This window comes from Canis lupus, chromosome 10, assembly GCF_003254725.2.
Source record: "Canis lupus dingo isolate Sandy chromosome 10, ASM325472v2, whole genome shotgun sequence".
Classification (NCBI taxonomy): Eukaryota; Metazoa; Chordata; class Mammalia; order Carnivora; family Canidae; genus Canis; species Canis lupus.
The window spans coordinates 15645052-15717140 of record NC_064252.1 but is presented as its reverse complement, the minus strand read 5'-3'; the positions used below and the strand labels follow the sequence as shown (position 1 = coordinate 15717140).

The 72089-nt window shown below is 43.9% G+C and overlaps 1 protein-coding gene and 3 long non-coding RNA genes across 5 annotated transcripts; 3 read left to right on the top strand and 1 right to left on the bottom strand.

Annotated features, from left to right (window-relative positions):
- Positions 1–36175: 36175 nt before the first annotated feature.
- On the top strand, positions 36176–39265 carry LOC112677834 (uncharacterized). Its single transcript, XR_003147218.3, has 2 exons — positions 36176–36782; positions 38687–39265. It is a non-coding gene; the product is annotated as an uncharacterized LOC112677834 (long non-coding RNA).
- Positions 39266–45340: 6075 nt separating this feature from the next.
- LOC118350035 (uncharacterized) lies at positions 45341–51360 on the top strand. Its single transcript, XR_007413388.1, has 3 exons — positions 45341–45586; positions 46422–46486; positions 51032–51360. It is a non-coding gene; the product is annotated as an uncharacterized LOC118350035 (long non-coding RNA).
- Positions 51361–52497: 1137 nt separating this feature from the next.
- On the bottom strand, positions 52498–56613 carry ATXN7L3B (ataxin 7 like 3B). Its single transcript, XM_025476582.3, has one exon. It carries the CDS (start codon positions 56365–56367, stop codon positions 56074–56076), a length of 294 nt encoding a protein of 97 aa, XP_025332367.1. The 5' UTR covers positions 56368–56613; the 3' UTR covers positions 52498–56073.
- A 537-nt stretch (positions 56614–57150) lies between these two features.
- On the top strand, positions 57151–69262 carry LOC112677836 (uncharacterized). Of its 2 annotated transcripts, none has more exons than XR_007413387.1 (4): positions 57151–62140; positions 65916–66023; positions 66760–66872; positions 67275–69262. It is a non-coding gene; the product is annotated as an uncharacterized LOC112677836 (long non-coding RNA). The 2 variants fall into 2 exon arrangements; XR_003147219.3 differs by having other exon boundaries at positions 66702–66872.
- The last annotated feature ends 2827 nt before the right edge of the window (positions 69263–72089 follow it).

The window sequence follows — 72089 nt, the reverse complement described above, 5'->3', positions numbered from 1 at the left end:
TGGTATCTGCCTCCTTAGCCATTTCTAGAACCAATTATTTATTTGAATTTATGCTTCCTCAGTCTTTCGTGCACAATTAATCAGCCTCGGAACTGCTCCATCACAAAGAGCTTTGACAAATGTCACGCTTAGAAACGGCTTTGTTTTCCAAACTGCGTTTTCTGTGCCTCTCCTTTAGTTCATTGCTAACAATATTTGCGTAAAAATAGTATCGGATTACACAAGTCACCAATTTCGTTTTAGGGGGTTTAGAATCCTCTTGAAACCACCGCCTGCGGACGGAATGTGAGGCTCGCAGCTGCACAGGTGTGCGGGAGGCCACATGGCCCGGCCCCTCTTACAGCCTCCATTCTTCGGGTCTCTTCAGTCGTGACCGTTTAGCACCCGAGGATGGCCCCCAACAAGCACGTGCTGTCCTCGCTCACGCCCCTCCTTGCCTTCCCCGCCGGCCGGGCGCACCAGCTTCTCAGGTCCTGCAGACGTGGAGCAGAGCAGTCAGGAGCCCTTCCCCGGCTTGCTTCCCGCTGGGCCCTCACTTCTCAGGGTCCACGTTTCCCCGTTGCACTAGCCTCCTTACTCAAGCAGATGTCTCTGTTCTAGTCACAGTGACAGAACTTGGCTTAAATGCTTGGCTTTGAGCATTTAATGCTTAAAGATGCTTTAAGATTAAAGCATCCTAAGATCTTTAACGGGGAGATGAAATGGGGAAATTTTAGTTGCAACGTGTCCTCCAGTTTCGACTTCCAGGCTCATCTGGCACGTTTTCCCCTTTTCGGTGCAAACATCACCAGCTGCTCACCTGAAGCCTGCGTTTTGCAACATTTTCCCCATTTTTTTTTAAACCCTCTGATTTGTCTCCCTTCCAACGGAATCTGCACAAAACCTATGAACTCAGCCTGTCAAAATTGCTTCCTGCCTCTGGCCCGAATCCACAACGTCCCACTGCCCAGACTGTGTGGCCTTGCACAGCAGAGCCGGGTGCAGCCCCCGGGGACCGTGTCTTCCAGGTGACCCGCTGGCCCCGAGTTCTCCCGCCAGCCCCGGGCAGCCACCGTCCTCGGGCTGCTTGTACGAGTCTCACGGCCCATGTGAGGGACCTACATGCTCTTGGCCAGAGGAAAGCAGACTTCCGAGCGGCTAGGCTGAGCGGCCGTCCTCACCTCATCACCACAGCGTTTGTGACCGATGAGTGCCTCCGTTGACCCAGGGAGCACTGGCGACAGTGGTCAACACTTCCTAGCTGTGTCACTGTGCGACCTGCTCCACCGCCTCCGTGTTTTATCTGTTACATTTAACAAGTGGGACAATCATCCATCGTCAGGTGTCATTGGGACAGTAAGGAAATAAAATCCTATAATGGGCCTCATGCACCTGTGATGAGCCCTGCAGTTACTGCTCATCTTACTATTGATCTTCTCATTTTCAAGTTCACCAAGCATGATAGGGGGACTTAAGACAGTTAGTTAATAGTATAGGGAATTTGGTTAAAACTTTTAAAAAATTCTGTTTTTGCTCCTGGGAGTTGGTGGGGTGGTAGATTGTGATTTCTATGGAGGAAAGCCAGTTTTTCAAGATGAAAAATGATCATGTTTATTAACCCCACACTTTTTCTTCTGAGTACTAATTCTCCACATATACATGAATGTCTGTGAAAATAGTTGGTTCCAGATAATCACTGAACTAGGCATTGTGACAGCGAAGAAGGAACAATGGAGCTAACCAGCTACCCACAGGATATTGGTTAACTAAATACTGATAAATTTAGACAACTAAATACAGCCAGCCATTGTGAAAATGAGGTGACCTATGTGTACAAAACTGGAAGGATCTTTAAGATATATTTAAGTAAAAAATGTGAAAAAAGTATAATATGGTCTATTCATATAAACAAAATATGTGTATATAGACAACAAACAGCTGGTAACTCTATCTTTGGGGAAAGGAGTTGAGTTTTAGGATAAAGAGTTGAAAAAAGAAGGCATCTTTCCCTTATATTTCTTAAAATAGATTATATTTTTCATTGGTACCATGTAGGTAGGTGTGTTATCTATTAACATAAAATAGATACTAAAAAAAATAAAGGGAAAAAGGATGCATCAGACCTACTTTTGTCATTATATTGTCACTAAAGGGACAATTGTGGATAAATAATTGAAAGACATTGACATGAACTTTTTTGATACACTGCAGGGTAATTTTCATATATAAAAAAGGCAACATAGAAGAATTACTTTTGCTTAAAACTGAATTTTAAAATTGTTTTTTTTAAAGATTTTTATTTATTTATTCATGAGAGACACAGAAAGAGAGAGAGAGAGGCAGAGACACAGGCAGAGGGAGAAGCAGGCTCCACGCAGGGAACCCGACCTGGGACTCGATCCCAGGACCCCAGGATCACGCCCTTGGCCAAAGGCGGCGCTAAACCACTGAGCCACCCAGGCTGCCCAAAACTGAATATTAAAATTGTTAAAATTAAAAATATATTTTCCTTTGTGCCTTAAATTTTAATCCCATTTGTAAATTTATTAGACTTTAGTCATTATTTCTAAAGGCCTTTAAGTAATTGTTTGCTTCTTTTTCCAAACTTAAACTTTAAACAATGAAATTCTAAATTTAATTATTAATTTTTTTTTCAAAATACTTAAGCTCTATAGATCAGAAGTACCCCTAAGTATTGGGAATATAATGTGCAGCATGAAGGCTATGGTTAATAACACTGTATTGCATATTTGGAAGTAGCTACAAGAGTGGATCTTTAAAGTTCTCACCACAAGAAAAGAATTTGTGGTGACAGATGTTAACTGGATTTATTGTGATTATTTTATAATGCATATAAGCATTAAATCATCATATTGTTATAACGTTAAGAAACTAATATATGTCCATTATACCTCAATCAAAATAAAAAAAAAATCAAAGAAGGAAAAAACACTGTTATATGTTCAATAGAGTAAATAGATCACTAATTAAAAATTCAGTAAGACTTCAATTTAAAGACACTAGTCTACATCGATTACTCGATTGCCTATTTTTAAATTGTCTCTTAAAATACTGTCACTCTAATAACCAAACGATCTCAATGTCAGTGCAAGAATACTTATGATTAGATGAGGTAACATCTTGAGTAAGTTGGGTATTTGTTTTGCATGCACAGAAAGGCTAATCAACTTGACTAGATTTATGTAACTCGATAACAGCAAAATTGGATCCAGGTTTATCTTACTCTAATTCCTACAACTTTCACGCGATGTTGCCTGCTTTACCAGATATCAGAGATGGGCAAAAAGAAATGTTATTAGCTCATGCATTTAAAAGTGCAGAGAGTAGAGCTAGCTTCAGGTGCAGTTGAATTTGGGGCCCCATAGACTTGCTCACCATCCAGTTTCTTCCTCATACTCTTGCAGTTTTGCCTCTTTTATGTTGGCTACTTTTTTTTTTTTTTTTTTTTTCTGTAGAAAGAAGCTTGAGAACCACCTACCATCTAACCAAATGCTGGTGTTTCATTTTTCTGAAATTTCCCAGGAAAAAAATCTCATCACATTCTACTCTTTATTTTTTATTTTATTTTATTTTATTTTACTTTTTTTGTTTTGTTTTTTTAGTTCTTTATTTTTTTTGCAATATACGTATCTCTGAAATATAATCACTGGCCAGAAATAAGATCTATTCATTCGCATAGACATAAATCAAGGTCAACTTCTGGCACGAGAGGTTCTATTTCACCAAGTCATGTGGATTGAGAGCAGCAAATAGATGTACGTATAATAGAAGTGCTAGGTTTGCAAAGATGCATGTCAGGAGAAGAGCTGTGATTTAAAAAGTGGATTTGGAAGTGGTCTTCTCTCTAAGCCCCCACAGCTATTTGAAGACTTTTCAGAATCTGGAATCATCCATTAAAGTTGAAATGTCTTGGGCAGCCTGGGGGGCCCAGCGGTTTAGCGCCGCCTTCAGTCCGGGGCCTGATCCTGAGGTCCTGAGGTCCTGGGATCGAGTCCTGCGTCAGGTTCCCTGCATGGAGCCTGCTTCTCCCTCTGCCTGTGTCTCTGCCTCTCTCTCTCTCTGTCTTTCATGAATAAATAAATAGAATCTTAAAAAAAAAAAAAGAGTATTTGCCTCTAACTATCGCTAGCCTCTTGCCCTGCCCTCCTTTCTTCCAGCAGTGGAATCTGTTTCCTTGATGCTGGATAATTGTCATTAATTCATGGTTCTTGGTTGAATGAGGATAAGCTAGTAAATGGCTTTAGATGGGAGATATTTGGTGTTGTGCTCTTTCTTCTCTACTCTGGATCACGTGTGGGGCAGCTGAGCAACGGCTGAAGCATTTGCTGTTTGGGCAAAATGTGCTGTGGGGATTCACTAGTTTTCTTGAGTGAGCCTCTGCTGAAAGAACCAGCTGCACACCTCATACCAGCTGAAGATCTGCCTTCCACGTCCTGGGAGCCTAAGTGCTTCCGACTCTATGAACTCTGGAAGGGAGGCTGGTGGTGAACAAAGCATCGGGATTGGTGTACCTTGACCTGTCTACACCCAATCCCAGGGCGTGAACAGTCCCATCCGGGCTTCACACTATGTCCTCCCAACTAGTTTCATCACACATGTAAGAGATGTTTCGGTTTACCTTTTGTCTCTGAGCTAGTTGCCCAATTGACTCATAGCTTGAATGAAAAAAAGGGAGGTGTTATTTGCTGAGACCCTCAAAACCACCCCAGAATTTCATAAAACCAAATAAAATCTGTTCATGCTTTGGTAGCTTGAAAATAGTAAATTATGTGAATATGACTTGTCATCATAGGAACAACCTCTGTTACAATTGTCACAGCTTCTGATACTCCTCAAAATAACGAACTTCTCAACTTGTTTAAAGTTTGGGCAAGTGTGCTTAGCTTTATAGAGTGGACTCTAACATATTCCTAATTGCCAATTATTTTCCTCTCTCTGCCCAGTGCACGTTCAATATAAAACTATGCCTTTAATTAACTTCTGTTCAGTAAATAGGTATTCAGATGCACATTTTGTGCTTCAAAACCACAATTAAAGCTGTAGGGTTAGTTTTCGCGACGTTATTCTAATTAAAATACTTTTAGCTGTATTTGGCATGCATTAAAATGTCAAGTAATTGACAGCCCATAAGTGAAAAATTGATCCAATTATCAAGCCAGCTAGAACTTTTCTCTTTTTTCAACTGCTAAGATTTATTATGGCCATTAGAATTACAGATGTTTATATGTTTGCTTTTAGTAATTGGAATTCATTTAACTTTGCCATGCCCTCGGTGTTGTTTCTGTTCTTCAGTGGGATAGACAATTCCTCAATCTTTGAAATGCACATTTAGAAAAGGCCTCCCAAATCTCGCTTCACATGGAGTAGATAATCATGCTTTCATTGGAGTTTAGGGAATAGATTTTTCTTTTCATGTCTCCAGATGGTCCTTTTAGTAATGAATCACAGAGGAACACAGCTTGTCCTAAGATATGGCTTCTCTACATCTTATTTTCTAAATTAATAATATAAATCTTTAACGAATTAATTAATTTAAGACATGCAAATAGAATAAAACAGAAGAAAACACAATGAATGTTAACTTCTAATTGCAGCAATTTGGTTAGCCTCTCCTGCAATGTGATAAAAATATTTAATCTTCTCAATGAAAGTCAACCAAAAAAAAACCCTCCAAAATATCGATTATGTATAGACTTAAAAGACAAATTCAGAATGATTACTAATAAAATAGATAAAGCAAAAAATTAGGATTAATATTCACTCAGTTATTTATATCGCGATTAGATCAGTACTGTGGAGAAAGCAATAAATATGGTTTATCAAGAAGCTTTATCAATAAATATTAACCCATTAGAAAGGAAAGTCAATTCAGAGCATAGGCTGTAGTTATTAAGTTTATTTATATCCGGATCTAAAACCTATTACTGCAGTAAATGTCAAGCTGACTCATTTGCCATGGGTGCCATGGATCTGTTGGCCTATCGATAGCACTTCGCACACTGTGGAGAGACGTGTGGTGTATCCAGATGCCACACATCTTCGACCCTGGATCTCAGAATCACTTTGTCTATTAAAATAGAGGCAAGGTTCTCAGCTCGGTGTCTAGTGCCTTCAGCTCAGATGCCGGCGCTTCCGTGGCCCCAGCACGTTCCTGGAATCCTGACCCAGGCGCCCAACGACATCAGGCCCCCCCTGGCCTGGCCCACTTGTTTGCTTCTCCCTGGGTGAGGCCCCCCAGGAGCCTTCACTCCGCCTCCCCAGGGTTCCCAGGTCGGCCTCCAAACTTCCTCTCCTCAAGACCTTTCATGAACCTGTCTCAGAAATAAACGTCCTTTATTTATTTATTTATTTATTTATTTATTTATTTATTTATAAAGATTTTATTTATTTATTCATGAAATACACAGAGAGAGAGACAAAGACACAGGCAGAGGGAGAAGCAGGCTCCATGCAGGGAGCCTGGGACTCGATCCCGGGTCTCCAGGATCATGCCCTGAGCCAAAGGCAGACGCTCAACCACTGAGCCACCCAGGCATCCCACGTCCTTACTTTAAATTCCACAGTGGCCTTGGAGCATAGGTACTTCACCGTCAGAAGCTCACGTCAACTGTCATCACACAGTGGCAGCTGCATTCTGGAAGGTCGCGCCAACACCCAACTACTGTTGGCGAAACAGAAGGAAGAAAAAGCGTGAGGCTGCTGGGAGCCTCGGGTCATGACATTTCCTTCACTAATCAATAGGCGGTCTTGTTCTGGGTGTTTCTGTTTCAAGACGTCTTATTGAACGTGTCCTTCAGGTTCATGAACGCTGAACTCGTGGCCAGCAGCATGACACCTCGTGACTGAGTAAACCTTACCTAGCACACCTGTGTCCTCCGTGTGGCACCACGTCACAGCCGTGCGAGCCCGAACCTGGGGACGCCAGGTACCACTTCAACATGAAGCTCGAGAGCCACTTTAAGCCGTGTGATCACTGAGGGAAAGTGCACAAATGTGACAAATGTGGCACAGCAGGAAAGGGCACTTCTTACCTTATGAAAACTGAGACAAGATGTCAGAGTTGATGCCTTAGATGACCTGAGCTGGGAACGGGAGCATCAGGTGGCTCAATTTTATTTTTTTCAGCTACGATGAGCACGTGCGTGTCCAAGAATGGGATGACCGAAAGCTCAATCAGTATAGATACAGGGATTACGAATAAATTTTAATGAGTAGGTGAAATCACAATGATGACATTTACAAATAATGAGAGTCAACAGCCTATTTCTTAGTTGCTTCCAACTATTTTATCTTGTCTTCACAATAGCATCCTTCCCTCCAATACTGATGAATTCATTGTAATACTTTTAATAACACTTGCTGAACGAAAGAGTAAATTAGATTTTATGTTGACACAAAAAGGTATCACCAGTGTGAATATTAGTATTCAAATTAATTTGATTTTGTAATCTCTGGCCTTATCTAGAAACATGGACTTAAAGGTCTCTGAGTATAATTTACTTAGAACTTAACATGCAAATATAAAGGATTAAAGCCTAATAATATTACGTGATAACTTCAGAGGTAAATATAATGATGGAGCAAAATTATATCATTCTTGATAACATAATTCTGAAATAGCTCTCATGACAGAGACTACAAGCAAATATTCTAATAAAGAGGCAATTGAATGATCTAGATGTGAATGATAGGTGGGGAGGTTGGATTAGGGCAGTGGCAAGATAAAAAGACGGGCAATTCAAGAGAAATATTTTTAAAATTTGATTTGAAACCTTCTCATACGACAATTGTTTCTAGCTATCATTCAAAACTGAAAATAATTTCCATTTTAGTGTATGTTCAGCATATGATAGTATTTTAAAAAAAGATTATCCTGCAAATACCTAAGAAGAAGGTGAACCAAGGCATCAAAAGAGTAACAACAAAGCTGACATCTATTACTAGTGAAAAACCAGGATAATATTTGATATGTGTGATTCTCATTCTAAAAATTCAGAACATTTAGGTTTCCCTAAAGGAAAATGAATCACATTCAAAATGTTTTTAAAGCGTCTTGCTGAATTCTTTAAATTTCTACTTATAACCATGTCCTTGGGGAGTATAAATGGGACTAGCAGATGTTAGGAAAAATGTCTATGACTTAACAAGCTTCTCAAACAAAAAATCTAACAAAGTTTCCAACTCCCCAATAATTGCTTATTTGTGTGAAAAAGATTCTTAATCACACATGCATCATCTCATCTATCTCTCAACTAAAACGATCCTTCACAGACTGCTAAGCACTAATGTTGCCAAATGGAAAGAGGAAGTGCTCTTTGCTTTAATTTTCCTGTGATTCGTGAGGATTTTTTTGTCCGTGCACAAGACCCAGTGGGTAATTTTAATGAACCTGGATTTTTTCTTAAAGTTCAATTGCACTACATTCGAATTTGGCAAAGAATGCTATCTTGCTTTCTGTTTCATTTAGTGCACGTGTCCAGATTGCTCGCCAAGAGGGCTCACTGCGGTGATTCATTTAGGTAATTAATACGTAGCCCAGTCAGATGACCCCAGTAGATGTTCCCAAACCGCCAGCATCATGTGAATCCAGCAACAGGCGGCTCCCGTTGTTAACAGGTAGAAGAGGGAGGCTGCTGAGGCTCAGTTGCAGCTCTCACCATCGGGAGGAGCCATTGCCCTGCAGGAAGAGGAGCAAGCTTGGTCACGGGCAAGTTTGATCTTCCTTTCTGTTTTCATCTGATGACAGGCCCTGGTGGCTGTAGATCAGAATTCATCCTAGGAAATAAACGTGTTTCCTTCACGTCTGTCTCACTACTAGCTCTGCTCACAGTAAGTAAGTCCACAAAGTCCCTTCTCAGGGGAGGACCGCTCTGGGCCAGACACAGCCCATGGTGTAATAGCAACTTAATTCTTAATTTCAGAAACAGTAGAGCTGCACTGAATTAAACGCTGTTTTTTGTTTTTTGGATTTTGTTTTTGGAAGAACAGATTAAATGCTCACTGGAAAGTCATAGGACAAATTGTCCTTAATTTGTATGTAACCGGTTTTTCAATTCCCAGATACTTCTTAACCTCTACAAATACGTATGCATTAAGTGAGTATTTCTGTAGATGAACCTTAAAAATGGCCTTCGAATATGTGGTTGATTGCAGCAATTACGCTGAAAAGATATGAGATATTTGAGAATCAATCGTACACCGACTGCGCAAAATCTGAAAGAGCTGAATCTAGTTTGAGGCAGCAAAATATACAATTAGATATTGAGCATTGTGTTTGATATGCTTACTTAGGAAATGATCTTTTGATCTTCTTGCAAAAACCTAGTTATTAAGGAAAACATGATTCCAAGGAGCAGGCAATGGTGCAGGAAGCATTGACACTACAGAGAGCCAATACGGAATAAAACATTTTAAACAAGCTCAATATACAAATATTGAAATACTCAGACCCGAGTTCTTTCAGGAATTGAAAAGCCCGATACTTTGTCAAAGGAGTAGATTTCCAGTTGGTTAACTGGAGCGGCAACTAAGAATAAGATTCATTGTCAGTGATCTCCTTGTGGTTTTCATCACTACAATTTAAAAGCAAGAAACAGTTAAAAAAGAATCCTCAGTTTTAAAAGTTCATCTGATTTCTAACAGTAACTTATAATAGATAACATTTATGTAGGGTCTATCAGGTGCTACTTCATTAGGCTCTTTATCTTCATCGTCACCCGTAATCTTTGAAAAACCCAGTGAGGCAGGCATGATGATTTTTAGTTTATAATCTTCAGAATTTTAGGTTCAGAGAACACAAATAATTTGAATAAAGATACATGTAATTTTCAAATCAAGGTTTATATCACTTCAAAGTCTGGACTCTATCCACTTGAAATCATTCCTCCAATTAGCAAAATCTACTCTTCTGTTCTCAGTGCTCATGTTAATTAACCTTTCAGGGGAATTTCACATAGTTTATCACTCCCCTTGGATACATTTTCTGCACTTACTGATTTCCAGTGAGTCCAGGCTTTTGCCTGCTTTATCCACTGCTAGATCCTTAGCACATGGAACAGAGTGTAGAGCTTATAAGTAGGAACAAAAAATTTATTTAAAAAAAAGTATTTTTAATTTCTAGAACAGAATGAAAATAGTTAACCCTTAAATATGTAAGTGTTAAATACAGTGAACCTTGAAAATACATTGTCTTTACTCACCTATCTTTTCCTACAGAAATGTTGATCAAGAAACTGACTTTAGATTTTGCACATTGGTTGGTGAAGACACATATAGATGAGGCTGACGGCTATAGAAATACATTTTTGATAAACATTTTTCCCTAAATGACAATATGCCTTTACTCATAAATACCAGCTGAAAAACTAGTCTTCTACACTCTGTGGATATAGCATGGGTCAGCATTGCCAAGGCCATTTTGGAGTGGATAGTCAGGAAGGACATCTATGAGATTTCCTCATGGCATTCAATATACGATGATAAATGATCCATCTATCGTGTGAACAAAGACCTAAATGATGGAAAGGTGACTGCCATGGGAGTAACTGGAAACAAGTGTCCCAGGGGACATCGAATGTGAAAGCCCTGATAGGATTTACTAATAAACATACTAGAAGAGGAAAGGAAAAAGACTAATCAATTGTTTGAACAGAGAATTGAGGTCATGGGGCAAATAGCTGCTCCAAAAACCGTAGATCCGGAGGTGGGTACCTAAGCAGAAGCCCAGGAGCATGAACGGCAGTGAAAACCATTCCTGGCATCCTAAATTTTAAACTGTGATCCACAAATCGCTGGGTGCTCCGTGTGGAGAGCCCAAGAGTTAAAAACTCCAAGGGAGTCCAGTCGTGGGGATTGAGGGCGAAGAGGGTCCCCACATCTTCATGAGTTTTATCTCTAGGCATCTTATCAGATTCTTACAGTGAAAATTAAAAAAAAAATTACCTCATGCTTCCGGAATAGGAGAGGAAAGTAACTGTTTTGAAACGCATCCATAATATCGCATTCTTAGCCAAGCTTTAACCAGCACAGGCTCATTAAAGGGCTGAGACTTGATGGACTATGGAACACTTTCCTTCCCAATACAGCTTATCACCACATCAATAGGGCTCCTGTGTCATTACAGAGGATTACAGCTGAAAGAACTGCATATCCCAGACTTGATTTAAGAAGTCTCCAGAGAAATCCAAAGAGGCAAAAACAAGAGCACCAGGGTAAAGCTTACCGTCAGACACCACGGTCATGGATAATAGTATACATGGCCTAACGCCGAGCCAGATAAGCATAAAACCTCATGCTGAAGGCCTGTTTCCTTCAGTTCTTCTTACCTGTTCATCAGGTCCAGCTTGCAAAAATTCACAGTTCATGTCAAGAGATGAAAAAACAAAAAATTAAAAGCATAGTTTGGAGAGCAGAGCAAGCATCAGAATAAGGTCCAGATATGGCAGGTACAGTAGAAATTTGTAGCAGATCCAGACTCATCATTATCATAACAAGAATCTACAACAACTACGATTAATATGCTAAAGGCTATAATGCAAAAAGTGGATGACATGTAAAAAAGGTGAATAATATAAGTGGAGAGATGGAATCAAAAGGAAATGCTAGAAATAAAAGCAAGCGTACAAGAAATGAAGACGATGCCTTTGACGGGCTCATCAAGAAATTGACACAGTTGAGAAAATAATGTAGTGAGAAATGTCAACAGAAATGTCTAAAATAGAAACGCAAACAGAAAAAATAAAAAGATGAAAAAGATGGAACAGAGTGTCCAAGAACTGTGGGACATTTAAAAAGGTAAAACATAGGTAAAATGAGAATTACAGAAGAAAAGAGGAAGGAATGGCAGAAATGTTTGAGGTAATAATGGCAAAGACTTTTCTAAAACTGATGACAGGCATCAAATCACAGATCTCAGAAAACACCAAGTGAAATAAATAGAGGCAAACATATTCACACTGCAGGAAAATCACAAGAGAAAGTATTGAAAGAAGCTGGGGAAGGGGGAATAGAGCAGCAAGGTGAAGCATGAAATTGGAAGTCTCTTTAAAGAAGAAGAAATACAGGAAGGTCAAATAAAATCTTGCATTTTTTTAAAATCTTAATTGATTTAACAAGTAACAGTTGGCTGAAAATAATAATAGCAACAGTGGATTCAGTGAACTTAGCTTATGGGTGAGCGCCAAGAGCTGCCATGATGTTTTTGGAGCAGAAAGAGAGGAATTGAAGACCCCGTGCAATAAAGCACCTGTACTATTCACACAGTGGGACAGGGCTCTTTGGAAAATGACTGGGGTTGGTGTACATGTGTTCTGTGACAATGATTAGAAATGGAGAAAAGATAAAGGTGTAATTGAGGAGAAAGAAGGGAGAAAATTGGAAAATATTAGATAGAAAAACTGTAAGAGACTAAGGAATTGCTACACAGTGAAAAGGGGGTCATTTCTCAAGAAGACATCACAGCCCCGAAGGTGTCCAGGCCACAGAGTAGATCCTCCCAATACGGGCGGCGAGAGCTGATACAACCCTGAGGAAACCAGACAGTCCACAGTACGGTTGGAGACTTCAATATCCCACTTCTCTAGTCGGCACGAGTGGCAGGCGGAAAGTAAGTAAGGGCGGGTCTCACCCAACACGACCATCAGTCCCATGGGCCTACTGTCATCTGCTGAATACTTCACCTCACGAAAGCAGAACACGGTCTCCTCAAGCTTACACATGACCTCCGCCAAGATATACCATATTCTGGATCATAAAACCTTAAACATTTTATGAGAATAAAGATAATTCTTTAAAAAATAGAGAAAAAATGAAAAGAAATAGAAATTCGAAAAAAGAATAGGAGTCAAACAAAGTACACTGTCCGTGGAATTAACCCTGAAATCACTAACAGAGAGCTAGCTAGAAGACCCCGGGTTCCTGGGAGGTTAAACAACACACTTCTAAATAATGCAGGGGTCAAAAAAAAAAAAAAAAAAAAAACATCTAGAGAGAAGCTTAAAAATATTTTGAACCAAATGAAAACAAAAATACGACTTTGCAAAATTTTGGGGATGCAGCAAAAGAAAAGGGGGGGGTTGAGAGGGAAACTTAGAACATTTCATACACATTTTAGGGAGGAAGAAATATCTAACGTCAGTAATACAAAGTTCCATCTGGAGAGGAGGAATCAGAGTCTTTCCTGCAGGAAAGAAACCCAGGGTCTAGATGGATGAATTTTGGATTTTTAATTCGCAGGTATTACCTGTGATGATGAGTGACCGTGTATGCAATATGAGCACACGCTTGGTTACTTCCTGAGGATACCTGCGTAGGTACGAGTGTCAGATCCATGTATGTGCTTATATTTGGGGCTAAGCATGCAAAGTGCTACTGGGGATTCGAGAAATAACTGCAGCAGCCTGTGAGGATGCTGACCCTGTACACGCGGGCCAAAACCAGGCACCTTTATTCTTTTTATTGGTTGCCAATTAGAGAAGCAAACGCACTGCATCATAAAATTTTATTTTACTATTGACGAAATCTAATTACGATCCCATCTACGCTGACAGTACCCATCTAAGGTCCCAGAGAAGACTTAAAGTGGGAATCAGTGCCACTCGGCGTGGGGTCTGCAGTGCTGGCAACGTCTGCACCATCTGGGAGCTCGGAGGAGATGCAGGTGCGTGGACTCCTCTCCACGACTGCAGGTCCAGAAGCTCTGGAGAAAACACGAGCAGTTTGTGTTTTCAGGATTTTCACCTTGTCTCCTGTCTGAGAAGCATCCGTCTGTACCTGGGACCCCCGGCAGTCACGTCCTGTACCTAGAAGCCTGCCATGAACCTCGCGTGCCTTTCGTCTTGTGTCTGTAGAACCTGCTGTCACCGAGTCTGTCCCTGAAGCCACGATTTCTGTCCACTGCTAGGTTTTCGTTTCCCCCCCGCATGCGAGGCTACGTGCAGCTTCTCCTCTATGTTAGCTACGGACTCAGGGCTGTCAGGGCGTAGGGGTGGTTCTACTGTCTGGGTCTGTCACTGCTTTCATTTATGCTTTAGTTTCCTGGTCAGTTTTCTTCAGTTGTGCCTTTGCATGTCATTGTCTTTATTTTATTGTATTTTATTGTATTTTATTTTGAGAGAGAGTGAGCACCCAAGCAGGGCCGGGGTGGGGGCAGAGGAAGAGGATGAGAGGGAACGCGAAGTCAGAGCCCCACCCAGGGCTCTATCTCGCGACCCTGAGCTCATGACCTGAGCTGAAATCAAGCGTCATCCACTCAACAGACTGAGCCACTCAGGCGCCCATAAGTCATCTTCAACGTCCAGCTCCCTGTGTGGCGATCTCTAATATGCTGACATAGATCCTCAGACTCCATCACACGTGTGTTTTCCTTTCCCTAATTAATACAACTTGCCTGTATCATTACTTATTTACTACTATGTAGTGTTTTAAATAGATTTTCCTCCCTTATTTCTCACGTAAATTTTAATTATGGCTTTCGTTTTTGAGGTTTTATATTATTTTCCATTTCATCTATCCTTTGCATCCCTGTTTAATACGACCGTTTACAGCCATTTGTTCCCTTATGTCAGAATACTTTTTTTTTTTTAAATCGATTTAAGTGTTCAGATTCATCATCTTTCTTTTCCTCTTTGTTATTTCTCTTGGTCCTTTTTAGTTGTTAATAATCATATTTAAAATAACAAAAGAGAAATCATTTACAAGTATCCAAACGAGGAGTTTGCAACTTCTCATTATTGTATTGAGACTTTCTAAATAGTTTGTTATAAATGACAGTTAAAAGTCAGTATTATTAACTCTCACCAGGAGCCTAAAAAAAAGTCTCTGGTCACTCCAGAGCCAAGTGATGTAGAGAGGTCAGAGTGGAAGGTGATAGTGGCCTTAACCAATTGCAATGAAAATATCGGAATTTGCAAGTTTTACATAAAACACTTGGTCACGTGACTACATGGCTAGGGCCCCTCCCGTTGACTTACAAGGTGACTGTGTAGGTTCGCCCAGGATTTTAAACTTCAGCCTGACTCAGTCGAGGCTGTTTAACTTCCCTGGTTGTGTCACTGCTTCATTGTCTTCCCGTTAGATTCTTTGCAGGTTCCAAGCAAGATCTTTCTATGTGCCTGCATTATAAGAATATTATAAGAAAAGAACTACCAGAGACCCACCTCCCTTTCTCTCTCTCTCTCTCTCTCTTTCTCTCTCTCTTAGGAATTTTTCTATTCAATTAGGAATTAAAATTCCTCCATGATTACAAGCTTTACTTCTGTAGTTTAGATGAAAGGAATAAGTGAAGGACAGAAAATTCACTCTGCGAACACTTAGCCAAGCTCATACGGAAATCAACTTCATGATGAAAGAATTTTGTCATTGGAGTTGACGTAGATGTTCTGGAAACAGATGTCTCTGATGGCCCATTATGACCTACCTGGTTCTTCCCCCCTCCTCCCCCCACTATTGTATTTATCTATCTAAAATCTAGTGGGGTTATTACTAGAGACTTTCTCAGATGACAAAGAATCATGGGATGACTGAACTAAATACACATGTGCAGCTTCTTATAAAAGTCTCCATTCAATGAGCTATTGAGAACGCAACTGTGGCATTACCTTCCAGTCCTTCACTAGATTTAGTGGCAGCTCTTAGTGCCGCGCTGGTGCTCAGTGTGCATTCAGAATGCTGAAGGCAAATAACCCCAACGGGAAGGCTCCTGTGCTCTGTTCTAACAAGGGGTCTGAAGGTGTTCTCACCTACATCCTCCTTCTTGAAAAAGAGGTATCCCCTTTTCTTTTTTTTTTTTTTTTTTTTTTTTTTTTTTTTTTTTTTTTTTTTTTTGGTATCCCCTTTTCTGTTCACGGTTAGCAGTCTCTCTTTTTCCTCTCTCTCTATGGTTTCACCCCCATTCCACAGCTAGAAGGAGAAGGAGGAGGAGAGAGGGCGGAACAGGAGGAGGGAGATGGGGAGAAGAGGGAAGAAAGGAGAGCCAGCCAGACCTCTAGGTTTCATTGCCTCCACATACCCGATTGCTTGCTATCTTTTCACAGTCGTTCCTTGACAGTGTTGTTCATGCATTAATTGACAGGCTCAGTAGATGCTTTACCCTTATTTCATTTTGTCTTTGTGCCAACTGCTCTCTTGGACACTGATTCTTGGAAAAACATCTCTCTTCCTTTGGCTTGAGAGACACTATTTTCCCTTACTTCTCTTTCTTTGTGATTTTTTTCCTTTTCGTTTTCCTTAGAGTTCTTTCCTTTAGCTACCTACCCTGATATGTTGTTTTTCCTTAGAATTTTGCTGTTTTTTCCTTATTATACACAATATACAAGTAATCTAATCTTTTTTGCTGTTGAAGTATGATTAACATATAATATCTTATTAGTTTCAGGTGTACATCATAGCGATTTGATATTTTTAGACACTGTAAAATGATCCCCATGATAAGATAGCTACCATCTGTTACTGTCAACATCCTAATAAATATCTGGGTAGACTTAAAGCACTAGAACTCATAATATGATATATTATTAACTAATCAAAAGCAACTGTCTGGAAGGATTTTTATTCATTATTGACTGGAAAAACTTGACCATAATAAATACTTGCCTAAGTATTTCACCAAAGAACGTCCAATATTTTTATTATAAAATCAGTACCACCTAATTACATATTGGAAATTATTTCAGACATATGCTATTGTCAATCATTTGAGTCATAGAACCAGTAAGAGTAAAAAACATAATTTGCACAAATAGCTTTTTATTCTGGGAGAAATTTTTTAAAAACCCAAAATATCAATTTCCTTCATTTCAAACAGCTATTTCAAATGTAGGAAAGGACAACAATTCTCGGAAAATAAATAGGCATAACCTGGCTAATATGTGGTTGACACATCCTAGAAAATGACTTATACAAAAATAAAATACTACAGGCAAGGAATAGAGATGAAAAATCTGATTGTAATGTTTCTAAGAAATGTAATTCTTAGCATGTCCTTGTATACTTGACTGGATCAGAGTTCCTTAGTACCAGAAAAATTGAAATTCAAAAAAACCCTAAAACAAGGGGAAATGTTTTCTATTGGTGACACCGAGAATGGACAAATGAAAAAAAAGGGGGAGAGGGTGAAGAAAGAGAGAGAGAAAAAAGGAAAAGGAAAAGGAAAAGAATGAAAGAAGAAATGCGCCTTTGAGAAAAAACTGTGGAGTCAGCAGATGAACAGGCAAGAAATGAATCACTAACTACCAAGGACAATAAAAGGAAGAAGAGCACAGTCCAGAAAATAATCTGCAAAATTTAGAGGGAAACATTAGGAACATTTTTCCTTACATTGTCAATAGAATTAAGAATGGCTTGGCCTCTATAAAATAAGAGCAAATAATTATTAGGATGGAAGACACTGAAATTCCTAAAGATGAGTTGAAAAGTCAAACAGATGAAAAGATGCTTTAGAATGACCTGAAACAAGAATTTGACGTGATTTTGAAAGCCTGCAAGAATACCAACAAATGCAAGGACAAAATTGAATCCCTACTGGAATCAATACAAAGTGAAAGTTATGTCAAAAAAAAAAAAAAAAGAAAGAAAATTGAATCACTGACCACTGGGCAAACTTGAAGATTTCTCCAAAATCGCAAAGGAAAAAGCCAGAGAAGCCAGAGGGGAGTTCATTTTAAATACAGGAAAGAGACAGAAGGGAAAATGTTCCAAGAAGAAATGAAAACAAAGAATAAAATCTATGTGACATGGATTCAACATTTTTGAAATGAAATAGGCTGTGTATTCAACCTATGTTTCACCCCATTCAGGACAAGATCAAAGAAAAAATATTTTGGAATTTTTTTGAATGACAAATGTAATAAAACAAAGCTTTATAAAGAAGCATTCAATTAAAAAAAAAAAGCCTTTTCCTAGATGGGAATAAATTATAGGTCATTTTAGGGTGGTTTGCAGAAGACAAAGGAGAAACAACTATGCAAGAAAGATTCTCAGATAAAATGTTTATTCAAAGAAAATTTAAAAAATAAAAATAAAAAATAAAAATAAATGTTTATTCAGGTCGAGAAGTATACCTCCATAATTTAAGATAATTATGCAATACTTTTAATCAATCTTGCAGCTAAATTAAGACATCAAAAGTAACAACATAGAAATTTTGGAGTGGGATCCCTGGGTGGCGCAGCGGTTTGGCGCCTGCCTTTGGCCCAGGGCATGATCCTGGAGACCCGGGATCGAATCCCACGTCGGGCTCCCGGTGCATGGAGCCTGCTTCTCCCTCTGCCTGTGTCTCTGCTTCTCTCTCTCTCTGTGACTATCATAAATAAATAAAAAAAAAAATTTAAATAAAAAAAAAAATTTTGGAGTAAGGTCTTCAATTTCTTTCATCAGAGTTCTATAGCTTTTTTCCATAAAGATCTTGTTCACATTTTATTAGATTTACCTAAATATTTCATGGTTGATTGACAGTGTTAACGGAGCTTTTTAAGGAGGTATGGAAAGATGGGATTTGTCAAACTTGAAGACCCAGAACAGAAAAAAAAAAAAAATCAAAAGAATCAGAGCACAGGATAACAGCAACAATATGGTCTGTTATTTGCTGTGATTTTTCTGAGCATTTTGTAACGAACATGCAAAATCTGTGTAAACGTTACATTCTCTGTTTAAAGGAAAGTCGTGGCATAAAATAGTGGGTCCTGACTTTGTGAAGAGGAGTTTAGAGAGGGGTTACAACCTAAAGATAGAGGGCTGCGATTCTCAAAAATCATTGCTGAAAAAAAAGACGGCCATAAAACAATGAAATAAGTATCTGTTTCTAAAACACACTTTAGTTTTTAAAAAAGATTTATTTATTTGAGAGAGAGAGAAAAAAAAAAGAGAGAGAGAGAGAGCAGTAGGGGAGGAGCGGGTGGCGGGGAGAGTCTCAGGTCAAGGGCTGAACAGTGGGGCTTGGAGCCTGGAGCCCAGGGAGGTGGGGGTGTAGGAGGTGGGGGGTGGTGGTGGGGACATGGTGGGTGGGTGGGGGTGATGGGGGGTGCTGGGGGAGGTGGTGGGGGGCACGGTGGGGGTGGAGGTGGAGGTGTTGAGGGGCATGATGGGGGGTGGGGGTGATGGGAGTGCTGGGGGAGGTGGTGGGGGGTGGGGGTGATGGGGGGTGGGGGAGAGGTGTGGGGGGGCTGCTCCATCCCAAGGCCCTGAGATCATGACCTGCGCGAGCCCAAGAGTCGGGTGCTAAGCTGGCCAAGCCCCACCCGGATGCCCCTAAATCACACTTGTGATTTAAAACGTTGGGGATACCTGGGTGGCGCAGCGGTTTGGCGCCTGCCTTTGGCCCAGGGCGCGATCCTGGACACCCGGGATCGAATCCCACGTCGGGCTCCCGGTGCGTGGAGCCTGCTTCTCCCTCTGCCTGTGTCTCTGCCTCTCTCTCTCTCTCTCTCTGTGTGACTATCATAAAAATAAATAAATAAATAAATAAATAAATAAATAAATAAATAAATAAATAAATAAAAAAAACGTTGGAGGAGCCCATAGATGAATCCGCAAAGATGTGTGACGCTCTGAACTTCTAATATACACGGAATTACGATTTACACTTGGAGCACATGGAATATATATGGAGTTGTGACATATATTTCATACATACGGAAGGAAATATGCAGAAAACTTATATAAATTGCTCCCGGATTATGGAATTTTGGCCGATCGTTTTTTCCCTGCTATTTATTTTTCTGTGTGTTTTTTTAAGTTACCTATAAAAACTGATATTTACTTTATAATTACAAAAAATAATCATGATATTTCAGCTTTAAAGCGCCTCTGGGCTTCTTCATGTGAAACTTGACAAGGAGACCAATTGCTGGTTCATGTGATCTCGTTACTGCCCTTTTCTGGGTCTTAACCGAAGTCGTAGAAACGTGTCACACGTGGCCTGTGTGTCTCAGCCCAGAGCTGCCGCCCAGGGGACGCTGTGAAGCTGTTGCTGAGATGTGGCGCACGTTATGCGGCTGTTTCTCAGGTTTGCACAGGTTACCTGGAAGCACCTGCCCCTGATTCAGGTCAGGGCCGGCGGTGTCGGTCAGGGTAAGAGCGCAGGCCGCGCGGTGACCCAACCTGCCCTGAAGTCTCAGCTCCATCATTTGCCTCCTCTGCGTCCTGGAGGAGGCGACTTCAGGCCTCTGTTCCCATTGCATCACCTGTGAACAGGGCCTAATGCTGCTGCACAGAAGGCGGCACCTGCGGAATGAGAGGCGGTATGTTGAGTGAGCCCTATAATTTCAGCCAATGTGCGAAATATTTTAAGGGAGCAAACGTGAGAGCTACTTTATTATCATTCTATGGAATTTTTTTTCTTGAAAATTCATTGGCTCTACTTTGCATACAAATGGAAAGAAAGGAAGTATGAGGAGGATACCAATCACAGAATTCTTGATTGCCTTGGTCTGAGTTCTGACACATTATGGGTGGCCGACAACAGGTTATTTTATTCTAAGTAGAGGGAAAAAAAATAACTTCTATCTAGTGGCGTTGAGAAAATTACTGCGATTATGATCACTACTGCAAATTATGAAATTTACACAATTAACTTATGGAAAACAATTGCCCTAAAATGTTCCTCTAGGTGCATGTACACCCACACACGTGCACTTCTGTGACTCAAGGTGGATACGGCCCCTCGATGTCAGACTGTGGAAGAATGTTGTGTTTCTGCGTCGGGGTGTAACAGAAGATCTTTTGTACACGTGGAAATGTGGTTTCCAGGCCCAGTGACCCGAGATGGAGGAAGGAGAGCCCGCGCCCCGGGCTGGGAGAGGCGGCCCAAAGCTTTGCTAACAGCACCCTGGCAGCTTTCTGACAAGCACCCTGCGACCTGTGGGGTACTTCGCCTATCAGGGCATCAGATCTGTGATTCTCCCCCTCATGGACTTAGCAAAACTGTCCACCAATTTTATCATGGCTTTATTCTTTTTTTTTTTTTTTTTTCCATTTGAAACCACATATGGCTAATCAGAAGCATGGTCGTGCAATTCGGTGGGAATGAAACGTGTGCCTTGCAGACACACTCACGGGGAAGCTACGGGCCAGGAATGCTGGGGTTTCCAATCCTTGCGCTGGGTGCTTAAGCCTTTTTACTCTGGAAAGTGATTAAAATTGAAAGATAACCTAATACGCAATTTCACAGAGTCCCTGAGATGGAGATTAGCAGGGAGGCCTTCTTCAATTAAATCTGAAGGCTGGTGAAATGAGAGGGCACTGGAATCATTCGTTTCCATCAACCCTCGGACAAGGACACGAGCAAATAAATTCTCTGTCGACAAATGGAGTGTACGTATCACAGCTGCTTTATTTATAATGTTAAACTGTGAAAAGCAATTATTTTTTCATAACCCTTCTGGAAATAGATGATAGTTCAGCTCAGATTTCTACCTTATTTTCAAAGTAGCTCTTTGTATAATGTATTGCATAATGGATTTTAATGGATTTTCATGAAAATTTTCTTCCACAGATATAATAACACAACTGCTGCTTTATTCATTTCTTCTTCGTGGTTTGACTTTGAAGACATAACCTATGCTAAATGAATCAGATGGCTTAGTGTTTTCTTCTGTAATGGCACAGATTTAAGTCAGACATTCAAAACAATCTTTTCATTGCTGTCGTTCTTGAAATGTAATAATTTATTGAAAAGGAAACATAATTGGACTAAGATTCGGGAGTCGCCCAGGCTCATTTCTTGTCTACGTAATTTTGACTAAACCACTGGGTTCTCCAGGTTCAGCATATTTTCACTTCTTAAATCTGGTAAAAATATTTTTCAATTGTTTTCTTCTCCCTCAACTCTAAAATTTAATATTTTTACAAGGCGAATGATTAAATCAATCATGCTGGAAACCTAATATATGGTGATCTATTGTCCTAGGAAACACAGCACAGGTCATTTCCTGGGTCCAATGAGTATCCTCCAGGGTTAGATCCCATGTAGACAATTTGTACACAGGAGGCTTCTTCCCTTGATTTGATTCAGGTACAGTTGTTCACTTTATTAAATTGTTTCTGTTGTTGTAGCTGGGGGCCTTTTTCTTTGGGCTAATAAAGATTCAATTTTGTTATGTAGTATTATATGGAAATTTGAGAACTGGAAAAGAAATTCTGGAGCTTTTAATGGGTCATAGATCAATCAAATAGAACTAGCAGAAAACAACAGTCATCTTAAAACCTGTTTTTTTTTTTTCATAAATCAGTCCTAATTATTTAGGTCCATTGAGGCTACAAAATATTAATCCCTGCATAATAGAAGATAGTATTTGATATTTATCAAGGTTTTAAAATACTAATGCATGATTTTAAATCTGACGTAAGATTTTATATTTTACTGGCTATCATTTCTTATAAAGCCAAGTTTCAATTCCAACTAATTCCAAAATTGTTATGCAGTTGAATGTTCATGATGACCTTGAAAAATTAACTACGGAAAAAAATATCTAGTTGAATGGTGCAGTTTACATTATAACTATTCTTCAGAGAATTTACATTTTCCAGCAAGCCCAAGTAATTATTCATGATGGAAGAGATGATTATTTTAGGCATCTACCTTTTAGATTTATGTCTTGAATTAATATATGCCAAGAGACAGAAGTAATTGGAACTATTTCATTGTTTTGAGAGGGAATTAAAAAGTTCACAAAATATCATTCTAGATGCAGTTCTAAGCATTTCCATCTGTCTTGTGCTTAGAACCAAATATATCAAATACTATTCTACTAAAGTCTGTGTACTTTCACTGTCCTGCTACTAAATGTTTAGAATGTTCTTTTTGTGTAATTTTTATTCTGAGTCCTTAACTTTCTGTTTGCTGTGAGGTCCACAAATTATCTAATTTGGACACGGCAGTTAATGTTTCTCTTTTTCTCGTAATCTAGTATGTCAGGATAGTTTTTTTTTTCCAAATATATTAATCTGTACTTTTTTTCTAAACATTCTGTAACTGTATCTCAAGCTGCAAGTTCTGCTTTGACTTTCCCTGCCTACACTGCAGCATGTTGGAAATCAGGTGTTATTTGAGGTCATTGGCACTTCTTTTCTTCGTAGAGGTTCCATGATTATGCTCAGTGTCTAGGACAATAAACACTAAACAAACACGGGTGTACAACTCCGTGCTTGGTACAATTCTAAGGGCATCACGTGCTTTATTGCTTTTGTTTCTATCAACCTTATAAGTTAGGTCTGCCCCAATATCAACTCCTTTTAAAGATGAGAAGATTAAGGCTAAATAATGTGGACAAAGGCACAGATAAGTCAGGGTTAGGTTCAAGCAATATTTCCAGTCCCTTGGCCATCACAACTACACTTCCTGTAATGTACTGTATTGTTTAACAGGAGCCAAGACAGAAAGGCCAAGAGGGGTGGTGAGGCTTTTGATAGACTTAAACTGTGTAACTGTTAGGTCAACCCAAGGTGACCTGACCCTCAGTTACAGGGGCATCAAACTCAACAAAGATTCTAGTAGTCCACTTCTCATGGAAGCAGCATGGCATCATGGGGACTGAGCTACTGAGCACAGGGCCTCTCAAAGTTGTAAAATTTCCAAGGTAGAAAAATGGAGGACGGAAGAGATTATGGTTTGGTTGAATATAAGAAATGGATAGAATTTACAGACGAATGAGAGAGGCAGGATCGTACTTCATGAGAACAAAGGAAGACAGGAGTCTTGCTGTTTGCATCCTTCCCCACAAGGGTGAGTTTCACTTTAGACGTATGAGAATTGTATTGACATAACCTCCACATACCGATGTCAAGCAGAAAACTGAAAATATTCAGCCTTAGGGAATATTTTGGGAATGGCCCTGTGGTTTGGAGGGTCTTCTCCCTACAGATGAAGTTTCCTTATGAAATCTTACAGTGCATACAATATTGTGAGTGAAAATCCAAGCCTTTCTATTACTGCTGCTCTTGAAAAGCTATATGAAATATGGAAGGAGAGTATACACATTTTCATAAATTGCAGATATTTTCATATTTAGCAAAAAGTCAGGGTCATCAGTTGAGTATCTGTAAGTTAACCAGCAATGCTAGAAATGGACTGGCTATATAGCTTCCGCAATGTTTTACATAAATTAAATCATCTTATGCATTTCCATGCACTAAAATAATATATGCATAAGGATAGTCATCCAAATGTTAACATGGATTAACTTTAGGTTATAATAGTGGGAAAATGTGGGAAGAGAGTTATACCTCTATACTGCTTGAATTTTTTTAAAAATGAAGACTGTATTACTTAAAGAACTAAAATCAGGGGCTCAGTCATTTAAGTGTCTGACTCTTGATTTTGGCTCAGGTCATGATCTCAGAGTTGTGGGATCAAGCCCCACATGGGGCTCTGTGCTCACTGGGGATTCGGCTTCTCTTCCTCTCCCACTGCACTCCCCCTGCTTGCATGCACCTGCACATACAAATAAATTAATCTAAAAAATTTAAAACCAAGGTAGATTTTGATAAAAGTTGTTAATTTTATCTGGAACATTGGTCACCTAGATTTAAAATGCTGCATCCTAATTCTTCCTCACCACCTCTGCTCTCAATTTCCAGAATTTGGCAAGATAGACCCCCAAGAATCTGCATTTTAACAAGTTTTCTCTATGCTTCTTATGTGCAGTAAATTTGAAAATCATTATTTTTGAGGGCAGTATTAGTAAGGATCTAGGGGCAAAATCATTTAGTAGTAGTAGAAGGAGTGACGAAAAGATGTAAACACCGAGGAAGGAAGTCCAGAGTTGTATGGAGAAATTTTGAAGGAAAGAGGAAAGAGATAGGCAATTGCTGTTATGCTAGTAACTGTGCATTGCATTCAGGAATCTTTCATTAATTCAGAAAACAAAATTCTTTTAGAGAATCTATTTTTTTTAACTCTTGGTACAAAGGTTTTTGTTTTAACTCTGTGTAATCAGTGGGACAAGTCTATGTCTAAGCCAAAGGCGTAGTAGTTCGAGTTACATTGCGACACGTAAGCACCAGGATAGGTTTTCTTCTACTGGTCTTTATTTCGTTTCTCCAATAGACACAGTTTTACATCGTCCACCCTGACCCATAATATCTTCATACCTTTTCCACAAGTGGCAATATATGTATTTTATTCCTATTAATTGAAAGGAACCTGATATTTTTGCTGTTTTCAATCTATGGAGGAATTCACGACTTTTAATAGATCAGAGCTCTGCTGATTCTTGTTGGACAGCTGGCATCCGTGTTTATAGCCTTACAGGGAATGTGCAAACATCTGCGTGTGATGAGGAACTCCATGTGTATTGTAGCTCCTTCAACAGAAATTGTTCAGAAGTTCGAAGAGCTAGTGATAAATAATTAATGAGCACAGAAGCAATATTCTCACTTTATTGCCAGACTTAGAGGAAGCACCCAGTACAAGCTGTAGCCAGGCTTTCCTTTTCCCTTTGTCTTCCCTTTGACTAGTCATTTAGTTGATTGCCATTCCAAAGACCTCCAGGCTTATAACACATCTCCATTTTATCTTGTCTTTAATTCATTTTGTCAAATGAATACCATGAATATTGAAAGCTTCTGTCCTTCAAATGCCACTGAGACATGACTTCTGGAGGCAATAACTTAACTTGGATATGGTGGGTCTGAGCACATCTACTTTTTTATTTTTTACTTAAATTTTTTTCCTGATTTTTAAAGGTTTTTTAGGACATTAAAAAAATGGAAAATTGAAAATGATATAGCAACTACTGGAATAATTCTGTGTCATTTTTACACGAATCTTAGAATCGGAGAATGAATACACAGTAACTTTAAGTCTGGCAACACAGTAGTCCCACAGGTTGGCTCTAATTTGGAATTCTTATAAAAGTTGTAATACCTGAAATTTAATATGGGACTTTATGGATACAGTGATACAAGCATTGATAAGGAGTTCATTTACTAAAAATAGACTCTTCCAAGGGACTCTGGATAGAACAAATTAAATGCATAGAGTCGACAAAAGGAATTCTATGAGCTTTAATATAAAATACTATTAATTTAAAATGAAAATTGATATTAATTCTATTTTAAAACTTGTACTGTTATAAAATCTGAACTCAACATGTCCCCCCAGAGTGATAGCTATTGAGACAATAAAAAAATATATATGGAAAGTCAAGCATTTAAATCTTCATGCCAGGCAGAGTACATTACAAATATTATCTCAATTAATCTCCTAATAATCTATATAATAGACATCACGTCTGTTTTGTAGATGAAGGCAATGAGGATAGAAGATTATTTACCTTCTTCTGGTTCTCATGACCCATGAGTGCCACAACCAGGATTAATATCTTGGCCTGTTTTCATCTAAAGTCCATATTCATCCCACATTAGTACCCTGTAGAATGCCCGATTTTATCTTATGTGATATTAATACTTTACACTGGGTGACAGGATGCTGTTTCTGGGCGTCAAATATTCCATTACCATTCTCTGGATCACAGGAATAAGATAAAAATGTTGTGCATACTCTCCTGCTAGTGTTAAAGTTTGGAACATTATTTCCAACTATTTTCATTGTCCAGTAACTTTAATTCTCCCCTATTTTCTCATGGTTGTCTATCTATCCATCGATCTATGTATCTATCATCTATCAATGTATCTATCATCTATTATCTATCTATGTATCTATCTATCATCTATCTATATATGTATCTATCTATCCATCCTCCATCAACTATTTATCTTATCTAATTTTCTATCATTTCTCCCAACCGTCTGTAGCTGTGCCAAGTGTTTATGTAACTCTCCTGTTTTCCTAACCCTTACTGAATTTATAATGACAGTAAGGACCATATTACATTTATTCTTGTTCTTACTTCAATAACTAGCCCAGTGGCATTAAAATTAGTTCAATAGAAAAGAATATAATCCTATAGTTATGACAGGATTACATTGGAAGGCAGATTGATGCCCAAGATTGTTGTAAATCAGTGAAGCAACAGGGGAAATAAGGATTAAAAGGAATTTGCTGCTTCAGTTTTCAGTTTAATGGTATCTTGCAGTTATAAAGGGTGAAATACACATGAAGGAAAAAAATATGTGACAGAGGAGAAATCATGATTTTTGTGATTTTTTAGATGAAAATCGTCCTTTAGACAGTGGTTTCTGCTGCTACTACTTGTTCTCAATAGAGAGGGATTGACTTAGTGATTGATGCCAGCAACAAACTATATTTTTTACCTCTTCAATCAGCTTCGCTCCCTTTGATTTATTTTATTTTTCCTAATGAATGAAAATGTATGGTGGCGTGGAAGGAACAGAAGACAGGAGGCAGAAATCTGAGTTCTAGTTCTGGCCATTCTTATTAGCAGACCTAAAGTCCTGGGTGCCTCCTTCAGCCTCAATTATCCAATGTGGGGATCACAATAAAAAATTTTTCTATGAAAAAAATTTAATTTACTGAAAATAAGTGATATTCAGGGACAGAGTAACATATGCGATGGTTTTTATGTAATTGAATAATCACAAAAATCATGTGATACATTTTATTCCCGATTCACATTTGATTAAGCTGATTTAATTACCGGAAGTAGCAGAATTGATATTCAAACACAACTATGATCCTGAAGTCGCTGTTCTTCTTTTGCAAGTAATTAGTAAGTTGACTTTTGTTTTGTTTTGTTACTTGTTATGCTTATACAACTGTGTAAGAATGACTACCTAAACTTGAGACAATTGCCTCTACTATTGATTTTTATCAAGCTTACCAGCAACTAGGAGTCTTGGCTCTTATTTGTTTTTCATTCAGCTAAACTGTAGCTTCTTTCTTCGTACTTGTCAGTTCATTTTTTAGACCTGATTTTGGGGCTCTGTGTTTATCCCGCTTTCTTCTTAGGCTTCCTCCATAATTCAAATTTGATATGAATATTTTGTCTTATCCAAATTGTTCGCTGTTTCCTCAAAAGCAACATCTTCCAAATGATTTTTTTTTAAAAAAAAAAAAGAAAAAGCAACATCTTCCAAATGATTAAGATTTTTTTTTTTTTTTGATTAAGATTTTTGAACCGGCACTTTAGGACACATAATCAGACATGTTTTACTATTCAGTAAACTTCTTTTGAGGCAGTATTCCACTAGTTATGAATTCTCCTAACTTTATTCCACATCTAAATTTCTCCATTGGTGGCCACTTAATATTTTGATAGACATTGGTAAAATCCTTGACAAAATCCAGATTATAATCAGGGATGCCAAACTGATAGGCACAGTTGGAATTCATAGTTGTCACAGAATTTTTGGACCTCAAGGATTTAAAAAAAAAAATTCAGCGACTTTAGGAGGGACATGCATTCTTAACTTTCCCTTGGCTTCTGCACTCCATATGGATTTAGTGTTACAGCTCCACACTTCTATGTTCCTGATGTGGCCCCTAAAAGCATTTGAATTTGAGATCACTGAATGGTTCTTCTCATCTATCAGCTTTGTATCCATAGAAGTCTCAGCAATTTTTGGATTCATCTGGGGTTTACCAGTTATCTCCATTCCAAGTACATGCACATACACACACAGATGAGCTGATATTAGAAAATTAATTCTTGATTTTTTCCCCTAGTTAAATATCATAAATACATCCCTGCTTAAATGTCACTAGTTTTGGATCTAAGTTCTCTACCTTCCTGAAAGATACGATTCTTTTTTTTTTCCCATCTCTAATCTTCACATTCCACATAATTATGCAAACATTGGAGTAGGGGATAATAACTTTCCATGTATTTTTTTTCAGTGCCCTGGGATTTAATTTCTCCAGACAAGAAAACTTAAATTTCATTTAGAACAGCTAGAAGCAGACCTAAAATTCTGCACTCATCCTGGAATTCAATTCCATCTGAATAATGTATCCTCAGACTGAAAATGGCAGTCTGTCTTTATTCCTGAGGAAGAAAAATGTACAAAACAGGGGACTGAAAAGTGGGACATTGTCATTTCATCATTAGTTACTATTGACCAAGATGACCTCAATGTTCTCAGCTTGACTAAACTTTAGACAGTTTTCTTCCTGACTCCTGGGCCTTGACCTCCCTTTTATTCAGAGTTTTTACCTTAGAAAACTTGTAACAGTAAATTCTTCCTTTGTCCCTTTGAAATGTAAATCTTTCTCAAGCCTTTCACCAGTTCCACAGCCCAGGAATATCTTTCCCAAGGACCTAGGAGCTGTCTCTTTGAAATGCAATCATCAAGAAAGATAGCACCCTTATCTTCCAGTCTTTGTGGGGAGAAAAAAAAAAAGCACAAATGGCCAAATCACAGTGACCAAACTCCCTGCTATCATGGGTTAGTAGTTTTCCCTTGTTTACCTAGCCCTTAGATGCTTCCTGTTTCAGGCGTTTGCCTCCTGTTTCAGAAGTTAATGAACTCTCTCTCCCTATTGCAATAGTCTTGAAATAAAGTCCTCCTTGTCTGGTATTGTTTCCCTTTGGCAACATCAACCTAGCCACAACCCGTTGAAAATTACAAAAAAGTCAAGCTATCCTTTTAAAAACAGTAGTAACATTCATGGTACCACTGTTTGTCAAGCTGTTTACATCTCATATATCTTCCTAGTGATGCCAAAGGAGAAGTTTGGAAAGTCAGCAAATGAGACTCAAGAGTTTGCTCAGTTGCTTAAGACAAAGTAGCAAAAGGCAAAGCTAAGCTGCTAACCCAGGGAATTCACTCCAGAATTTACATGTCTCACCATTAGGTTAACCTGCCTAGCTTTAAGAAATATTAAACAGTCTAGAAGTCTTCAACTCAGACTTACTTTTAAAAATCTCCTAAAATATGCCTTTAAAATCTGAGCTGAATGGACCTCCCAGCTCCTTCCTCAACTACTTCCACTCAGATGGTGTGATGTTCCTCTCAGAGTCTCAGCCCCATGCCCAGCTTTATTTTCAACCTCACAGTCCATCTTTCTCTAGGTTGAGGTACATTTGTCACCTTGCCCCTTCCAGCTCACACTAACTGGAAAATGACACAGTCCCTTTCTCCAAAGGTTAAAAGCATGTGTTCATTTTCTAAGTCAATTAATGAGGCATAAAAGGTAAATTGCAGCAGCAATCGTAACAAGATCAGATTGCTGATAGGGGAAGTCATGAGTAGTGATATTGATGACACTGTCTGTGGAATTTATTCTTTGTTGGAAATGACAAAGAGAATAGCCTCATGGGCTCCACTCGACCATCTCAAATACATGGCATGTAAGCTGATGATCACCCACCCTTGGGCCTTCGAGGAACATTAGGTTGCTACTTTTTGCTTTCTCTGTCACCTTGTTCAACTCTTTTATTTATTTTTTTAGTAACAATGTTTTTATTTTCCCAGAAAAAGTTTCCTAATTTTAAGCATGATACCAGTTTATAAAATAATTTATTCATGTTTTTATCTGCATGCTATTCACTTAAAATACTTCACATAGTGTTTTGTTTTATTAATATTTTGAGGAAATGTTGGATTTTTTTCTTTATTCTTCAAAAATATCTATCAATTGGAATAAGGATAGTTTGTATTTCAGTTGGATTTGTAACATACAGTTAAATGTTTTGGTGACTTTTGGTAAATACTGACTAGTTAAAAAAAAAAAACACAGAGATGTGTGTGTCTGCCCTCGTGTGCATGTGAGCACACACACACACACACACACACATCCCTACAAACAGTCTAAGATCTACTGGACAGCCTGTCAGTTCCAGAGAGGTAAGCTGATCTTGTTAATATACGCTGTCTCATGTTTAATCCTTTGACGCCTTTTGAAGAAATCTCCATGCAAATAATTGAGAAAGTAGAAAAATGAAAAATTAAATGACTCTTGTTAGGGAAACTTTAACTCAACTGTAAGTTAAAATCTAGTTTGAGAGAGAAGTGTGAAGCCTCATTTGAAGACAGGAAACTTCCTTCTCTCCGAAAATGCAAGGTACGTTTTCTACTGTGGAATTTAATAAGCTGATATGAACCAGTATCTTAGCATCCTGCCTGGAAGTGAAAAGCAAAATTATTTTTCTGGCCAAAACGGTGACACATAATTACTCATTCTCAAAAGAAATCATTAACACTACAGCATTTTCAAATGCACATTTGCCTAGACATGATATCTATCTTGGAGAGTATTATTTAATGAAGAATATTCCATCATCCTTTGGAATATAACTGAATGTGCAAATAACCAAGCTCTGAGGAGACGGTCAGTACACTTACTTAGGACTATGTCGTATTTGATATGAGATACAGAAGGTGAGTGAATAAAAAGGTATAATGATCCAGCCCAAATACTTCCCATTTAAAAAAATTATTCAAATGGCAATTTCATGTATTTCATGAATCTTTTCACAGACTTGGCTTATGATATAGGCAATGTCATGCCTTCTGTGTACGTACAAACATACATATGCAAAGTAAAAGAAAAATAAAAGAAGAAGAAGAAGAAAAGAAAGCGAGAATGAAAAGGAAAAATTCTCATTGATGTATATGGAGAATATGTGAAGATGAAGACATGTAGGTAGACACGAATCCAGGCTGCAGAGGCGATATTTTGAATTCTGTACTAGCCAAAGAGAGGGACTTTTGTACAATTAAAAGGGAGAAAATTCATCATTGTGTGGCTACGTTCATGCTTTACAAACCCGCCTGCCCATATTAGCCGTCTCTGCATCATTCCGAACCAGGGATGAGACATTTCAATAGGATATTTCAGACCATAGGCTGTGAGTGTATCCTTACTCAAAATACCACCTTATTCTGAAAACTACTGATATTTTAGTATTAAGTAAGCAGAAATCCACTATGATAAATCAGATATCTTGATTATTCAAGTTCAAGTGAATATTTCAGTGAACTGCAATAACCTACTCTTATATTATAACTTCTGTTCCTAGGACAGAGGTCATAAATATTTGATCAATTTTTAAAGCTTATCCTAAATATATTTATTTGTAATTCAGCATCGGATACCTAGTTTTTGCTATGGATATTATAATCCTCATAAATGCAAGGATGCATGAAATGTGAATGGAGGCCTACGAAGTCTCTAATAAGACAGATGTAACATTAAAAGAAAAAACTTAGAAGTGATTATGGCATTTAGAAAATGAGTAAGATTAAGAAAACAAGACATTAAAAAAAAAGAAAACAAGACATTGTGTGGAGCAACTGATTTATACCTACTTTGAGAAAAACTTCATATCTTACTCCAAGTTTCTGTCATTACTTTGTATTAGGAATTAACATTAAATGTTTCATAAATATTCTTGTTTAGTTTTTGTGTGTATGTGTGCTTGCTTGCTAGCCTTTACGTTATTGCTTTACACTAATAGCATTTTCTGGTCAATTGGGCAAAGCCTAATCTCAACAGGTTTCTGAAGAATCTGAGGGATTATCATTGCACTACGTTGGCAGAAATCCCACACAGGCTCACTCCTGCATGGCGAGAAAACATTCTGGCAGGAGGGATGGATGGGGTAGGGAGGTGGAAATAGAAGGAAAACTAGGAAACCACTGACACAGGACCATTCACAGAGTTCATTTTAGAGCAAATATTTGGCATCAAGCTGTTGAAATGGGTTCACAATTCACAGCTCAAGTGATTATTACTGAAGAGTTTGTAAGGGAGCCTCTTGTTATTTTCTTCCTAAAAAAAGGTTTTGTTGCCTTTGGTCCACAGTGGACATTCCACTTTATCTCTTGATGCTGCTGGATGGGGGCCGGCCCCTGGGAGGACCTTTGGTGGGGGTCCCTGTGCCGTACTTGGCAGAGGAATGGGGACAGGTATGGGCAGTGGGTGACTTCGCCTCGGTGGTTCAGGACTCTGTTGCTCCCTCTGGGTCTCAGTTTCCCCATCAGGCCTGTGTGGGGAAGCAGGGGCAGCAGTCTGAGAGCACCAGGACAACTGTGAGGGCCAGGGCCAGGCCGGCTTGGGTTTCTTCCCTCAGGGGCCCGTTTGCTGCCCCGAGGCCCCAGTGGGCACGCCTGCACCTGCACACCTGTGCACCTGCACACCTGCCGAGTGCCCACACCGCAGGCCAGCGCTGTGTCTCGGTCCTCCCGTCAGATGGGAAGAGACAACTGCACCTGGCTCAGCTCCCACTCGCCCACAGGTGGCTCGCTTCTGGCAGGTCCCGGGTGCATGAGCACCGCCTCCAGGAGGGTCAACAGGTTCTCCAGCTGGCGCGGTTCCGTGGGGACGGGTTGGTCCTGGGGACGGAGCCTGGCTGATTCATGAGTGAGCACAAGGTCGTTCCACCTGTCAGACCCCGTGGAGGCCAGGCCCCAGGATGGAGGCCACCAGCCCCTCCTTCTGGGGACCCTATGAGGGCCCCTTGCTGTGGGCGGGGTGCATGGCCCGCAGGCTGCAAGGGACACTTAAAAAAAATCTCATTGTTAGTCAAATTGTGTTGAAAATACGATAATGGTGCTAACAGAAAACAATTTAAGCAAAGCCCCCATATATACCCAAAAGGAGAACATGCTCAGTAGAACTTGTTTACAAGTATTTTATCTTCTACTTAATCATTAAGTTTTACTCATTGTCTAAAATATGCTGACACTCAGCACTGAGTATGCTAACTGCCTTTCTTAATTGAATTCTTACAACAATCCTATGAGGTCTGGATTGGGGGTTAAACCCATTTCAAGATGGGCAAGTGGAGCACTGAAAAGTAAGGTTCCAAGGAAACACAGAAAGTGATGGACCCAGGACAAACCCACTCAGTTTTACACCAGAACAACGGATTTTTAACTGATCTGCTAAACGGTAGCAGATTTCAAATTGAATTTCTAGGTTTGAAATAAACATTATTTTCTTTCATTGATCCAAAAACTACTTAGAATATTAAAACGTATATTAAAATGAGCATAACAGGGACACCTGGGGGGGCGGGGTGGTCAGAGGTTGGGCGTCTGCCTTTGGCTCAGGACATGACCCCTGGGATCGAGTCCCATGTCGGGATCCCCGCATGGAGCCTGCTGCTCACTCTGCCTGTGTCTCGGCCTCTCTCTCTGGGTCTCTCAGGAATAAATAAAACTTAAAAAAAAAAAAAAAAAAGGCCAAATCTGTGCCAGAGCAGTCGGAAAGCAGCTCAAGATTCCGGGGCTGCTGTGGAGCCGGTGAATCGCTTCCCCAGAAACCTCGTGGGCGAGCGCGTGGGGGAGGGAGGCCGGCGGGGCTCCCGGGGTCTGCCTGGGTGCTCACTCCGGGTCCCGACGGGCTTTGGGGCCTGGGTCCGCCTCTTACAGCGTCGTGTCCCCTCCCCGCTTGAGGCTGGGCCGGTCCTCCCCGCGGCCCCATACCCATACCCGGGGGCAGCCGTCCCGCCCTGCTGTCTACACAGCCCTATGCCGGCAAGGGGTAAGCGCGCGAATTGACAAGTGGATGTGCAAGGGCACAGCGAGTATCCTGTCCATGCAAGCCCAAGCTGCTCTCTCTGCGTTCCACGCGCGACCCACTCATGACCGGGCCGGTGTAGACAGGACTTTGTCTTTATCGTGCCGGCAATCACATGCTGCAAACGCCGCCCGCCTGGCCCTCTGGGAACGTCCTCCCAGGCATGGTCCGGGCACGTATGGAAACATCCGATCGGGGCAGCCGGGTGGCCCAGCGGTTTAGCGCCGCCTTCAGCCCAGGGCCCGATCCTGGAGACCTGGGGTCGAGTCCCATGTCGGGCTCCCTGCATGGAGCCTGCTTCTCCCTCTGCCTGTGTGTGTCTCTCATGAATAAATAAGTATCTTGAAAGAAAAGAAAGCATCCGATTCGGTCCAGAGTAACACCTGATATTTTTTTTTTTTTTTTTTAGATTTTATGTATTTATTCATGAAAGACACAGAGGCAGAGACACAAGCAGAGGGAGAACCAGGCTCCCTGCGGGGAGCCTGAGGTGGGACTTGATCCCGGGACCCCTGGGGTCACCCCCGGGCCGAAGGCCGCACTAAAACGCTGGGCCATCCCAGCTGCCCGACACCTGACTTCTGTGTGGGGTGTAGAGCTTTCCTTCCCAGCCACCTGCGGCCTAGGGGGGGCTGTAGGCGGGACCTCCCACACCCCGGGTCTCCCACCCCCTGGCTCTCCCACCCCCCGGCTCTCCCACCCCCCGACTCTCCCACCGCCGGGCTCTCCCACCCCCCGGCTCTCCCACCCCCCGGCTCTCCCACCTCCCGGCTCTCCCACCACCCGGCTCTCTCACCCCTGGGATCTCCCACCCCCCGGCTCTCCCACCGCCCGGCTCTCCCACCCCATGACTCTCCCACCGCCCGGCTCTCTCACCCCCGGGCTCTCCCACCCCCTGGCTCTCCCACCCCCTGGCTCTCCCACCCCTCGGCTCTCCCACCCCCCCGGCTCTCCCACCTCCCGGCTCTCCCACCACCCGGCTCTCCCACCACCCGGCTCTCTCACCCCCGGGCTCTCCCACCCCCTGGCTCTCCCACCCCCTGGCTCTCCCACCCCTCGGCTCTCCCACCCCCCCGGCTCTCCCACCACCCGGCTCTCCCACCACCCGGCTCTCCCACCCCCTGGCTCTCCCACTCCCTGGCTCTCCCACTCCCTGGCTCTCCCACCCTCGGCTCTCCCACTGCCTGGCTCTCCCACCCTCGGCTCTCCCACTCCCTGGCTCTCCCACCCCCTGGCTCTCCCACCCTCGGCTCTCCCACCCCCCGGCTCTCCCACCCCCTGGCTCTCCCACCCTCGGCTCTCCCACCCCCCGGCTCTCCCACCCCCCGGCTCTCCCACCCCTCGGCTCTCCCACCGCCCTGCTGTCTCACCCCCGGGCTCTCCCACTGCCTGGCTCTCCCACCCCCTGGCTCTCCCACCCTCGGCTCTCCCACTCCCTGGCTCTCCCATCCCCGGCTCTCCCACCCCCGTCTCTCCCACTGACGGGCTTTCCCACCGACCTGTTCACTCCTGCAGGCAGGCGCCGGGGTTTCACCTGCTGCCTACGACGTGCCAGCAGCTTCTCGGAGCCCCCGCCCCGTGTCTTTCTGCGGGGACGTATTTCCTGGGAGAGGTCGCAGCCCCTGAGGCCCTGGCCATACCTGGAGGGGGTCCCTGGGGGCCCTCTGGGATTTGCTCCTGTGCCCCCCCCATCCTGGTCAGCTCAGCTGGGGAGGCTGAGCTTTGTGACACCCCCCCTCCGTCATCCCTGCGCAGGTGCCGTCAGCCGGGTTTGGGGGTGGGGGGACTTCCCTGGACGGTCGCTCACCGGCCTGTCTCCCTTCCCGCCACGTATCAGGAGGGACGTCTCTCCACGCGCCCCTCTCCCCGCGGGCGGCCCCGTCTCTTCTCCCGCGGGCGGCCCCGCATTCTGTGCGCCCTGTGCACGAGGAGGCTGCCTCCCGGAGCCCGGGGACGGATGCCACAGCCTGGCCGGCGCTGCTGCGGCTCTGGTGCCCCCTCCCAGCAGGCGCCCCTTACACCCTGATGCCCCCCAGTACCCCGAGGCCCCCGGCATCCCGAGTCGCCCACCCCCCGCACCCGAGGGCTTGCACAGGCACCGGTCCCCCCCGCCTGGCGCCCTGCTACGGAAGGACGTGTCCGTGATGCCCCCGCGTGTCCACAGAGCGCACACCTCTACCTGTGTCCCCGCCCCCCGCAGCCTGGTGTGCCGGAGAGCTCCGGGGCGGCTGCAGTGTCACGTCGCAGGGGGCCTCGGGGTGCCAGGGGGCCTCGGGGTGTAAGGGGGGGGGAGCCCCGCACGACCTGGTGCAGGTGTGTCGGAGAGCTCCGGGGCAGCTGCCAGAAGCGCTTCCCGCGGGTGGAGCCGTGTCCTCGCGTCCCGTGGGTTCACAGCGGTGGTCAGGTGGGTCCATGTGGGGACCGACTGTAGCGGGGTCAGGGGGGAGGGTGCCCTGGGTGATGTTGTACTGATCTACTAGATTTTAAAAGCTAATTGTGAGTAAGTCACGGAACTCCAAAAGGCCTTATATTTTTATCAAATAAGTCCTTAGCTTTGTTTAAAGAAGGCATTCCATACGTCTTTATTTATTAACATCATAGGAGGTTTTCCTTTGCAATTTTTTTTCCCCACCTCATGTGGCAGTTTTCCAAGAGCCCTGCTCTGGTGCTACCTGCTACCTGCTACCTGCGGGCGGTGGAGAGGGCCCAGCATCTGGGTGGTATGGTCAAAAGCTGCCTGAGCCCTCACAAGCTGAGACTTCGTGTTTCGGCTACCGTGTTTAAGGGAGGGAGGAGGGGGATCCCTGGGGGACTCAGCAGTTGAGGACCTGCCTGCAGTCCAGGGCATGACCCCGGGTCGCGGGTTCGAGGCCCACATCGGGCTCCTTGCCTGGAGGCGGCTTCTCCCTCTGCCTGTGTCTCTGCCTCTCTCTCTGTGTCTCTCATGAATACATAAAATCCTAAAAAATAAAAATAAAAAAGGATGGACCATGCCTGTTAACCCTGTTTGTAAGAATTCCGTATTTCCATGAATGAGAAGCTTCTGGGACTTGGTAGGAGAGCCCTGGGTGTTCCCGCCCTCCACTGACCCTCAATTACTCTTCCCTTAAGGTAAGATGTTCCACTTTGAGCATTTCCTTTCTTTCTCTAAGATTTTATCTATTTCTCCTGGAGAGACACAGAGAGGCCGAGGGAGAAGCAGGCCCCCTGCATGGACCCCGACTGGACTCGATTCCGGGACCCAGGGTCACGCCCTGGGCCGCGCAGCTGCTCCTCCCCTGAGCCCTCCTTCTCTCCCCTACCCGGGGCGCCCCAGAGTATTTTCCGTGAATATGTGCTGGTAATTTCTTCCTCGGAGAATAAGTGACATTTCAGTCCGTATCCCCAACCTGCACGGGGTCCCATTAGGCAGCCGCGACTTGTGCGCATCGTTGCGCGGGGCGCCCCTGGAGACTCCTCCTGGGTGCCAGCCGGGGTCACCGGGCCCACCCGGGGCGCCCTGGCTGCTGTCCCCTCCCCGCCGGGATGCTCCGGACCGCGCAGGATGGGCAGGGAAGCCAGGCATCCGCTCGCTCAGCAAAGCTGTGGGATATGCCCGCCGTGTGGGCCCGACGGGAACCTGAGTGTGACCAGCCCCGCGTGCAGGTGAGCAGGGGAGTGACCCGGGCCAGGACAGCAATGTGGGGGCCTCCGCCCGCGGTGAAGTTATGCAAAAATATGGGCGGCCAAGCCACGAGCAGCTGCGGCTGAGCATTTCCATCATTTTTGTTAAATATCCTGCAAATGATGCGGCTGCCTGTAAGGGGAGATTGCATCAAAATGAAGTGTGTGCACGAGGAAAATATTAATGACTCCTCTCCATGTACTGGGCTCTAGATAATGCAGCTGTTTTTAGCCTCCAGCTGTGCAAACGACTTACTTTTTCTGGGAGAAAAAAGAAGACTTCCTGTTTGGTTTTATTTCCATCTCATTTGCGGTTTACTTATCTTCCCTTGCCTTAGTTTCCAGACGTCCGTTTGGGGAGCATCCCCACCGTCCCCACTGCCTTCCCCCGCGACAGGAGCCAGGGCATGGAGGCCGCATCTGGGTCTCTGGGGATGCGTTCCAGCTCCAGGGGTGGCCGCCTGTTGGGGCCCCAGGGCCTCGGTCCAGGTGACACAGGCTGCGTAGTGCTGCTGCTGCTGCTGCAGTCCCGGCTGCCCCAAGGCCGGGAGTAGGAGGCGAAACCAGCGCCCGCCCCAGTTCTCACCAAAGTCTGACCGAATGTGCCCAGAGGTGCCTAAACCAAGGCCATCTCTTGTTTTTTAGGAATAAATAGGAGCAACGCGGGTGGCAGGAGAGTGTGTGCTGGAAGCAGCAGGGGCCGCCAAGGGACATCCAGGCAGAGCACTGGAGAAGGGTGGGCACACTTGCCGTCGGAAGTGGCCAGAGGTGGGAGTCCTCTCCCTCCCCAGCTCACCAACCATCACGACGGTCCTTCCAAACCCGACAGACATGGAAAACTGAAGTGCAGGGAGGTTAAAGACAGCCCAGGATCACACAGCTCCCGAGTCACCCCGGCTCCGAAGGTCCAGTAACACCTGCCCGAGTGGAAGGGCGCTGGGAAGAGTAACGAGCCCTAATAACGAGCAGGAATGGGGAGCAGGGAGCAGCTGCTTTCGCAGAGATCAGTTTTACTCATTACTCAGGTTCCCCTAAGGCCTGGCCGTGAAACACCTCTTCCTCCTGAGACACCTGCCTTGGCTCCCAGGCCCTGGCGCTTGCTCGTGGGAGCCTGCTCAAAACAACGTGGGGACGGGCCTGGAAAATGAGACACGCGACAGGAGGATGTGGGGAGGGAGGAGCCCAAGGGCAGATATCGAGGAACATAAATGCCCCGAGAGAGAAGAGAGTCTGGCATGTTCTGGTCTCCGCCTGGGGTCCCGTTTAGCTCCATTCGCAGAGACCCTGTCCGTGCTGTTCCCACACCCCTAGACCTCAGAACCGAGAGGGACTGACACAAAGAGAGGGCTTCGTAGCCATGCTTGCACGAATGCATGAAAACCAGCATGAATGGGGACACCTAGTGGGGCTCAGCGGTTTAGTGCCACCTTCGGCCCAGAGTGCGACCCTGGGGTCCCGGGATCGAGTCCCTCATCGGGCTTCCTGCATGGAGCCTGCTTCTCCCTCTGCCTGTGTCTCTGCCTCTCTCTCTCTGTGTCTCTCATGAATAAATAAACAAAATCTTAAAAAAAAAAAAAAACCAGCATGAATGAAAACTGAGCAATACCTGGGCCCTGGGTATTGGTGAACGGACGTCAAACCCCACCGAATCGGCATTGGGCAGGGGGACGGCCTGAGCATTTAAAATGAGAAAACTTCTTAATTCACGAATTTGTTCATGATTAGCCTCGCTTCTTTGTTCATATTTTATTGTACCCGGTAGCCTCATGCTGTTCACTTGGCTTCAGAGACCTTGTGTTTTTCCAGACAAACATACTGCTCGTTACAAAGGCCATTTCTAGCCTTTCACGAATGAATGGGGAATAATGCCAATATTTGACAACTTCATTTCATCGGCTGTTCATCTATGTAAAAGTTATTAGGATCATTTATTTCTAAATATATTCTGGATTGATAGCTAAATCAAACTCAAATAATTGTCAAATTGGCTACAGATACACTGTAATAACTTCAGCGTCCCTCATTACCCGCTCTACAGACATGCGCTTGGACTAACTCAAGTTTTATGTTAGATAATAATCTGTCTTCAGTATAAACTGTAATTATATGTAATTGTGCTCTCTGGGATATGAGAACTAACAGATTTACTGGAAATCCGCAAATAAAATGCCTGACATCCATTTTGCCTCCTATTTTGATGCTTCTCAACCTCACCGCTGCTCTAGGCATGTCTCGTGTTCCTTCACCCTGTGATTCCTTCACCCGCGGTTTTACTCGTGTTAAAACCGCCGGACATTGGCACAAAATGTGGCCAAGATTTTTTTCGATTTTGATGTACTTTTACTTTTCAGTGCAATCAGCAGGCATCGGTCATAATTCCATGAGAATCCGCGGGACGAGTCATTAGTTAGGAGCACCAGGCTGTACGCTGGCAGTTCCACCTGCATCCCTTCAGGTGAGCACTTGTCACCCTGAAATCAAATCCCGTGGCTGCAGCGTATAGTCTGCGGGGACCGGCGTCACAAAATACCGAAGACCGAGTGGCCTGAACAACAGAAATTTTTTTTCCAGCCCTGGGGCCTAGAGATCCAGACCCAGGGTGTCAGCAGGTTTGATTTCTTCACAGGCTTCTTTCCTCGGCAGCAGAGGGCTGTCTCCTTCCCGTGTCGTCCTGTCTGTTGAGTCTGTGTCCTTATCTCCTTTTATAGGGGACACCAGTCATATTGGCTTGAGGTCCACCCATATGGTCTCCTCCTACTTTAGCTACTTCTTTAGGGACCCTGTCTCCAAATACAGTCACATTCTGAGGTACGGGGCGGGGGTCAGAAGAGAACACATGAATTTTGAAGAGACATGGTTTGGCCTATGACAATACCATTTCCTTGTGATGTATCCCCTAGAATAATCTCGACAGCTGGGCTGTATTGTTTCCAGACGTAATCAAGGGTTCCTCACATTCAAACAAGGATCTCTGCCACAGGCAGATGACTCTGGCAGTTTATGGGGCAGATAAAGTGAGGAAATCAGTGGGTCGATAGTGTTGCTGCTGCAGAGGACAGACATGTGGCTTTGATGGAGTCCTTATACACTAATTAGGTCTGTGTGCACATGTTTGTGCGTGTGGTTTTTAATCTGAACAACCAACATCAAAAGTGGTTTTAAAAATCCCGTTGTGCATGTGGAAAAAAAGAAATCGAGGCTCAGAGAATTTACCTATCGCGTACAATGGCGAGATGATTGATCATGAAGCTAGGATTAAAACCCAGATTTCTCTAATCTGAAGATCCTGAAACTGTTGCCCGTCTCCCTAAAGACTCAACATGGTTTCTGAACGAGCCTTTGAGAAAACGATTAAATGAGAATCTCTTTTCTTCTTTCGTATCTGTAGACAATAACCCGGTGCTCCTCTTGAATTTATAGAGGTGACTCACCGGAGGAATTTGATTCAGGTAGACTGAACCAAAAAATTGTTGTAAGATCTGAAATCCCACCCAGAGAGCAGCGCTTGGACCTCCTGGGCTTACCCGTGATGGTTAATGGCGGAATGCTCATACATCTTAAAGCCGCGCTAATTTAGAACCATTCAACTTAAATACAATCTCTGTTACAAATACAGTTTTCGTCTGCTCGTCTGTAAATCACATCTGGCAAAAAGAGCCAGATGGTTTTCCCCAAATTTGGAAAGTACACATCTAATGGCTTAGCATACACAAATTCCTGCAAGGACCTGTGAGAGAAGTCCTAAGGGACAAGACAGTTATCCTACAGTCTACGAGAGATATAACTAGAGGTTGGGAGGCTGCCCACGCAAGGAGACCCACACCATGACCTATTTTTGGAAACACTGATGTTGGTGACTCAAGCTGAGAAGTTAAAATTGCTCCTTATTTGGGCAGAGATACTTGGAGCATCAGAGGTACATTGAACAAGAGTCGCCAATTCTAATTGTGTTGGGTAGGCCAGGAGTTTTGTATAAAACGATATGCTATCGAATTCTTTACTTCGTATTATATTTACAACCAAGTATCTTGGAGCAGCCCCAAAACAATCTTGACAACTGTTAAAAAAAAAAAAAAAAAACTATTAAGACTGGCAGCGCAGAAAGGATGACTTCTGTCATTAAACAAAAAGTGATGGGACAGGAAATTATTTGCAAAATAACTGAACGATGCCATAGCAAAAATCAAGATGGAACAAGAATATCATCATCTTGAATGAGATGCTCTCACTCTATGATATTTATATCCCCATGGTTTTCCTTAATTTAAACCTCAGCCTAGAAGGTTAAATTGAGTTTCCTGATCTCCCTCAAAAAAGGGCAAGGCTTGGAAAACAAAACTTATTTTTGAGGTGTACCTTAGGGATGTATCATGATCACAATATTTTCAATCACAAAGGATTACAGTAAATATTATGCAATGTTTAAGTGGATTGACTGGACTGTGTATGTAGGAGACATTATATTTTAGTTCTCTGAAGCATGGTTTGTATGTACATTTACATTTTTTTGGTCATGAGAGGCCACTAACTTCTCATATTGTTAGATGGCAATGGAATGAACTCCTGATAAAGGCAATCATTTCACAGACCAAGTTCATAGAGAAGAAAGACAGAAAACACAGAAGGGGGAAGCTATATAAATTGTGTAGCTGTGTTTTGTCCATGTTAAAAATATATGTATTTGTATATAAAAATAATATTTATAAAAATATATATTTGTATATAAAATATTCATAAAAATAAAAAATATATATTTGCATATAAAAATAATATTTATAAAAATAAATATATATTTATATGCAAATATTTATATATAGACACACATACACAGACAAAAATCATGATAGAAGAAATCAAATATTTATATTTTGCTGAAATTTTGTATTATTTTGAATCAGCATTGGCTGTCCTGTAACAGTGGTCTAGGCCGTTAGAATAAGCAAAGCTTTTAAGGTAAAGGTGTGGTGCTTGGGGAAGCTCTCTTTTATGTCAGCTGTGCTCCTTTGCATGTCACACAGTAACGATCATTTTATGATTATATCCGTACATTTACGTACACTTAACAAAAAAAGATTTTAAGAGTGAAATGTGCCACCGACTACCCTGAAGGATTTTAGTTTTGCTGAAGCATCTTTCTGTAAATTTTTTTTTGGCATCTTTCTGTAAATTACTGCAATACTTGGACCCATCATGTTTAAATTACCAAATGAACAAAGAAATAACACAGTGCAGAGGAGGGGCTTCTTTTTCCTCGTGGAATACACAATCAGGGTGTATCCTGTGGGTAGAATCAGAATTCAATGACAGATAACAAGACTTTCGACAGAGGGCGACCCAGGACTCTTGCACGAGGTCTCCCCTGAAGGTCTCACCGACCTTGGGTGCGCAGTGGCCATATTCAGGGGCCTTGATCTGAGGCAATAGGAGTAAAACACACCTACGGGTTTATCTTAAAACACCTAAGTTTATTTAATGTAAACTTGGTAGGTGTCTACAGTAGGTGCTCAGTAGGTGTCTTGATATAAACTCGTCACTGTGTTTTGCTCCTCTTTGCCTCAGATCGGTCATGCCACCCCCCGACCCTGAGTGGCCCTGACAGATCACTGGGACAGTACAATGGTAGAAACCATTGCTCCTCTTTTAAATGTGAGAAGATCTGAGTTTCCAGACGATTTACTGACGATCACAGGGCTCTTCTGCGGCACAACTGGCATTGCCATCCGCTCTTGTTTTCTAGTTTGAGGCTTGAACTCCATCACAAATTAGTTCAAAATAAATCACAATCGCTTTTACAGTCATCTAATACGTTGATTTGGTCCTTCTGCGAGGTTGCTCTTGAATTATTATTATTATTTTTTAGACCCAAGGCTCTTTTCATTCAATGACACTCAGAAGCCATTTCTCCGATTCCCTAGCCCAACTGTTGAGTAATTGGTTGACCCGTAGCAAACCCGCAGACATAGAAACAAAGAGCAAAACTGCTGGGGGAAAGCGGTTGGCATCTAAATTATAGCTTAAGTGGTTTTTAATCCAGTTGTTATTTTCCTAGCCAATGAATTGTCTTTGTTCACAAATCTAAAACTGACGTTTCCGGTGTGTGGACTCTTTTGAGAAGTTATTGTTTAAAAAATTCTGCTCAAACAGGACGCGTATCCAGCACATGAAATCATCTGCTGCTGTGAATAGACCTGAGATCTGGCCACCATTATTTGGTCACTGAAAGACGCTAATTGAGATTTAAAATTTTATTCAGTGTCCGTCACAGCGAGAACAGATATGCCAGAGTGGATGAATTTAATTTTAGCAAACACAATGGGAAAAAATAAATGATGGAATATGTGAGCAACGCAGACAAATGGAGAAACGTCTCAAAGCGAAGGGTTTTCTCTGTTCTAGAGTCTAAATTTAACCGCAGTTCTCTAAGATTTGTTGGATGCTCTTGTTGTGGTATTTTATGTTTTGTCATAAACTTTAGTTTTGCTATGCTAAGTTACCTGCTCATAGGACTGCTTTTCTGTGTAAAATTAAGGTGTAGAATTTGTGACTAAATCATCACATAATAGTCCACCCTCAAACCTGGGCATCTTAGCTTTTTACGGGAATTGTGATGACCTCATTCATGCTGCTCTGAAAGAAAGTAAATTAATCAAACTTTAATTGCCAAGGTGCTTCCTAGGAAATGGACGCGATGAAATGAATATTAATCCATCTTATATGCATTTTGCAGCCAAACATCAAACCTTCCCATTTCACTGTTTGGATGAACAACGTACGAGGCAAAAAAAAGGGACAAGTAATAGCTTGATACCTTTCTAAAAGATAATTTTAAAAATTCTTGATTCTTAGAAACATCGGACTTGCTTAAAGGCATGAGATCTTGGGTGGTGCATTTGGCTGAGTGGCTGACTCTTGGTTTGATCGTCAGGTGACGATCGCATGATGCTCTCTCTCTCTCTCTAAAATAAAAAATATAAAAAAAATAAAAGACTGAGATGTTACATTTAAAAAAATATAAATGAAAACCTGGAATATATAACTATCTAGAAAGAAGACTGATTTCATAATGGAAATCATGGTAAGAGAATTCTTTTTTTAAGATATAAAAAAATTACTTATTTGTCAAAGAGAGAGCATAGGCAAGGGGAGCAGCGGGGGAAAGGGAGACACATGCTCCGCCGGGGGATGTGGGCGCGATGGCAGGACCCTGGCAACCGCCCTGAGCTGAAGGCCCACACGCTCCCCAACGGAGCCACCCGGCGCCCAATCCTAAGAGAATTGACTTCATCCCTTGCTGAGAACCAAACGAATCCATTTCACTCCCGTGATGACCTAACACAACGTCATCCATTCGTTCACTTACGGGCATCCTAGCAACACCTCCGGAGGCCTATGAGGACCCAGGCCCGGGGTGAGCAGCGCACCTGACCCTCTGCTCAGGTCCCAGGACAGGTGCCTCCTCGCAGAAGACCCAAGGGGCCGTGAGGAGGCCGACGGAGCTGTTCCCGAGGCGGGTGCTTCCTCTGCTCCCCCAGGAGGGGGATCCCGGTGAGCCTGGGGACCAGGAGGGCCCACTGCCACCCCCAGGGATAGCAGGGGCTGGTCCGCAGTGCTCATGGTGGTTACTACTGGGGACCAGGCCTACGGGGCCCAGAGGACTAGGAGGGGGATCCAGGTGGGCCTGGGGACCAGGTGGGCCCACCCCCACCCCCACCCCCAGGGAGAGCAGGGGCTTATGGTGGTTACTGCTGGGGACCAGGCCTCTGGGGCCCAGAGGACCAGGAGGGGGATCCTGGTGGGCTGAGAGACCAGGTGGACCCACCCCCACCCCTAGGGACAGCAGGGACTGGTCAGCAGTACTTATGGTGGTTATTGCTGGGGGACCAGGCCTCCGGGGCCTAGAGGACCAGGAGGGGGACCAGGTGAGCCTGGGGACCAGTAGTGCCCACCCCCACCCCCAGGGACAGCAGGGGCTGGTCCGCAGTGGTTATGGTGGTTATTGCTGGGGGACCAGGCCTCCGGGGCCCAGACGACCAGGAGGGGGATCCAGGTGAGCCGGGGGACCAGGTGGGCTCACCCCCACCCCCACCCCAGGGACAGCAGGGGCTGGTCTGCAGTGCTCATGGTGGTTACTGCTGGGGACCAGGCCTCTGGGGCCCAGAGGACCGGGAGGGGGATAGTAGGGACGGTGGTTAGGTTCACACTGAAAAACATCCCTATGCTCCTTTATCCTGCGAGTGTGTGAAAGTATTTTTGGGACCTGGCGTCTTCACAAGCCCCAAGGGTTATTCCTGGAGGTGCCAGAGGCTCCAGGTTTCTTGGGAGAGTCTTGGTTTAGGGCCGCAGCTCAGGTGTTAGCGACGCGACCTCCTTGTCCGCTCAGGAGTCTCAGGCTTTGGGCAGTAACCCGCAGCATCACCTACGTGAAGCCCACGGAACAACGGAGAGGTATTTTTTTTCTTAATTGTTATTTATTTGTTCTTTTGAGATTTTATTTCTGTGTTTGAGAGGGAGGGAGGAGGGAGGGAGGGGGAGCAGAGGCACAGGGAGAAGCAGGCACGTGCCCCTGGGACGACCCAGAGGTCAGACAGTGCAGACCGGGCTGTAGGGAAGGGGCTGCAGCAAGTGGCACCAGGACTTGGCCGGTGGGAGCTCGAAGCCAGGGTCCGGCTTGCACAGGAACATGCACTCACGCGGGCTAACCGCCGGCCTAGGTTGGGGCACAGGGATGCAGGCACCTGAGGCTGCACCTGAGGCTGCACCTGCTGCCCCCGGGCACCGGGTGGACTCTGCAGACTTGCGGGCCTCCAGGGGGCCTGGAGCCAGTAGGGCGGCTCCCCCAGGGCGGCTCCCCCACGCTTATTAACTTACGAAGGAAAGACCTCTAGTGATTGGGGTCCCGGAGTGCATCACCGAGTTAAGATTGAGCTTAATGGGTTTGGTTTTTTCCCCCAAGAAACTATTACACAAAGTCTGAATCAATTGCTGGGTCCTTGTTAAATCCAATACCAAGCAGACACAACACAGGCGCTTTTTTTTTTTTAAGATTTTTATTTATTTATTCATGACAGACACAGAGAAAGAGGCAGAGACACAGGGAGAGGGAGAAGCAGGCTCCATGCAGGGAGCCCAAGTGGGACTCGATCCTGGGTCTCTAAGATAATGACCTGAGCCAGGGGCAGGTGCTCAACCGCTGAGCCCCCGGGCTTTATTTATTTATTTATTTATTTATTTATTTATTTATTTATTTATTTAAAATTTTATTTATTTATTCATGAGAGACACACAGAGAGAGGCAGAGACAGGCAGAGGGAGAAGCAGGCTCCCTGTAGGGAACCCAAGGGAGGACTTGATTCCAGGTCTCTAAGATCATGACCTGAGCCAGGGACAGGTGCTCCACTGCTGAACCCCCAGTCCCCGGGGCCTTATTTACTTATTTATTTATTTTAAATTTTACTTATTTATTTCTGAGAGACACAGAGAGAGAGAGAGAGAGAGAGAGAGGCAGAGACACAGGCAGAAGGAGAAGCAGGCTCCATGCAGGGAGCCCGGGTCTCTAAGATCATGACCTGAGCCAGGGGCAGGTGCCCTGCCGCGGACACCCGCCCCCCCCCCCATACCTCATACCTCCACCCCAACCCCGGGTCTTGTTTAAACCTCCCCGACGTCTGAGCCACTAGTTCTGTGTGTCCCGCCTCCGGCCCACGGCTCCCCTTCCTCCCCGCGGGCTTGATGCTCCTGATGGCCGCACTTGTGTGCCCCAGGCCGCAGCCCCCAGGTGGCCGCCCCGGGCCACTGGCCTTCTGCGCTCCCCCCCACCCCCAACGCCCGGCCACCTGCTGGCAGGTTCAGGGGGGCGGGCCGGGGGCTTCCCCGGCTGTGCGGCCGGGAAGGGGAAGGGCCTCGGAAAGGGGAGGCGTTCAGGTCATCCGGGAGCCTAAAAACATCTTTCTTGGGGACTCCTGGGGGGCTCAGCGGTTTGGCGCCCGCCTTTGGCCCAGGGCGTGATCTTGGAGTTCCGGGATCGAGTCCCGCTTCGGGCTCCCTGCATGGAGCCTGCTTCTCCCTCTGCCTGGGTCTCTGCCTCTCTCTCTCTGTCATATGAATAAATAAATAAAAAATCTTTAAAAAAAAAAAAGAATAGCTTAAAAAACATCTTTCTTATGGGAATATTAGAAAGTCTTATTTTCAGGGAATAAATGGACGGGGAAGTTAAAAAAAATGGGAAAACCAGTGTCTACTTAGTAGGCCGTGACCCTAGACCTCGGACACCCGAGAATAAGCCGCTTCGGCTCCTGTTGGACTAAGTCCAAGTCAGAGAGAACGGACCCGCCCGATTTCCAGACGCGTCGTGGCCTTGCGTGGGCTCGTCCTGCTGCGTGGCCGTCGCTGCGGGTGGGCCCTTAGGGCTGGGCCCCCACTTGTCACTTTCGGGGCTGCGAGGTATCCCCGCGAATCTCGGTGCTGTGGGGGGAGGCGGGTACATGTGGCGGGGCGTCCGCGGGGTCACGGGGCAGTGGGGGGAGCCGTCCATTGCTCAGGGCGGGCCCCTCTGCACCTTCCACCGGGGCCTCCGGGTTGAAGGCCCTCCGCCCCCCCCCCTCACCTCACTCCTCCCCTCTCCCTCCACTGCTCCTCCCCCCCCACTCCTCCCCTCCTCCCCCCTCTCCTGCCCGCCCCTGGGCTCTTTCCCTCCCGTCCACTGCTCAGGGCGGGCCCCTCGGCGCCTAGCACCATGGCCTCCGGGGTTGCCGGCCCTCCGCCCGCACAGCCAGCTGCCCCCCTTTCCCCCTCCCCTCCCTTTCCTCCTCCGTCCTGCCCGCCCCTGCACTCCTTTGGTCCCGTCCACTGCTCATGGCGGCCCCTCTGCACCTCCACGGCCTCCAGGATTGGAGGCCCTCCGCCCCCCTCTCCTGCCCGCCCCTGCTCTCCTTCCGTCCCGTCCACTGCTCAGGGCGGGCCCCTCCACGCCTTGCACCGTGGCCTCCGGGATTGCAGGCCCTCCGCTCCCCGCCCCGCCCCGCCCCTGCGCTCCTTCCGTCCCGTCCACTGCTCAGGGCGGGCCCCTCCGCGCCTCGCACCGTGGCCTCCAGGGTTTCAGGCCCTCAGCCCCCCCCGTCCGCCGGCACAGCCCCCCCCACAACCCGCGGCCACTGCACAGGTGCAGCCAGGCGGGAGCCCACAGCCCACGTGTCCCGGCCCCCAGGCAAGCTATGGGGGTGACGGTGCGCCCCGACTGCGCTCCCCGGCCCTTTGCCACTGCCGGGAGGACTTCGGAGGCTGCTGCGCGGGCGTCTCTGACTTGGGGGCGCACGTCGTTTTCGGTTTGCAGAGCCCCAGTCCCCAGGTCCGTACCGCGCCCGCCCCCTCCCCCCTGCCCCTCCTCCTCGGCGTCCGTGCTGCCATCGCGCCCTGGGGACTCGATGCGGCCTCTACCCCCAGGTCCGTTCTGCTGCGGACACGCGAGTGTGTTTGCAGAGCTTCTGCGTTTGCAGAGCTTCAGCAGAAGAGACGCCCTCCGGGGTGACAACCGCTGCCTCCCACTACGGAGAACCGTTATTACCATTATTTAGATTTCATGCATTTATCCGTGAGCCACAGCGAGAGAGGCAGGGTCCCAGGCGGAGGGAGAAGCAGGCGCCCTGCGAGGACCGGGCACAGGACTCGAACCCGGGCCCTGGGGTCACGCCCTGGGCTGCAGGCAGGTGCTCCTCGGCTGGGCCACCAGGGCCCCAGGTGTGTCGCCCTGATGTGGGTGTGATGGGCTCAGCTCGTGGTGATGCGGGGTCCACGAAAGTGCGCTCCCCCCCCCGCCCCCCCCCCGGGCGGCTCCTGCGGGCGGCTCCTGCGCCTCTCTATCCTGGAAGCTGCGCGGGACCTATGGGGGGGGGGGCGGCGCTCACAGGGTCCTTGCTGCGACTCCCTCTGCGCCCCAGCAGCAGGTGCCCCCCATACCCAGGCTCTGCGCCCCCGGAGGGAGGAGTCTACTTTGACATTTTTTAGTATACTTTTTAAATTTTAACCATCGGAGTGGTATAAGTTGGTATTTCGATTTCAGTTTGTATTTTTCTGAATGTTAAGATTTTAACACCCTTTTTTGCCATTTGAATTTCTTCAAATGAGTTTTTTTTTTTTTAACTCTGTCCATTTGTCAATTGTATACTAAATTAGTTAATAGTTTTCTCCAGTGATAGGACCTGCAGCACTTCTCCAGCGAGCTGTAGCATTCACTGCTTTTTTTGTTTTTGTAGTATAACGCACAGAAAGTCTTACATTTGTGATAATTGTCCAATATGTCAGTCTTTCATTCTGGTGCTTTTACTGGTTTAACAAATTTTCCGTTGCCTACAATTATAAACATGTGCTCCTATATTTCTCTGTAAAAGTTTGATGTTTTATCTTCCCATACTAAGTCTTAAATCCACATGATAATTCTCATAAGGTTTTAAATTTTATTTATGGGTGACCCATTCCAGAACATTATCTTGGCTTATAATCCACCAATGATAATACACGGGATCTGGATTTAGTCAAAAGGAGTTGGGGTTTGCTAAGGTCTTTTTTTTTAATCTATCTTCATAATACACTTAGCTTATAATAATTTATTTTTTGCTGTATTGTCTATAAAATTCCAAGTACCTAGTGTTTTGTGTGTATATCTGGGTAGAGATGGGATCCGCTTTAAGTTCCAGATGTATTCATTTATTAAAAAGCCAAAAATTCCTTGCAGTTATATTTTTAAATGTTTTCCATTTTTTTCAATGTTTTCAAATTCATGGCCTTTAGCATCTCAATTTTTAATTCTTGTTATTTTGTCTTTTAGTCCTTTATTAATTTAAAATTTCTATGGCTTCAACAGAAAGTCCTGGCCTAGCATCAGAATTCTACTTCTGCTTCTATTGCTTCTGTGTGTGTTTATTATTTTTTTTTAGTAAATCACAATATTGAACATATTTCCTTATCTCTAAAATCAATTTAATATTTCCTTTTCAGTTCACTTATGTTCAATGAGGCTTATGCAACATATGACTAAAAAAAAATTGGGAAAAAAAAAAACCCACCCAAGAATTTGCAAGTTTATCTGCAGGACCTTTTTGAACAAGTGCATCGCTTGTAACAAACATTATCATCCAAAGCATCACGTGCATCTTCTGGAACATGAATTAGAATTAAATGGCTGGCAGTCTCTGGGGCGGAGTGAAACTTCTCGTCTGACGTTATGAGCTGCCTGTAGCTCATCGGAGAACCAGCCACTCGCTAGCTAGAGTAACTGTTTTGAAGACTAATGTGAAAAGGTATTTAATAAAGTATAAATGTCGGGATTTTAGCATTAGCACATTAATATATTCTCTTCATTTCATAAAATACCGTTTGAAAAAGTATAGAAACCTGTTAAAGTACCTCGGGTAGATCCCCATGTAAGGCATCATTAAATAATTAATCAAGTTCCTGACCTCATGCTACGCGCTGTAGTTAGGACGCAGTGTCCAGGGGGTTAAGAGGCATGCATTTTTTTTTTTTTTTGCTTTTAAATATAAAGATCATTAATTAGAAAACATGAAAGTCTTAAAGTCTCAAATTCCTATGTGCCTAGTGAAATACTGAGAAGACCTTGCCAGTACCTCATCTCGGAAAACCAGATCAGCATCAAATACATTAATTCAAATCTAAACATACAAAAAAAAAAAAAAAAGTACCATCCAGAAGTATTTGCTACAGCTGCACTTAAACATTAGGGGACCCAAGGCCATGGTGCAGGTCTGTAACGTCGTGGGGTATTGTGCTGAGGTGGTTTTCCTGCTGGTCTCACTTATATGATAATTTTTATTCATCTAAATATTACTTCCAATTGGAGACTGCTTCTTTAATTAAGTAGAACATGTAGCAAATAAATGATTTTGAACAGTACTCAGCAACTGTACAATTTCTAAGGGAAATGCTTCAGCTATGGGTTGGGAATTGGGAGGAATAAAAATTCTCAGAATTACTCTAAGACAAACTAAGAGATCTAAAGAATTGGGGTAAAAGAAAAATGAAAAGTATTAAGGAAAAATCGCCTTTAGAAAGGTTGCCTCATTTTCTATGAATTGTGTCTTATTATTATTATTTTTAACCCTTTGTCTTGGGAGCAAGGATCTTAGCCTGAAAAGCTGGCAAAATGTATATATTAAGGTATCTTGAGTTCCACTTAAATAGAAGTAGCTTTCACATTGGTCTTAGTGACAGGCTCGGATCATATTTATTTTACCACCTAGTTTGTTTCTCACCGGAGGTTGCAGAAAGCTCAATTTGCAGGACTAGATGGAGAAATAAAGTTGGGCAAAATTCCTCTACTTTGATAAAAACTTCCATTCAGGAGACAGTGACTGGGATTCAACAGCAATTCAACATTTTTACTATGCCAGTTCCTGGAGAACATGTACGATCTTGAAAGATGAACATACTGGGTCTAAGTAAAGTCATTTTTTTAAAATTTTATTAGTACTGTTTACCAATGGGGAGATGCAGTTTATTTACACCAGCAGCCACAGGGGCAAGGGGAATACACAGCGATCTGTATAGGATGGACCACTTATGCAAAAATAATAATCTCCAAAACAAGGGACAGAGGTGAGCCTCACTACACTTTTCCCATGACCCCAGCATGCGACAACGCCAGGCACTGGCCCCTGCACATGCGGTGGCGGGAACTAATGTACGGAAGAAAAAGCCACGAACCACAGACGTCTGTAAAGAACCCCTTCCCCCCCATACACACACACACACACACACACACACACACTCGGATACGTAATAGAATTACAGGGTGATCGATATACTTAATTGAGGGAGGAAGGAAGGGCAGGAATTCTGCTGTTCGAGGGAAGGCAGGAAGGGAAAGGGAGAGTTCCTAACCACGGTCAACTACGGGCCGGGAGCACTCCTGCCCCAGAAAAGGAAGGGGTCCGTGTGTCCCCGCAGGGGTCCTGTTGGACCCAGGCCGTTGCCCCAATAACGGGAAGGCAGAGAACGAAAACCATGACCAAGAGGGAGGGAAAGCGAAGCAACGGTTACTGAGGATTGCTTTCCACCTCTCCCTCCCTAACCAGGAGGCTGACCGGCAAGGGGCAAGGGTACAAGGGGTCTCCGTCAGAGCTCCCCCCTCACCTTACCCACAGCTGGTTTCCCTTCTGCCCCTCTGCAGCCCCCTGCGAGGAGATGGCTACAAAGCCAAGGGCAGATAACCCCAAATCGTTTTAACTCTTGCCGAGCTTTAACTTCCTAAAAAGTCAGCAAAATTCTTGAAGACCAACCGGTAAGGACACCTCAACCTCGGCCAGGACAACTCTGGGGGGAACGCAATGACCGACAGTCTCGCGGCCCTATCGCTACGGTTCCCTCGAGGGATCTGCGTGACACCCATCGGCCGCAGGGTCCAAGCAGGTCCTCCCGGGATGAGGAACGGTACCTGCACAGCAAGGGCTGGCAAACCAGACCAGGCCCCGCTCCACCCCTGCGTGTCGCTAGGCGTCCCTGCTCTTCCGCTTAGGCCCCGAGAGGCAGCATCCCAGTGCAAGGGGGGAGGTGCAGGGGCCCCTGAAAGGAGACCCGCAGGGAGGCATCCAAGGCAGTCCTGCAGGCAGATGCCTAGGCGGGGCCCTGCCTTTCCTGCACAAATCGTTACCGTCTCTCCCATCTTCATCCCCACAGAGGAAACCACCTGAAAGGTTCTTCTCTGGATCTCCCAGAACAAGGAAGGGGAGAGAAAAAAAAAAAAAAAAAGAAAGGAAAAACTTGAAAGAAGCCGATGAGAGGGCACCTGGGCAGGTTGGAGCGGGAGCATGGAGAGATGAACTGCAGCTGGCCGGTGTGGAAGCAGGGGAGCCGGCAGCACCTGGGGTCCAGCTGCACTGGACGGGCAGGGGAGCAGGGGACAGTGGGGACACGGGGCGGGCCGGACGGATGAGGCTGGGCCCCGTGCTGGGGCACAGAATGAGGTAAGAAAACATTTCAAATAAAGCAGCACCGTTCCCGCTCACTTTGGGGTTCTCGCCCCTCTACACTTCCTAAGTCCTCAGCAGGGAGCAAAGTGGAGGGTGGCTTTGAGGCGTGGCTCACGTTTCCCATCCTGGCCTGTCCCGACCCCGACTGCCCACAAGAAGGCAGCTCTTGTCAGGAATGTCCAAAAGGGACTGAATGGAAGGGGCCGCCCCTCCCGAGGGGCAGGGGTGGCGGTGAGGGTCTAGACAGATGCTCGCAGTCACACGGCTTGGGCTGCCCGGGGATGCTGCAGTGGGAGGCTAGGCGACCCCTCCCTGCCCCCCCATCCCGGGTATGCTGCAGTGGGAGGCCAGGCGACCCCTTCCTGCCCCCCGGCTCCGGGGACTACGCCGTCAACCTGGAGGGCCGCTGGCAGAAGCCACCCTGGGCCCCGCCGTCCAATCGGTCTGCTGCACAGCCTCTGCGGCACTGGTCATTGCGGGCCGCCCCCGGGGGCGCAGGAGGCCGGTGGGGACCTGGTGGGCTGCCCGGGCCAGACACCCGAACGGGCGGGCTGGGCGGCCAGGGGCTCAGTGAGCACAGGGGGGCCGCGCACAGCAGCGCATATCCGGGCGCGAACCTGCGGAGGGGGTGGGGGGGTAGGGTCGTGCACCGCTGCAGAGGCCCCGCTACCTCCCCAAGGCACCGGGACCAGAGCCTCGGCCTGCCGGGCCACCAGGCTGCCCACCGGACGGGGGGCAAGCGCTCGGCCCTGGTCCCCACGGCGTCCGCGGAGCTGCGGGCGCGGGGACCCCAGGCCGTGGCTAGCGTGGACGTCCTCTCCCGCCTACAGCCGGGGCCGCGAGGCTTCCCCTCCGGGACCGCGCGGCGGTCCTTCTCCTTGGCTTGCCCTGTGTTGGGGCTGGCAACGCCCAGACCTCGCGCCCGCTGACGTCCCGCGTCCGGGAGGAAGCGCCGCAAGAAGTCCCGGCCGGGCTCCTCCCCAGGGCGGCTTGGGGGACCTGAGCACCCGCTGCGCCCCAGCAGCGCGTCGTCTTCGTCGTCTTCTGGGGAGCCTGGGGCCCCAGGCAGGCAGCCCGGTACAGCGCGGCTCCTCCCGCCCGGGCCTCCGGGGCGACTCTGGGGGTCACCCCTGCAGAGTGATCCCAACCCTTGCGTCCTACATGCGGGGCCTTCAGAGGCTGGGACGCTCAGCATGCGGGGCCCTGTCACCTGCCGCGTCTGCGCTCCCCTCCGGGCCGTGTCACTGGCTGTGTCTGTGCGTGTCCCCGTCTTTCGCAGGGATGCTCTGGGGGTCACCTCCGCCTGGCGATCCTGGTCCTTGCGTCCTGCACGCGGGGCCTCGAGAGGCTGGGATGCTCAGCGCGCGCCGGGCCGTATCACCTGCTGCGTCTGCGCGTCTGTCCCCGTCTGCGCTCTGCACTGGGCTGCCCGCCGTCTCCCGTGAGGCCTCTAGGGGGTCCCCCCCGCACAAAGATCCGGGCCCTTGCGTCCTGCACGCGGAGCCTCGAGGCTGGGATGCTCAGCGCGTGGGGCCGTGTCACCTGCTGTATCTGTCCGTGTCCCCGTCTCCCTTGGGGCCTCCAGGGGTCACCCCCGTACGGCGATCCGGGCCCTTGGGTCCTGCATGCGGGGCCTCCAGAGGCTGGGATGCTCAGTGCGCGCGGGGCCGTGTCACCTGCTGTGTCTGTCCGTGTCCCCGTCTCCCGCGGGGCCCCCGGGGGTCACCTCCGCCCGGCGATCCGGGCCCTTGGGTCCTGCATGCGGGACCTCCAGAGGCTGGGATGCTCAGTGCGCGCGGGGCCGTGTCACCTGCTGTGTCTGTCCGTGTCCCCGTCTCCCGCAGGGCCCCCGGGGGTCACCTCCGCCCGGCGATCCGGGCCCTTGGGTCCTGCACGCGGGGCCTCGAGAGGCTGGGATGCTCAGCGCGCACGGGGCCGTGTCACCTGCCGCGTCTGTCCGCGTCCCCCGGGGGCCCCCTCCCCGCCCGGCGATGTGGGCCCTTGCGTCCCGCCCGCGGGGCCGTGTCGGCTGCCGTGGCCCCCGCGCCGCGGCTACTGGAAGTCCGGGGGCGCGCGCTGCAGCGGCTGCTCGGGGCCGCTGCCCGGCTCGGCGGGGAGGGCGCACAGCGGCAGGCGGCGGGCGCCCGCGTCCTCCACCGGCGGCAGCCCGAAGTCCTTCACGCCGCCCGCGTCCGCGAACTCCAGGTAGAAGTAGCCGCACTTGACGGCCCGGTGCACCTCGAAGCAGAAGCCCAGGCACGAGTCCTCGATGAGGTCCACGTAGATCTCCTGGGCGAGCGCCTCCAGCTGCTTGGTGTCCAGCTCGGCCAGCGACACGTCCTCCATCTTACCGCGCCCGCGCCGGCAGCGGCCGCCGGGCTCCTCGGGCGGCGGGGCCGGGGCGTCCGCGGGGCGCGGGGGCCGCGCAGCCCGAGCCTTCGCTGCGTCGCGGCGCCTCCCGGGGGCTGGGACCGTGAGTTCGCGCCGCTCGGACCCGCCGCCGGGACCCGCCGCCGCCGCCGCCGCCAGCGCCCCCGGCCTCTTCCGCCGCCAGCGCCGCAGCCCCGCCCCCCGACTTCCACTCCTGCGCACTGGCCCGGCGCAGGCCCGCGCGGGCTGCCGGGAAGGCGCGGAGCGGCCGGGGCGGACCGCGGGCTCCCGGGCACGTGAGGGACCCCCCAGCCGAGCGCGCGGCTGCTGCGGAGCCGGGCACCCCCCCCCGCACCTTCCACTGCCCTCGGTCGGCTGCTGGGTCGCCGAGGTCTTCCGCAGAGATTCCCGAGACGCAGGGGCGCAGGCGGAGGGGGGAGCGGGCTCACCGCGAGGACCGGACTCCCCGCGGGGACCGGAAGCGGGACTCTAACCTGGGACCCGGGGTCACGCCCTGGGCCGCAGGCAGGTGCTCCTCCGCTGAATCCCTGGACGCCCCTCTTCTTTTTTCTTTTTTTTTTTTTTTAGATTTTTATGTATTTATTCATGAGAGACAGGCAGAGAGGCAGAGGCACAGGCGGGAGGGAGAAGCAGGCTTCCTGCGGGGACCGGAAGTGGGACTAACCCAGGACCTGGGGTCGCGCCCTGGGCCGCAGGCAGGTGCTCCACCGCTGAGCCCCCCCCCCCCCCCCCGTGCCCTTTTTTTTTTAAAAAAGATTTCATGTATTTATTCATGAGATACACAGAGAGAGGCAGAGGCGCAGGGAGCCCGTGCAGGGAGCCCGATGTGGGACTCCATCCCAGGACCCCGGGGTCACGCCCTGGGCCGCAGGCAGGTGCTCAAGATTTACAAAAGCTAAGTACATAGGGCAAGTTCGCACAGGTAGTAACTGATGGGAGGCAGTCTGGTATCATCATATTTTATGGCTTAGCATATATGGCTATAGGCAGATTCAAATTTATGTCAAAATATGATTATCAGTTTTTGAATGGAGAACATATAAAGGATACAAAAGGCTGCAGGGAAAAAAATTCTGCCTATATATATAAAAAACATTTATCATGCATGAATCTTTGGTAACCTAGGCGCCCTATTGAGCCCATCCCCCTGGCGCCCCTAGTTTTTGTTTTTAAGGAAGAACTGGGCACTCTTGTTGAAGACATGATCCACATACACTGATCCGTGAACCTAAAGATAAGGAGCATCACGTCCATGGGATCACAGGTGCATCACCGGATACACCTCAAAACTCCTGCGAAGAGAAAATGTATACCTGCAGCGTCTGTGAAAGAGGGAGGAAATGTCAAATCGCCTCCTAAAATCCTGTGGCATGAACGTGAGACCTGCCAGGGTCCTGTCTGCCCTGCGTCCGCCCCGCCGCAGCTCTGTCCATCTGCCTCCAAGTATAGCGAGTCTCCCTTGCACGCTGAGGATGAAGTGATGATGCACGAACCATCCTTGCCAGGCCACACCTTACAGGGCGAGCGTTCACTGAATGCCAGCCCTTCTGATCACATTAGTTCCGGGCTACACTACATTATGATCAAGACACTATAGCATTTCCTTCACTTGTTGCTAGTTTTTTGGTTCTTGCCAAGAACCTCTGAAATACGGTAGCATCTTGTGTTTCATAATTTACCAAAAAAAAAAAAAAAAAAAGATATGTATCTCTCTGATTCTATTTCTTTTCCAGGATACAGGGGGAAAGAAATGGGCCTATATCTTTCTGGCAGATACAAATTAAGTATTTTCTAATGTTTATGATTATCAATCGCTCGTAAACTATGATTCATTCTCATTAGCTCCCTTCGTAGTTTTATGAGGAGAGGGGTAAGTACCAGTTAGACTTACTTGGTTTCTGAGTAGTTAACCAGTAGTTGTACCCATCCAGATTTTCTGATTGTGTATTTTATCATCCTAAAAATCACAAATTGGCAGATCTAAAGGATTCTGAAAGCCTACGCTATTGAAGATTCATGCATGATAATTTTTTTTTTTGTATATAGGCAGAATTTTTTTCCCTGCGGCCTTTGTATCAATTATATGTTCTCCATTCAAAAATTGATATCATATTCTGACATAAATTAGAATCTGCCTATAGGGGATCCCTGGGTGGCTCAGTGGTTCGGCACCTGCCTTCTACCCAGGGCGTGATCCTGGAGTCCCAGGATCGAGTCCCTCTTCGGGTTCCTTGAATGGAGCCTGCTTCTCCCTCTGCCTGTGTCTCTGCCTCTCTCTCTCTGTGTGTCTCACATTAAAAAATAAATAAAATCTTAAAAAAAAATCCGCCTATAGTCATATGCTAAGCCATAAAATGTAATGATATCAGACTGCCTCTTATCAGTTACTATCTGTGGGAACTTGCCCTACATACTTAGCTTTTGTAAATCTGTTTTCTTATTGCAGTGACTTTTCTCATCACAGAGATTCCTTGTGAGATTTAAACATTGACAGTAAATCGAAAAGTCTTCACAAAGTATCCAACTGTGTATAATACTGTATCGCATACCTACTATTGTGATACGTTTAGTTAGGGGGGGAAATACAGATGTAAATAGAATTGCTTCCACTCATCTTTTATCACAGTGTCTGAAAATCTAGTTTAAGACCATGCTTCTCAAACCTTGATGTGCATATAAAACATTCAGAGATCCTTTTAAAACTGCAGACTGTGGTTCCGTAGGTCTCAAGTAGGGCCCCGGTTTCTGCATTTCTAAGGAAGCTGCTGGTTCACAGACCACTTTGAGTAGCAAGGAATGAAAAGGGCCTGATGGTGGACAGTGTTCTTCATGGTGATTGGCTCCCGTGTAATTTGCGCTGGGGAAATTATCATGAGAACCTTTGCGTATTTGATTTTTGTCAGAAGAGAGTAAGAGATTGTTTCTCTGCCCCTTAAATCCTCCTTATGTTGTGCGAGTTGGAACCGAAATCCTCTACTTAATGGGGAAGGGTCATCAATAAAATATACTACAAAATATATACAAGCAGATCATCACATTAATTGAAATTCAAATAATCAGGACCGTAGCTGGGTTTTCCTGCCCGTATTTTATTATATTTACTCTTAGAATGGAGACATTATCACGCTGTCGAAAGTTTGCTTTGATGTTCGTCATCCCCTTGTTACCTTTCATCTACTTGTCCCATTTAACTAGGTGGCCTTACTTACTGAAATGTACTCAAAGTCTTGTTCAATCAGGGCCATGCCACAAAAAGAAGTTAGAAGGAACCAGAAGTTAGAAGTCCTGTTGCAATTCACAGCGTCGAAGATACTTAAGCCTTTGCTATAAAAATGAAATAAAATAAAATAGATACTCTATTTTTTCAGTGCAAAGAAAATAACAGGAATTAATTCTTCAAAAATAAGTGATCTTCAAAGAATACGTACATCATTTAGGTTTAGAATATATATGTTGTACTAATTAAGGTAGGCATTTTGTCTTTGATTATTTGATAATTTTCTTCCTATTTACTTGTAACATACATACTGAGAGACCGGCTCTTTCAAAGAGGAACACATTTTACATTTATCTAATGGTTTTTACCAAGGACTGAAAATCCACAAAACAATTTTTTTTGTTTTTAACAGTCACACATTTTTTTGTGTTCCCATAAAGTAGGAAAGCGAGATAGCAGAGTGCGTCAGGGGTAGGCCTGGGAGCCAAAAGAGTTGAGCTGCTGTCCCACTTCTGCCACTAATTTATCAGGTGACTTTGGGCGAGAAGGTGAATTCACATTTGCAAAAACAGCTAGATTCATGTTTTCTGAATGTTTCTTTTAAAACTAAATTTCCATGAATTGAGGAATCTGAGAAAATAGGTTTCTTCAAGTTAAGGGTCAAGTAAGTTCATATATATTGGCCTGCAAAGTTCAAATGTTAGATCCTCAACTGGGTGACTGAGGGTTTTGTTATTATAAACCAATCTGCTCCACTGCCTAGGGCATCTTGTTGAAGCACCTTGAGGGTTAGGAAGATTATTCATCTACTGAATGCCAGCTGGATATTGTAATTATCTTGCCTAATATCTGAGATGTTACTTGTAGATGTTCATTTTAGTTGAAAATTTTAATTTCTATAATGATTTTGATGCCTACGAAATCCACTTTTATTTATAAAAATTAGCATTTTACTTGTTTTTCTTTACTTACTCAGGTATTTAAAAATAAGCAAATAGTAAATCAGAGAAGGAGGCAACATATGGCGGTAGGGTCTTCTTACTTTCCCTGGACCATGATTTATGTCAGAAATAAGCTATGTAGTACTATGCCTTCTTGCCAGCAGTTTGCTAGGAGAAATGTTTGCTTGAAGTTTCAAATTCATTCTCTACCAAAATCCGTATTTCAGGATTTGCATTTAAAAACTGATTATCATGCCTTGCATGAGATTCGGAGATGCCACAGTTTGATATTAGATAAGGATGTCATGCTCAAATTGCAATGTCTAAAATAAATTTACAATTTTAATCTTCCCTGCTAAACTGTGGAATCAAGGTAACTCAGTGAATTTTGGCATTTATGACAACTTTGGCTTATGATCTTCTAGAGGGACAGACACTGTAATCCTGAGCTAACTACAGTTAGTAAGTTGTGTAGGATACTAATGCAGATTTTGGTGCTTAACATAATACAGCCTTTTTAAAACAGTGGATCTTTCTATATATCAATTGTTCTGAGCCAGTTTGATCTACAGAAGGGCTCCAGAGGCTTTCTGAAGTTATTTCTATATATTTATAATACAGAAATATGTTTTAGAAAACATCTTAATACTTTTAAGATTACACTGCCCTGTGGATTATAAGCTATTTCTTAATGTATATATATTTTATATATATAAGAATGTTGCTGGACCCTCTCTGTCTGGGAGGATGTGCAGGGTGGTGCAGAGAAGGGCATGTTTGCCTTATATATGGACATAAGGAAGGGCCAGAAAAATGTAAACTTGAACACAGAAAATAATTCCTGATTAGGCAATATGGACGCGGCAAGAATTAACACTTTTAAAAACCCTTATTTTAAAGAAATTTCAAATTTATGGGAGGATTGCAAGAATATAACAAATAACTTCTATAGATCTCCTCTTCCTCAAGTTTACTTAACATTTTACCACGTTTACCCTCCCTCTCCCTCCCTCCATCCCTCCCTCTCCCGCTGGAATTTCCATATCACAAAGTAATCTGAACTATTGTTTTTCCTGGGTAATGGATTACAAACATCATACCCTGTAACCTCTAAATATTTCCATGTATGTAGCCGTAAGAGCAGATATTCTCTTACATCACTTGATACAATAATCAAATTTAGGGTTTTCAGTAGTTTAGGAATTGGCTAATACTATTGTCTAATATACAATCCATATTAAAATATTGTCAAATGTCCTAATAATGTCCTTTCTAGCATTTTTTTTTTTCTGGAGCCAATCAAGGATTACATGTTGCATTTACTTGTCATGTCTCCTTATCTAGTCTCTTTTAATCCAGAACAATTACCTCGCAGAAAGATTTGAAAATAATGACATGCGTAAATTCGAGGACATTCAATTTCAACATGATAAAAATCTTTTTAAAGACATGCAATTTCTCTAATTAAAGCCTTAATTACGGTAAAAATTTATCTTAGTAGATCAGGCCGGATGCTGTAGCAGTGCTGCTTGAAAATGCAGATGATTCCGAAGAAAGCTCATCTACTAAAGTAAGTTTACGGTGCTGACAACTCGAGTTTCCTTTGGACACAGATGCCTTCTGGAACTTCTATTATGTTAGTCTTTAAATATATTTAATGGCAGTAATATTGGTTCCTTGGCTTGGACCTGTCCTGACGAGGAAAACAGGCCTTTGGGTTGCTGGTACACATCCGAGTAAACCTGGGCAGCTGAACATAGACTCGAAAAACCCAGGGCTTTTTTTTTTTTTTTTTTTAACGCTTAACCAGTCTTAAAGGAGGAATAAAAAATAATATCTTCAGGTCTGATAAAAACACAAAGGCCAGAGATGTTAAGTGAATTGTCCAACTAATCGGTGACAGAGTTAGGGCATCAAAGCTTCTGACTCTTGATTTTTCTCTCTGTTACACAGTGTCTCCAAAATGTACTTTTGTTTTGCAAAACCATCAATAATGGCTACCTCCCATAATGCACCTCTAAAACACTTTTAGAGTTGGCATTTTTATGTGTCACATCAAAATCTTACTGCCAGTGTAGCTTTAACCAATGGCGAAGGCATGTAATAGGGCGTAAGCACTCTGCTTGCCCGAAAAGGTGCTGAAATGTGATAATATTACTAATGAAATGAAGCTCTGTACTTTTACACGATGTACTCCTAAATTTTTTAAATCTTTAAATGTTAGTTTTTAAGAATTTTTTGAAGTTCTAGCTTTAAAAGCAAAAATTTAAAAAAATTAATTAAAAAATTTTTTTTCAGATTAGCAAGCCATGCACTCCACAGAAAGATCATAAACCTAATTTCAAAATGTATTTTGAGAGGATTTTAAGCATCAAATCTTTATATAAAAGTTCTTACTGCCTCTCAATGCTCCTAACTAAGCTTTGACAACAGTGAACCGTTGTTGGTTCTCTGAACAAAACACGTTAATCCATAACACCCTTTCAGCCTTGAATGTCTCTCTCTACCCTCAAGTCTCTTTTGAGTCTCCATTGCAGTTCGCATTCCTAACCCATGTAAGTTCCTCAGGTGACGCTGCTGTCACTATCATCATTATCAAACACTTCATCTGGGCCAGATGGCTGTTCTAACTCCAAGGAATTTGATATCAACTCAATTCCTCTTTACAACAATCCTATGAAGAAGTATGAATAATATCCCCATTTTATATTTAAGAGACTGAAGCATATAAAGCCTACAGAAGAAAACATTATGGGACAGTAATAAAGCTAATATTTGAGCTGAAGTGGACTGGAAGCTTCCAGCATCTATGCTCTAATTACTAGGCCATGCAGCCTCTGTGTGATTAAAAGGAGATGGATCCTAGGTACTGTTATATACACAAGGCTCTTGACTGTCTTGTTCAGCATTTATGTTCAAGGAGCTTCTGGGGCTGGAGATGTATATATGATGGCACATTAACCCAAAACATACAAAGTCTGTTCTAGAAACATCTTTGTTGAAACAATCTTTACACAAATATAGAGCTGTAACTGGCACACCTAAATGTGTTAGGATTTACCATTCCTATGATAAGAAAAGTGTCTTAGAGTCTAATGAAAACCCTTGGCAATTTGAATATTATATGATACTAAATTAAAAAAAAAAAACCTCATTAGAGGTTCTCGCCAAACTGGTTTTAAGTTGTTTAGTGCAAAATCGAGTTTCTTTCCATCTTTCTTGCTTTCTTTTTCCCATAGTTCTTTGCATTCAAGTTATAAAGAAGTTCAATTGAACATATATATTTTTTTTCCTAATCTGACTAATGTCCATTAGGTTTGTTTTTGTTTGTCTTCTCCCATCAAGAGCTGTCTCATATTTTCTTAAGTCAAGCTGTTAAATTGGTGGGTGGGATGCTTTTACTCCTTGTGTTCCACAGATGGGCATCTGGCAATTGCCACCAAGTGAGAGATTAATTTTCTTGTGAAAATCTCAGTAAATGTAAAAGTGAGAGCAAATTTAGGCAGTAAAGTAAGGGAGTCTCAGAATCTTTTGCAGATTAATTATAATTTTTTTTATTAAAGTAACTCTAGTTTTCCTTTCTGCACTTAACCTCATCTTCTCTTACCTCTCCTTTCATTTATCTGGAACTGCTCTTAAATTTTTATTTTTCAAAGAAATTTTGAACCTTGATTTGTCCCCATTCTCAGAGTATTATACGTTGCCTGCTAACCTCACTTTTTAAATATTTCCTAAAACATCATTTTTACATGATATCACCCTAACTTTGCCAATTTTCACTCTTTATGAACATCGACATCTATTTTTGCCACACATTATTATTTATTTATATTTTTAAAGCCAGCCGCCACTGATATTAAATTTTAGTCAACTGTGAATACATCCTTAACATAGCCCTTAAACATTTTTTACACTTCCTGACTTGCATCGTTCTTACTTGTGCCTGGTACCTAGATGTTGCATTCTGTAGAAAAATATAAACGTGAGTAAATGTACCATCACTGGCATTTAACGCAATGACACATACATAAAAGATCCTTAATATATCATCAGGATTTACCGCACCAAATTTTAGGATCAAATTTTATTTTTGAGTAATACCAACTACTAGTAAAATTGGTATTTCTTAACTTAGGTATTTTTTCTGAGGATTCCTCAAAGAACAAAATGAAAATTTAATTATTCTAAAATAGAATAAAGTTCATTGTATCTTATGGATTCACTGGACATATGCCTAAATCTAAGCTACATCATAGGATCTTGGTGACCTTATTTTTTCTTTATCTTGAAACATTTTTCTATTTCATCATTAGAAGGACTGTTTTATTGATAATTATCGATTATTTTTAAAGGCATAAATATGAAGAAACAAGAATGATGAAATTATCTAGGCACAAAGAGGCATGTAAACTAGAGGCAAACTCAAGGTCATTGTCTCTTTTTGCAAAAACCCTTGTTTTGGAACACAGGCGCGTTTCACTTATGTATTGTGCTCGGCTGCTTTCGCTTCCACGTCAGAAGTGAGTAGTTGCAGTGGAGACCATGTAACTCCGAAGCCTAAAATATTTATAATAGCCCTTTGAGAAAACGTCTACCTAATGTTTATGGTTCTCTTAAAAGACTAGGACAAACAAGCAAACAAACAAAGACAAAAAAAAATGACTAGGACAATAGTGAAAGAACTATTATCGTTCACGTCTACTAATCTGCTTCCCAAAATATTGCCTCATCTTTAAGAAGATGTAAGGGAAGCCTGGAGATACCATCACTGTCCTTTGTGTTTAGCTTTTATTGGGGACATTTGAGAACCCAGAAATTTTCATTTTCTGTTCTTAATGGCATAGAGGAGAAAATTGGCAGAGAGAGATGTTTTACGATTATCAGATGAATCAGGAGATAAATTCAAAGGGACGGATAGCAGTACCCTAATGATAGTGAACTGGATCACGGATAGGAAGTGGATCTTGTCAGTGGAATCTCGGTCAGTGGAATCTGAGACGAAGAGTCTTCAGATGCAGGACCTGGATGGATTTTCTAGAATCTCTAGTGAGCACTGTATTTCCAAGAACAAAAAGGACTATGGGAAGTTCATCTAGCCAGTCATAAAACAGGGAAAACCACATTGGGCAAGGCTTTGCCGTAAAACCTGGACTATTTCTATTTTGCTAAAAGGAGGTGTGACATATTTTTCACCTTTTATGATGTGCATGTGCCCAAATTTACTTGTCACAAAAGTGACGTTTGTAACATTTAAATGTATTTCAAAATTTCTGGCAGTTGTTTTCCACTCTTTATTCTTACTTCAGTGAATCATTAAGTGACAAAATTTTTTTTTTTTTTAACAGATCCCCTGGACCCAGATGGCAAAAAACGGTGACAATTTTCTTGATACATTGAGAGTTAGATTTAAATGACAAGAAATAATAATAAAAAAAGGAGTAAACTTTGACAAGGTAAATTCAGTGTTATTTTATGTTAACTCTTTGTGTGTGTCTGAATCCCACACAAAATCTCAAGTATTCATATATAAATGAATTTGTTGGCCTTTATTTAAAAAGCTGTCTCCCAAAACATGCAAGTGGCATGTGCCCTTGAAATAGTTCGAGGCCTTGAAATCCTTTCTGGTCAAACATAAATGCTCCTGGCACCCTGTAGACCAGGTGTCAGGCTCCTGGAGTTAATTTGATTTGTAGTTTTTCCTTTGTTTGCCTGCCTTTTCCTCTCAGTTTTGATTCAGAAAGGTGTTTCTGCAGATATACTTCCGTATGCCTACATCTGGTTCCTATTAATTTTTCCTTGGGAGTTTAAAGAAAATAGTAAGGCAGCTTTTCTGTTTTTAGCCCCAAAATATTTGCTCGCATGAATCTTATATGCAAAACCAGGTTACCACACGGAATTAAAAAAAAAAAAAACCCCTTCAGTATCAAGATGAGCTCAGAGAGAGGTCAACTTTAAAAAAAAAAAAACTTCTCTTCTGACACTTGAGATAAAGTCTATCTTTGGCACAGGACTTTTTACCCTTGGGGTTGCAGGGGAGACAAGTCGGCTTAAGAATTTCAGGCTTAAATTAGGCAGTGTGTAAGCTGACAAAGATTTACTCATTGTTTTTCTTTTTTGTTTTTTTTTTTTAGATGTACTTTTCCCTGCACAGAGTCCATTATAATTCTACACAAATCTTGTATATTGTAGATTTTGGGGAGTGGGGAGCATTATATAGAAGAAAAGGAATGGGAGAAAGGAGGGAGAGATCCTGTTGGTTTCCGATTGACACTAATAACTCCTTGAATTAAGGTCTCAAAAAGGTAAATCCTTACATCTACGTTCTGCTGTGACTCAAGTATAACTTTCCCCACATTTACTTTTATTATAAAAACATACACGGCAGTTAAATTCAGAGTCTCTGGAGTAAGTAAGACCCTGGGCCACTTATTATTTGTATGACCCCAGACAATTAACACCTCAGAGTCAGTTATATGGTTCGTAGAATGGACATTAAAGTGGTTCTATCCTTGTAAGAAATTACAGAAGTAAAATAAAACGTCAATTGCTTTAAAAAACATTAGGCGTTGCATACGTAATCAGTAAACATATTTTTATATATATGATGTAGAAGAAATACTAGTCTTGGAACTCAAATGATCGTGATTTTCTTATTTTTATATTCAGTACATATTGAAGGTTTTTTTTTTTTCTTTTCTGTTTAGAACTTGAGGCACAGTGATAAAGGAAGCCAGCCCGTCTTTCAAGGACCTGCTTAGGGGAGGGGGAGAGACAAACCTGAACACGAGAGCTGTGAGCGCAGTGGGCATACCCCACACAGAGTGGTCACGGGGTCTGCGTGCAGAGAGGGGCAACTTTTGTGGGAATTTGACCCTTTACTTAGGATTTGGAAGAGGGGCACAGCTTGTAGTACGTACAGGAGCAGTGAGGAGCATTTCGGGGGAGGGAAAAGCATGATGAAGAAGACAGAGGTACGGAATAACATGTTGCATCATGATCTGGTAAGTGATTCCTTATAGCCTGAGTGGGGGAAAGGTGTGTAGAAGCCGGGGGTGGGACGGAGGAGAGGCTGGAAAAAAATGTGTGATCACCAGAGGGCTCTTTTTGTTTTAAGATTTTATTTATTTATTCATGAGAGACACAGAGAGAGAGAGGCAGAGACACAGGCAGAGGGAGAAGCAGGCTCCATGCGGGGAGCCCCATGCGGAACTCGATCCCAGGACCCTGGGCCAAAGGCAGATGCTCAACCACTGAGCCACCCAGGCGCCCCAGCAAAAGGTTTTTTTTCAGAGATTTTATATTAGAAAGTCCTTCTGGTCTCAGTGTGGAGGATGAAATGGAATGTGACGGGCAGGAAGGTAACTCACAGATTATTTGTAGTCCAGGTGAGAGATTGTAAATTCGTAAAGAATGCAACAAGAAATACAGAGGAAAGAGAGCAAACAAGTACAGTAAATACACAGAAGTTAAACTGGTAGGCTTTGTTTGGGTCATAGTAAAAACCTCCAAGAATGACAGACAAAATGAAATGAGATTATTTATTTATTTTTAAGTATTTTATTTATTTATTTACTTATTTTGATTTTATTTATTTACTCATGAGAGACACACAGAGAGGCCGAGGGAGAAGCAGGCTCCATGCAGGGACCCCACGTGGACCTCGATCCCGGGACCCTGGGGTCACGCCCCAGGCCCAGGGTGGCGCTAGACCGCTGGGCCACCCGGGCCGCCCCGATGAGATTACTTAAATATAAGTACCTTGTAAGCTGTAAAGCTCTATATGATTTTCAGCTGTTATCCGCGTTCAAGATTGTATAATCAATGACTTTAAACACACAATCAATATGTCGACCTACAAAGTCTAACTATTGTCTGTTCTTGAAGTTTGCAAGGCTTCAAACTGCCTTTTACATACAACCTTCCAGTCGTTCAGAGACCGTCCCTAGCACCCTCACACACTTGTGAGATCACAAGCCACCGTGACACGTGGTTTCCATAAAGCTCAAGCTTGTCATGTATCTACAACATCCGGCAGATGGACCCGACTTCAACATTTTACCAGAAATTCGGTGTCAACACGCCCGCATGCACACACACACAAACTGGATCAAACCACATGAGCTGTTGAGGCAACAGAGTCATAGATTTTTATAGAGTTTTATCAATAAGAGTAAAGTGTATAAGAATTAGAGCTGTGGTTCCAAATCACCTCGCAGGGTGTTCGTTTTTGAGCCGAGGCACAAGTGACTGAGAGGGGTCGACCCCATTTTCAAGTCATAACCATGCTTTTCGTAGAGCCAGCGACAGCCTTCGGTGGTCGAGGTGCTATGGGCTTTGGGAGAAGACCATCCCCCATGCTCCCTGGGTCTTGGACTCCTCTACTGTTGGGGAAATCCAGCCATGCCTGGCATGAGCTCAAAAATATTCAGAGATCATGCTCTTATATTCCACATTTTGGGGCCATTTATCCATTGACATTAGGCCTGCCACATCTGTTCATGCATTTAAATGAAAGTTAAAGACCTTCTTTTTTGATCAAGTTTTAGTGTTTTCATAATTTATATGCACCTCACTATTCTAGAAGAGTTTGCTCAGAGTCGTTTTCTCTGTTTTATCTGTCATTGGTATTTTTATGCCTTTTATTCCACAGCCTTTAAGATGTGATGTGAATAAAAACAGCTTTCTAAATAAAGATTGATTGTCTGCTAACAGTTACCCAATAAACAATAGTCTTCATATGAGACCAAAAAAAAAATACTATATACATTGGCTTAAGGAATAGAATGGCACATATCCTAAATTCTTGGAGTTTACACAAAGCAATATCCTCACATATATGGTAAGGTGACATGGAAAATTAAAGCTGATGGGGATTTTTTTTGAGAAAAAAATGTTTCGACAAATGTTTTGTTCAAATTGTCTAAAACATTCTGTGTGATGGTTCCTTGATACAGGTGTCGGAACCATGATTTTTACTGATGGAGATTGATTCTATCCTATTGAGAAGAATGTCTAGATGGGACACTTAATGTCCACAGGTCAAAAATCCCACTTACTTAAATTTCTTTCCCTTAGTAATCTAACACCTTTTCGATCTACTGGAAGAAGGTAGCATGTTTGGGAAAAAACCTACTAGCTTTTCCTCTACAGACATGTTTCCTGAATTCATATTCACATCATTTCATTAAAAATATATGTATCATAGAAATCAGATTATTTTTTGTGTTGACTCTGAGTGGAGAAATGAACTTCTGTCTTAAAATAATAACACAAACATCTTTTAAAATTTGTGGTAAAATGCTACTTGAGGATGTATAAGGAAGCACAACAGTAAAATAATGTAAATGTATTATTATTAATCGAAAAACATCCATCATCATTGGAAGAAATAGAATGTGTCCCAGAGATATTTGAATGAAACAGTTCCCCTATATTTAGTGAACAGGTCAACATGCCGTTCTGGAATTTAATAAAACTTTTTTTTTTTTAAACTCAGGAGCATTCCAAATAGTGATTGTATTTTTTTCCTCTCTAAATACCTCATACTTATGCATTTTAAAATACATTCAACTCTTATGCAGGTGTTTAAAAGACTTAGGATCTGATTTCTCCCCTACACTGAGTTCCAGACTTGAGCATCTGCTGGCCTGCGTGACACCCCCTTTTGGTTATCTATCGGACACCTCAAACATTCTTACATGTCTTAAAAAAAAAACAATTTTCATCTCTCCCCCACTCTCTCCATAAAACAGCTTTTCCATTTTTCTTATCCTCGCTTATTCACTACTGTTCAGCCAGTCAGCCAATCTAAAAATCTAGAACTCGATCTTGATTTCTCTTTATTCGTTACTTCTGTATCCATCTGTTGGCATCCCTGAGACGTGAACATACAGATACATCCCGAATCATATCACTCCTCGCTTCCTGAACCACTACCGCCGTCACGCCCATGCCACCGTCCTGTCCCCCGTCATCAACCCCCTAACTGGTATCTCTGCTTACATCCTTTCCTCTCTATACTCATTAGACCCAATGTGAACACACACTTACACTTAAAACTCTGATATTTTTCCTTAATATTTAGTGAAAAATTCCAGTTCTTTATTTATGCCTACGATGTCCCATATAATCTGATCATTGGTTCCCCTTCCAATCCCATCTCCTCTGACTTTACCCAATATGCCCCATCCATAGAGGCCTTTTTGCTCTTTCTTGACAAGCTCTTCTTCATCTCAGATTGTTTTTTTTTTAAAGATCTTATTTATTTATTCATTCGTTTCAGATTGTTTAAACTACTTATTTACTTAGTGTGAGATACTTTTCACCCACAACTTTACATGGTTCTCTCTCAATATTTCAAGTGTCTTCTCAACTATCTCATCAGAGAGATCTCCAATGAGATAATTTAGAATAGCCTTCTCACCATTTTTTGTACCCTCACTTGCTCTCACCTTATCTTACTTATTTTCCTTATATAACCCATTTCTATCTGCAGCTATACTACTTTTTAATTTTTTTAAAAGATTTTATTTATTTAAGAGAGAGAGAGTGAGCATGAGGGGGTGAGGGGCAGACAGGGAGGGAGAAGCAGACTACCCGCTGAGCAGGGAACCCAACTCGGGGCTCAATCCCCAGGCCCTGAGATCATGACCTGAGCCAAAGGCAGATGCACAACCAACCAAGCCACCCAGGTGCCCCTGCAACTATACTATCTACCTGTTTATATATTTATCTCTTATCTCCGTCATTAGAATTAGTACCTAAGTCAGACATTTTGTCTTAGTAGCTGCTATATCTTCAGCACCTAGAGCAATACCTGGAACATACCTCTTACTTAAAATATAAGCGCTGAACGCATGAATAAAATGCATAATTAAAACTACCTGGAATTCATTTTTTCAGCTTCCTTCTCCTATTTTTATACTCTAACATATGAATCGGGCAGGTAGGATGTGTGGAGTATGAATAAGTGTCATTGATATTATTTCCTCTATATTGCTTTGATCTTTTAGGTGTATCAATTATATCTATTTGCCTTATTTTCTTCATTTTTGAATAGTGTAGATACAGTTAAGAGATTAGACATTAACCTCCGTTTCAAAGTTGCTTTAAAAGAATATATCTGAAAAAAAAAAAAAAGAATATATCTGAAAAAGTTGGAGAGGATGCAGAGAAAAGGGAACCCTCTTACACTGTTGGTGGGAATGTGAACTGGTGCAGCCGCTCTGGAAAACTGTGTGGAGGTTCCTCAAAGAGTTAAAAATAGACCTGCCCTACGACCCAGCAATTGCACTGTTGGGGATTTACCCCAAAGATACAGATGCAATGAAGCGCCGGGACACCTGCAACCGATGTTTATAACAGCAATGTCCACAATAGCCAAACTGTGGAAGGAGCCTCGGTGTCCATCGAAAGATGCATGGATAAAGAAGATGTGGTTTATGTATACAATGGAATATTACTCAGCCATTAGAAACGACAAATACCCACCATTTGCTTCAACGTGGATGGAACTGGAG

Bases quoted from the DNA above. Each gene is read 5' to 3' on its own strand.
- ATXN7L3B (XM_025476582.3), bottom strand. From the start codon at position 56,367: ATGGAGGACGTGTCGCTGGCCGAGCTGGACACCAAGCAGCTGGAGGCG.